General features: G+C 44.0%; 1 protein-coding gene across 5 annotated transcripts; it reads right to left on the bottom strand.

Moving 5' to 3' along the window:
* Positions 1 to 1,407: 1,407 nt before the first annotated feature.
* Positions 1,408 to 54,622, bottom strand: Znf592 (zinc finger protein 592). Of its 5 annotated transcripts, none has more exons than XM_031387166.1 (10): positions 54,458 to 54,622; positions 38,259 to 38,364; positions 20,787 to 23,025; positions 16,116 to 16,294; positions 8,919 to 9,095; positions 8,481 to 8,640; positions 8,094 to 8,381; positions 7,765 to 7,877; positions 7,114 to 7,249; positions 1,408 to 5,251 (listed from the first exon to the last, which is right to left on the bottom strand). In XM_031387166.1, the coding sequence occupies exons 3-10, from the start codon at positions 23,004 to 23,006 to the stop codon at positions 4,730 to 4,732; spliced, it is 3,795 nt and encodes a 1,264-aa protein (XP_031243026.1). In that variant the 5' UTR covers positions 23,007 to 23,025; positions 38,259 to 38,364; positions 54,458 to 54,622; the 3' UTR covers positions 1,408 to 4,729. The 5 variants fall into 5 exon arrangements, with proteins under 5 accessions (XP_031243026.1, XP_031243024.1, XP_031243025.1 ...); XM_031387164.1 differs by lacking the exon at positions 54,458 to 54,622 and adding an exon at positions 53,956 to 54,288; XM_031387165.1 differs by lacking the exon at positions 54,458 to 54,622 and adding an exon at positions 53,460 to 53,639.
* Between the last annotated feature and the right edge of the window lie 7,497 nt (positions 54,623 to 62,119).

The following is a 62,119-nucleotide window of genomic DNA, read 5'->3' as shown; positions in this document are numbered from 1 at the left end:
GTTGCTGGGATTTGAACTCAGGACCTTTGGAAGAGCAGTCGGTGCTCTTACCCGCTGAGCCATCTCTCTAGCCCTTGTTTCTTTATTTTTAAAGACAGGGTTTCTATGTGTAGCCCTGGTTGTCTTGGAACTAACTCTGTAGACCAGGCTGGCCTCAAGAGCTGCCTGTCTCTGCTGGGACTAAAGGTGTGGGCTACCACTGTCACCATTGCCCAACTGCATTTCTGATTTTTTTTTTTTCCAAGACAGGGTTTCTCTGTGTAGCCTTGGCTGTCCTGGAACTTCACTCTGTAGACCAGGCTGGCCTCGAACTCAGAAATCCACCTGCCTCTGCTTCCCAAGTGCTGGGATCAAAGGCGTGAGCCACCACCACCCAGCCTGCATTTCTGATTTTTAATTATTGTCTTTCTCCATTTTCTTAAACAGCTCCTGAGATCACCCAAGAAAAATTAGAAAGTCTGTGTGGTGGTATATGCCTATATATAACCTTATTATTCAGGAAGCTGAGGCAGGATTCAGGGCTAAACTGGGCTACAAAACAAAGACTCTGTCCTAATAAAAGGAAACAAAACAAAACAAAGATTGGGAGGCAGCTCAGTGTCAGAGCACTTGTCTAGTATGCCCAATACCTTAGGACATTCACCACCATGACCATTATTATAGTTATACCATAAATTGAATTATGAATAAAGGACTAGAAGGTGATACAAAACTGATAACTGCCTTACTAAAAGAGTGGGGTGTAAATACAAGTTTTACGTTTCTCTATTAGTGATCTGTCATTTTACAATGAAAAGGCATTTTGGTTTTTTCTTTTTGTTTGTTTGGTTTGGTTTTTTTCTTTTTTTTCTTTTTGTTTTCTTTTGTTTTTCAAGACAGGGTTTCTCTGTGTAGCCCTGGCTGTCCTGGAACTCACTCTGTAGACCAGGCTGGCCTTGAACTCAGAAATCCTCCTGCCTCTGCCTCCCAAGTGCTGGGATTAAAGGTGTACCACGACCACTGCCTGGCTAATAATTTTAAACAGGAACCTGGAAAAAAAATATCATGTTACTTGGGAGTCCAGCCCCAAGGCATTCCGTGCTCCCTGCTTAAGCTGCAGAGTGTGTGTTGACAAATGTGAGTGGCAGTCTTGGAGAAGACAAAGGACATATTCTAGAATCTAGAAGGTCTAATCTTGATTAGGTGAGCCCGGGAGCTCTGTGATTATATTACTAGTTGAGTCCTCCAGTGTGTTCATTCATGCGCACATCCATACTCTCAACCATACACCTGCATGCAGAGCACCGCTGAGCACCGCTGGAGCAAACCTGAAGCTTTTAAAGAGTTACACTGACCCAGTGTCTCAAGTTTTGAACAACCTCTATAACACTATGAAAGTGGGAAAAAAGCAAGCTTCAGAACATGGTGTATAGAATGCTACTGTTTGTATTAAAAATAGATATATAAATATACATATTTATAAACTCATAAATGCATAGAATTGCTCTGAAAGGATACACAAGATAGAGATAACAACGAGGAACTCTGGCGAGGGCACTGGAAACTGACCTCCACCAAGAACTTTACTTTTTATTGTATGTTCATTTGTACTGTTGAATGCCTTATGTTGTTGAATGTATATGTATCTATTTTTCCAAACCAAAAAAGAAGGTTTTTTTTAAGATTATCTGGTGTTGAATGTACAATGGCATACAGGACAGAAGTTCCTCAGCCAAGGGCAAGGCAAAATGTGGAAATTCTAGGGTGGGCCACAACACAACCATTAAAATTTTAAAACCCAGACTGTTTACATAAGAGGCAAATTCTTTACAACAATTAGTCCACGGTAATTCAGCATATCATTTTTACAGAGACAGAGCAGTTAAAGAGTAAATACTAGTCATTTGTCAAGTCTCAGGGTATCCAGATGGTAGTTTCTAGAGGGTAGCAAATCTAATCTAGCTTGGTCAGGAGAGCATCCGATGCAGGGAAAATATGTATTACAGCAAGCATCCTCGGATGATAAATAGTGCACTAGAAAACTGTCATGAGCAATCAGGAGATACTGACTCTGAGGGTACCGTGTGTTCCCCACAAGTTAGGTAACCTCTTCTAGAGAGTGGTCCAGAAATGATGGGTCTTCAGATGGAAAGTAAACCCCAGTGAGAGCCAACGTCAGGGACACTGCATGTGCAAACGCAGGGCCCTCCTCGGGGTGACAAGGCACTGGAGGATCTGACATTAAGGGGCACCCTGCCTTTTTGGAAACTAGAGGGGTGGGCTTTGAATGACTCCACACTGCTGACAGGCTGGCAGCGGCCAGAGCAGGCCTGCCACTAAGGCAGCACAGGTTTGACTCAGCACCATCATCACAGGTAGCCCAACATAGCTGTCATTTAACCTAAGGCTGTTTTGTTTTGTTTTGTTTTTGCCTCTGTAAAATAGAAGGGTAGCTGAGATCCTTGTGAGGATTAAGTGAAAGTCTCTGGTACGAGTTAAACAAGATGCTGGACGTGAGCAGGGCTGGAAATGTGATCTTCATCATCTCTGAATTATGGATAAGCAAACTGGCCAATTCCTAACTGAATCCCACATCCATCTCACTGTGTTTCAAGGGCAGAATCCCCCTATCCACACGGTAGCCTGGAAACTAGAGTGCTTGCACACTCATGACCTTATGAAAGCTTTGAAGGAGCTGGATGAGGATTCCTAATTCTGCTTTGAATGAGAGGAGCCCATGAGGATGAGGGGTGCTAGGAACTGGTTAAGGGCAGCACAGGCGTCCCATAGCAGGTCCTATTCTACTTCTCCAAGAGGCTGGATCTGATATTAGGACAGCTGCTCCACACTTAAGTTTCTCCACCTTCTTTGTTCCAGCTTCCATGGTTTCTGAGTGGGAAGAAATACAGCCACACAGCTCAAAGCCTTCTATTCACCTCCTTAAGAACCTGTTCTCATGAATGATCTGGGGTACAGAGGCTCCCAACACTGGGGAGATTAGCATGAGGTGAAGGACTGATGGGATCTGAAGAAAAAGCAGGGTATGTGAAGGAACTGGGCAAGAGACAGTGGCGGTCTTGGGACATGCTCAGTAGGGCTTGTTTCCCTTCACTGCCAGCTGGGGAAGCAGGCGAGTGGAGGCCTTGCCAGAAAGAATGCTCATTAAAATGGTGTGCACAGCAGAGCCTCTCTGGAACTTAGGCAAGCACTAACTTTTCCCACTGCCATTAGCTTTTTACTAAAAATTTGGCATTTGATAGAACAAGAAAAAAAAGTCTTCAATTGTGAAAAGGTCATGCATATTTATCCAACTTGATTCCTAATTGGTATTCATGCCTCCCTTGAAAGATCAAGCCTAGGAACTCAGCCAGTACCCCTTCCCTGTGCTACAGAGCCTAGCCCAGGCCTGTTGGGTCCAAGAACACCTTTTCACAACTTGTCCCTTGTGCTTGGACAGGCCCAATCTCATCTAATCCTAATTCTACCAAGTCTGGATTTGCTGTGGCAATAGCAGTCTCTGAATGTTGTATGAATGTCACAGAATTCCTTCTCTTTGTCCCTCACCAAGAATCTCTCGGGTTGAAAACCCTTTGATGGAAAGATGCCCAGAGACTATCAATAGACCTTAAGGCTAATGCTGCCAGGCCAGTCCTTGGAGGTGGCTCCTGACCAGTACTGACAACCCTACCCCAACCCTGCTCCTTTAGAACTCACCATAGAACCAAGATGTATAGGACTCCTGGTTTCCCAAGCACAAGTTCCAGAACCTAGAGCTCTCATGGGCAGCAGGAAATGCTGTTTTCCTTCAGATAGGGTAGTCAGGGCTGTCAGGGAAGAGTCTTATGTGGAGCAGGGAAGGGCTAGCTCACCAGAAGAGGAATACAAGAGCCTACCTGCATGGTAAGAAGTTTTTTTTATTGAAATATAGTCTGAGCAACAAGAGTGTAGCCGAGAGTAGGAGGGGCTGGCCTGCCTGAGGCAGCAGCATCTCTAATGGCACAGGAACAAAAATACAAATACCCCAATATCTGTGTGCCCTGTACCCCACTTGCCAGGAATTGCAGGACAGCAGCAGAAGGAAGACCCACTACAGCCTCCCAAAGGATCTGGCTCTTGGCACCTGCCTGCCTTGGCCATACTTCGTGCTTCTCTCAGCTCGAAACAGGAGTGTACTGCCATTTCTCCCACCCAGAGAGACATGACCAGAGTGACAGGTGAAATCCTCAGGATGTTTCTAGGGGAAAGAATCAGAGAAAGAAGATAGGAAGGAAAGGATGGACAAGGGACCTCACCAAGGTAGGCTGGGCAGAGTTCCCAGGGGAATGGCCAGCACCCTTCATTCCCCTCCTTCTTGGGCTCTGAAGGCAGGAAGGAGAGCTCTGCAGTGTCTCCAGATGAACACAGCAGGTAGGGAGCCCAGAGCACAGCTACTGAGGGGTTGCAAGCTGAGTTGACAGCATTGGGGCTGCACTACCTAAGTAGCCTGGGGCTGGAAGGACATGGATGAGAACTGGGGTATCAAGAAGCAGCATTAAGCCATAAATAACAGAAGCAAATTCAGAGCTGTGAAGAGTTCTGGGTGACCTCACATTTTCTGGGGCTGGGGGACATCCAGAACCCACAGCTCAGAATAGACACTGCTCCAGAGCACAGTGGCCACACAAACACTGTGGCAGAGCTTTTTATTTCCCACGGTCTGCACAGCAGGTGGAGGGTGCCACAGCCCGACTGATGGCTATAAAGCCTCTGGTCACACCTGAGGAGATAGTGCATGGCTGTTCTGGTCCTGAGAGGCCTGTGGTTGATTCTGAGGGTCTTGGGCACTGTCTTCATTCAGAGCCAGACCTAGTGACCTCCTTGGTTCTAGGTCAGCCACCAAAGGTTCACTGGCACATTCTTCCAGTCCATTCTCTTTAGTCTCCACAGCCACCTCCTCTCCAGAGCATGCCTCTGAGTCTGTGGCTTCCACCTTTACCTCCACAATTTCTTCTCCCCCTTCTTCCTGGTCTCTCACTTTGTGGACAATGAAAAGGTGGCGGTTGAGGGAGCTGGCAGACGTGTAGCACAAGCCACAGAGGAGACACTGGGCTGTGGAGCTGTCCACCTGATGCTGAGGTATGTGGCTCTGGAACTCAAGCTCCGAGTCTGTGGCGAAGGTGCACTTTGCACACTGAAACAGGGACTTATGCCTTTTGGTGGAGGAAACAGTCGCACCATTGCTAGTGCCTGGAGCATCTGCTATTCTGCTGACAGGTCTTTTCAGATGGTTCACCTGAAAAAAAGTGTAAGCAGAGATGAGGCCAAGCTCACACACACCTTCTGCTCATCAAGTGCCATGGAACTCAGGCAGAGGTCACAAGACAACTTTTGGGGAGTCATTTTTTCTACCTCCCCAAGAAAGCGAAAGAAACAAAAAGTCATTCATTTTCTTTCAAGCATGAGTGTTTTACCTGTGTGTATGCATGTATGCCATGTGCATGCTTGGTGCCTGAGGAGGTCAGAAGAGGCTATTGTATTCTCTGGAACTGCATTTATGGGTGGTTCTGAACCACTACATGGGTGCTAGGAATCTAATTGGGTTCTTTCACAGTCACAAGACGAATTCTTAACTGCAGAGGCAGCTCTCCAGCCCCAGTCCTTTACTTTTAATGTTATGTACTCATGCCTAATAGGAAGGTAAAGAGTATCTCATCTAGCCCACTTCTCAGATCTGTTCATCACAGAATGGATTATTTGCTATGCTTAGTGTTTATCAGCTTGACACAAGCCAGGTCACCTGGGTAGAGGGAACCTCAATTAGAAAATGCCTCCTTCAGACTGACCTATAGACAAGACCTATAGACAGGGTGTTTTCTTAGACTGACCTTAGGTTAGATTTCATTAGACTTGGCATGGAAGGTCCCAGCTCACTGTGCAGGTGTTCTGAACTATATAAGAAAGCAGGCTTAGCAAGACATAGAGAGCAAACCAATAAGCAGTGTTCCTCCATGGTATTTGCTTCAGTTCCTGCCCTCAGGTTCCTCCATTGAATTTTGACCCTAACTCCCTCCATGATGGACTATAAAAGTAAGCTGCAATAAGGTCTCTCCTCTCCAAATTGTTTTTGCCCATAGACTTTATCACACCAATAAGAGTAAACTAGGAATCCTGGGTTTTATAATTCCTCCCAGAAACATTTCATGCATGCTTAAATATAAGAAGAAAGCTGTGAAAGGATTGCACATCATTGCTTATGTGCACTTCTCTCATCTACACTTTTGTACTTAATAACATACGCTGGAATGTACATGGGACTCTCCATGTGTGCAAACACAGAGGCTTCTTTCTTCTAGTAGCAGCACACTAACCTACAATGTCCTCCAGCAGATACCCAAGTTTCCTCTTTGCCACTGAACAGACCACAACGCCTAAGGCCCAAAGCTCTCTAACCAAAAAATCCTAGGACAGAACTGCTCTGCCGAAGGGCATGAGCAGCATTTAAGGGAAGGGAGATTGAATATGTTCTCATGTTATTGATGCTAACCAAAAATAGAAAAGAAACTGACATTCTGTCTACTCTGTGTGCAAAGGCTTCTGCTAGCTAGCACCATTCCCTGAATAGCCAAAAAAGTTTCAAGACAATCCATGGCCTCTAGGTAGCTCTGACCTCCTGAGTCCTCCTCAAAGCCCTGTGTCATGATGTGGGGAGAATCTGCAGCACAGGGGCAACCAGGCTACTCTAGAAGCTGACCGGAATCAGGAAAGGAGCATGCAACAGGAACGGGGAAGAAAGCAAGGGGCCGGCTGGCCAGCAGAGAGGGGTCTAGAGTGGATTCTTCCCACAGCTACTGCAACAGAGAAGTAATAATCCTTCTTTGACAGGGTAGCTCTGCTTGCCTGACTCATTGGATTTTGAGGAAGCAGAAGTCAGGTTATAGTAGCAAAAGACTGATGGATTTTTCCCATGGATCTTTGCTTTTGTTTCCATCTTATGTTCAGTGCCCTAATGGGACACACAAAAATAGTGACCACATTAGGTGTTACTCCGCTTGCTCCACGGTCACAACTACTACTGGGCTCTTGAAGCCTGTCTAATGCCTTCCCAGTCCCAGGCCTCACTGAGCAGTCAGTTCACAGCAATGATCCCATACTCACCTGAGGGGAATGTCCACCTGGATGTCTGACTTTGGACGTCTGGCTCAAATCAGGGTTTCTGATACCGTGCATAAGGCTGATGTGGCTCTCCAGGAGGGAGGGCCGAGGAAAGCTGGGGCTATCCTCGGTGCAGTACCTGCAAGAGCATGTTTGAGGAGGTAGGTGAAACCCCAGGTTCCCTAAGTGCTCCTCACAAATACCAGGACTGAAAGCTATGTGAGCAGACAGACCTGCTAATCAAAGCAGCAAAGATAGATAAGGGAGCAGACACCAGCAGGTTAGAAGACTTATGCATGTGATTCTAGGCCCACATCCCAACACAATCCAGAGGGCCCTACTGGGTGCTAGGCCAGTGGTCAGTAAGAAAGGCCAGAGCACTGTCATGTGTCACATCACCATCTCTACTCTCAGACATTAGGCCCCAGTGAGAAAATCCAGGGCTGGAAATTGAGAGGAGAGAATTGAGAGCTGCCAACCCTGGAAGCTGGCTCCTGGCTTGCCCAATGTCTCACTTAGTTGGTGTTTTCCTGCAAGGAACTCATTATCCTTTTGTTTTAGGCCCCTGATCTCATAGTACAGAAGAGCCCCGGTAATGCCACAGGCAAAAGCTTTCGGAACTTCTGGCTTTTCCCCTCCCTCTTCCAGACTCACCCACAAGTGTAGACCTTCTTTACTGTGTCATGGTTGTTACGAATGTGTTTGCGCAGGCTGCTAGGGTTGTGGAAGGACTGTTCACACTGCCGGCATGGGTACCGCTTCAGTGTCTAAGGGAAGAGAAAACAAGTTCCAGAGGATCAGAATCCTAAGTTCATTCTAGATGATATGACCAGATAGGACACCCCCAAGACTTTGAGATCTATAGCACCCAGCCTGCTCAAAGCACCAGGAACCTGAGAGGTTAGCCACGTAAGAAGTTCCTAGCCTCACAAGACAAAGCCCAAGAATCCCAGTGCTGCACGGTGGCATGTGGCTGCACTTACCCGACCATGGCTCTTTTTCATGTGGGACACATAGCTCTCTCGATCAGGAACCCACTCTTGGCACTCCTGGCAGGTCCAACCAGTACTCCTCATCCGGGGCCTTGCTTCAGCCCTGCGGTGAGCTTCTGGTCGGCCCCAACGGCCAGCAGTCAGGGAACTGCCTCTAGCAGCTACATTTGTAGCTGGGGGCTCAGTGGGAGCTCGGGAGCCAGGGCGGCTAGAAGATGTGTCTGTTGAAGACTGGAGGCTTGACAGCTCCTCCACGTTCCGGGGAACACCATGGGTATTCTGGGGATTGGGAGAGTGATTACTGATTAGGCAAGGGAAAAGATGCACAGAGTCACACCCCTGGCCTGAGGCACATCACTTCTCCCCAAGGTACCTCACCTTGACATGCTGCATTAATTCTGGCTTCTGCAGAAACAGGAGTGGGCACTCCGGGCACTTGAAGACACCCGCCTGTGTCTTGCTGACATTCTGATAAAAATGTTGTTGAATGTGCCTCTTCTTATTGAAGACCATTTCACAGGAGCACTTATAAATTAGCCTGACAAAACAAGCCCCGGAGGTGTGAGGTAACCAGGGCTCTGCTGGCAGAATAAAACAGCCCCTCTCCCCTGTCTCTGCTCTCTCTAAATCAGAGTGAAGTTTGGGGATCCACTAGCCTGAGCCAGTGTTCATCTTTTCCTGCCTTGGGATAGCCTCAGGAGACTCCACACATCTCTCCATAGCATCAGCTCCCCAGCCCATCCTTGTACCACCCTTACAGCATCCAGGCCACCCTCTCTGCCCCACAGGACCTACTGGTCCTGCAGCTGCACTCACTGGGAGGGTTTGTGGGGCTGGGTGGGGTGCTGGGTGGTACTGTGGTCCATCGTACTACTGGCAGTCTTGAAGGCCATGGGGCAGAATGCACATTTGTGGAAAACCTGGCAGTGTCGCTCCTGGATGTGGCTTTTCAGCAAGGCCAAAGTCAAGTGGATGACACCACAGTGGATGCACCTGGACAACAAAAATGGGGGTGCGTTAGACTCAGGCGTGATGCTGAAGAGGGACAGCAGGCAAGAAGAGAGCCACCTCAGGACTCTTCTCCCTCATTCCAGCCCATAGGCTGCAGCCTCTGCACATACATCCTAATATTGTGTTTGCTACTATCTGCACAAAGCAAATGTACAAGACTCCTTGAGCCCAAGGTCATACCTGGTAGAGAAGGAAGGATAATCTTCAACCCTCCTCAGATTGGCCATCCTATAAACCAAAAGTCTGAGCCTCCTGAGAGAAGCTGACATGATATGAACAGAGAGGAAAGAGAATGCTATCAACTCGAAGGGTGACAATACTGAAGTACAAGGGGAATTTCAAAGGGAAGATGTAGAAAGCCTTTCCCTTCCCGTGTGTTACCACTAAGAAATTAGAGATGGCTCCCTAACCAGTGCACAACAGAGGTGTGACACCCATTGCAGTGACCACTGCATTCAAACAGTCAACCCCGAGAGACCAGGAAGTGCTCTCAACAGCACTGGGAACTACTGTAAGCAAGAACTGCTCTGTAGCTGCAAAGGAATGTGGCTGGTAACATTTATTTACTTATCTATTTATTTATTTACTTATTTAGTGGTTTTTTTTTTTTTTGAGGCAGGGTTTCTCTGTGTAGCTCTAAGTATGGAAGCTGTTAAGTTTTAAATTAATGAAATTATATTAGAAATTCAGTTCCATGCCAGCAAGAGGACTAGCAGGTCTAGGTTCTTGCTGCCAACTCTTGACCTGAGTTCAATTCTCAGAACCCAAATGGCAGGAAACTACCAACTCCCAAAAGTTGCATGCAAGCACATATATATAAAGTAAAATCAACTTCTGGCACACAGAAGTATTTCCATCCTATAACCACATTTTAAAAAAGAAAGAAGATAGTTTTGTAACTATATGCTGTAAAAATATACATTTTTAAAAGAATTAAGTATATATTATTCAACCTTTTCTATTATCAGCAATAAGAAAACAATATACTGTTTAAAGAGTGTAATCTTGCTTTCTTATGACATCATTAATCACATTCCAAATTTTACCCTCCTCTGGTCTCTGTGAATACCAAGCATACACATGGCTCATAAACATACATGCAGACAAACACCCATAATAAACAAATTTTAAAAATAATAAAAAAGCACTTGGGAGGCAGAGGCAGGTGGATTTCTGAGTTCGAGGCCAGCCTGGTCTACAGAGTGAGTTCCAGGACAGCCAGAGCTATACAGAGAAACCCTGTCTCTAAAAACCAAAAAATAAATAAATAAAATAATAAAACTAAAATTTATTTTAAATTTTTTTTAAAAGTATTTATTTATTTATTTATTTTATTTATTAAATTTTTGAGACAGGGTTTCTCTGTGTAGTCCTGGCTGTCCTGGAACTCACTCTGTAGACCAGGCTGGCCTCGAACTCAGAAATTCGCCTGCCTCTGCCTCCCAAGTGCTGGGACTAAAGGCGTGTGCCACCACTGCCTGGCAAAAATATTTATTTATTATAAGTACACTGTAGTTGTCTTCAGACACACCAGAAGAGTGCATCAGATCTCATTACAGATGGTTGTGAGCCACCATGTAGTTGCTGGGATTTGAATTGAGGACCTTCAGAAGAGCAGTCAGTGCTTTTTTAACTGCTGAGCCATCTCTCCAGCCCCTAAAACTAAAATTTGAGAGAGAGAATCTAAGAATTGAAAAATAGGGAAAGGGGCTATGAAATGCCATCTCCTGAGCAAGACATAGCCGCTGCCATCAGGAACTCCCAGCATCAGGCACTGGTAATTGGTAGTTGGGTCTGCATAAAAATGGGCTCCTCTACACAGTTACGGAGGTGGGGGTGGGGGTGGGGGGCATGTCCCTCATTGCTGAACTATTTGTTACTGAGAAATTCAGGGAGAGAGGAAGTCATTGCCTTCAGCTGGGCACTGGTGATTTTACCAGAGAGAATCAATAGACAATTCCATTCCACTGCTCACACAGATGATCCTAGTTAAACTAAATAGGTTTTAGGATGAAACCAAGTCATGTGAATCTGGAAAAGAAATGTGGAAGGATGGGATATAGAGGCTGACAGACATAGGAGAAAAGAAGCCAGGTAGTGGTGGCACATGCCTTTAATCCCAGCACTTGGGAGGCAGAGGCAGGCGGATTTCTGAGTTCGAGGCCAGCCTGGTCTACAGAGTGAGTTCCAGGACAGCCAGGGCTACACAGAGAAACTCTGTCTCAGAGGGAAAAGAAAAAAGAAAAAAAGAAATAGGAGAAAAGGTGAGGTGGTAATGGTGTATACTTTTAATACCAACACTTAGGCAGAGGCAGGCAGATCTCTGAGTTTGAGGCCAGCCTCGTCTACAGAGTGAATTCCAGAAAAAAAAAAGAAAAAAGAGAGAGAAATGTGAGAAAAGGGAGGATTAATTAAAACACATATATACACACATGAAATTATCAAAAAGAGTAAAATAATCAAAATTTCCATTTCTTAAAACATATGTACATTTACATAAAATGTAATTATGTGATACATATATACAATGTATAAGGTTTTTTAGCATTGTCCTTTAAAAAAATCGGAAAGAATAAAAATACAAACTAATACTGTAAAACTGTAGCAGCACTCAGTACAATGGAACATAATCTGCCGGGCGTGGAGGCGCACGCCTTTAGTCCCAGCACTTGGGAGGCAGAGGCAGGCGGATTTCTGAGTTCGAGGCCAGCCTGATCTACAGAGTGAGTTCCAGGACAGTCAGGGCTACACAGAGAAACCCTGTCTCGAAAAACAAAACACAAAAAACAAAAAAGAAAAGAAAAAAGGAACATAGTCCTCTTTTTACAAATTGTTAAATAGCATTTGCATCAAAAGAATGGGAGGAAATATCTACAAATCATGCATCTAACAAGAAACTTAGTAACAAATGTTGGCAAAGACCAATAAAAACTTCACACTCTGCCTGTAGAAATTTAAATGGTACAGTTGCTTTGGAAAACAGTCTGTCAGGGCCTTATGAAGCTGAGCAGAGTTAAGATTTGGCATTCATATTTACTCCTATGTGTTCACTTAAAAAAAAGGACATAGCCAGCCAGGTGTGTAGCACTCAGAAACCTAAGGTAAAAAGAGTGTAAGCTTGAAGCTGGGAAGCCATGTGTGCCATTGAGAATCTCTAGAAGTGACAATTCAGAGACTGAAAGGCATCTCTGCAGTACTTGACTAGCACGTGAAGCCTTGGGTTCAATCTCTAGAATTTAGGGGAGAAAAGATTAAAAGAAAGTATCTTGGCGCTGAGCATGGTTGCACACACCTTTAGCCCCAGCATTTGGGAGGGAGAGGCAGAGGCAGAGGCAGATGCAGGTAGATCTTTTTTTAGTTCAAGGCTAGACTGGTCTACATAGCAAGTTCCAGGCCAGCCAGAGCTATGTAACAAGACCCTGTCTCAAAACAACAACAAAAACCCAAGATGCAGAAAAAAGACACATCTCCCAAATGTTTTGGTAATGAGTTGCTATTAGATTGGATTGGATCTTAGAATTAGCTATATAAACTTAAGTCAAAGTTTAAAGGGTTCTGGGAGCTTTTATTTTATTTTGCTTTAAAAAATGGATTTTTGTGTTGTTGCTGTTGTTGTTTGTTCACTTGTTTGTTTTTGAGACAGGGTTTCTGTGTAGCCCCAGCTGTCCTGGGATTCACTATGTAGACCAGGCTGGCCTGGAACTCCCAGAGAATCCACCTGTCTCTGCCTCCAGAGTGATGGGATTAAAGGTTTGTGCTAGTACCACCCAGTAAGGATTTTATTTTTAATTACGTATATATGTATATGTCTGTGTATGGGTTTGTTCATTTAAATTCAATGTCCATAGAGGCTAGAGGAGAAGAGGGAGTTGGATCTCCTTAAGCTCAAGTTATATATAGGTGGTTGTTAACTAACTGTCCAGTGTGAACTCTCCCCTCTGCATGAGCAGTATGTGCCCTTCCCTGCTGAGCCATCTCAGAGAGGACCGGGATTTAGTTCCCAAGACCCACATGGTAGAACTGAGTCCTGCAAGTTGTTCTCTACAGGTACACTGGCATGCACTCTCCCTCACAAGTAAATAAATTACTATTTTTAATCCAAAATATTGATGAGCCAGATTATACTCTTGTTGCAAGCCTTTCTGTAGCTTTTACTGCCCTGACTAAAGTCCACAAGTTTGTCAAGGAACATAAGGTGTTGCCTGGCCTGGCCTGGCCTGACCTGGCCAGCTCCCTGGCTCATTTCTCACCATCCCCCAGGTCATAGTCACATGCCTTTTACATACAGCTGCTTATCACCTTGGTCATCTCTTTTGTGTTTGTTGTCTCCCTATTTCTACTTCGCCATATATACTCTCCCTTATCCTTCTGCTTGAAAACCTAATATCCTTGTGGTAGTTTGAATGAGACTGGCTCCCACAGGCTCATGTTTGAATGTTTAGTCCCCAGTTAATAGAACTGTTTGGGAAGGATTAGGTGGTATGACCTTGTTGGAACAGGTCTGGCCTTGTTAGATATGTGTCACTGGAGGTGGGCTTTGAGGTTTTAAAAGCCTTAGCCAGCCCTAGTCCCTCTCTCTGCCTACAATTTGCAGAACAGATGTGAGCTTTCAGCTACTGTTGTAGTGCTATGTCTGCCTGCCTGTCACCTCACTCCCTGTCGTGATGACTCACCCTCTGAAATTATAAGCAAACCTTCAATTAAATGTTTCTTCTACAAGTTGACCTGGTCATGGTGTTTCATCACAGCAATACAACAGTAACTAGGACAATCTTCTTTCAGAAAATTTCCTGACTATTCCATTCTGAGTTAGTGTGTGTGTGTGTGTGTGTGCTTCTTTCAGAAAATTTCCTGACTATTCCATTCTGAGTTATTTTGTGTGTGTGTGTGTGTGTGTGTGTGTGTGAGTGAGAGAGAGAGAGAGAGAGAGAGAGAGAGAGAGAGAGAGAGAGAGAGAGAGAGAAATTGAACCCCTGTAGCTGAAGTTACAGGCAGTTGTAATATGAACATAGGGAATGGAACCCAGGTTCACTGCAAGAGCAGTCAGTGCTCTGAACCACTGAGCTATCTCTCTAGCCCCTAACCTTGAACTTGTGCGTGCGTGTGTGTGTGTGTGTGTGTGTGTGTGTGTGTGTGTGTGTGTGTGCGCGCGCGTGTGTGTAAAACCCTGGCTGTCCTAGAACTCATTCTGTAGACAGGCTGTCTCCAACTCTGCCTGGTTCTGTCTCTCACGGGAATTAAAGGCATGCACCACCACTGTCCAACTTTGAGCTTTTTTTTTTTGTAAAGTTAATTTATTTTATTTTGTCTGTAAGGGGGTTTTGTCAGTGTATATGACTATATGCCACGAGTGTCCAGTACTTGTAGAAGCCAGAAGAGGGCATCAATTCCTTGGGACTAAAGTTGCAGATAGCTGTTAGCTACCCTGTGAGCACTGAGAACTGAACCCAGGTCCTCTGAAAGACCCGAAAACTCTTAAGTGCTGCCCCATTCCTCCAGCTCCTGGCCTTCAGTTCCTCTTAATCTTCATGCTTCTAGTCCCTGGGATCTGAGATTATAATCAAGTGTCTCCAATGCTCCACTAAATATATCTATTTTTTAAAAAAACAAACTGACAAGCTGGGCATGAGAGTGCTACTTGTAATCCCAGCATTTGTCTAAAGCAAGGCGACTGTGAATTTGAAACTAGCTTGAGTAGCATAGAGGTCTAGGCCAGCATGGACCACACAAAGAGACCTTGCCTCAAAAAGAAAGCAAGTCAGGGGTGCTTGCATATGCACACAGTATATATGTGTGAGTATATATGTGTATGCATGTGAATGTATGTTCATGTGTACACACATGTTCCTGTGTACACATACTCAGGAAGCAAAGTTAAGAGGAATACAATTTTAGGTCAGTCAGGCCAACAGAATAAGACAGGAAAAAAGAAAAAACAAACAAAGAAAAAAGCCAAGGAGGGAGTTACATACATTGACTAAATATAAACAAAATGACTAAATTGTCTCTTCTCCTTCAAGGCTATTCACTCTAATATTTAATTTTATCTTTATGTCTTGAGGGTTTTTTAAACTTATTTTTATATATGTAGGTAGTATGTGTATATACACTTAGGTATGTGGTTGCATACAGATGTACAGCTGTGTTTTCTAAGACAGGGTTTCTCTGTGCAATCTTGGCTGTCCTGGAGCTCATTTTATAGACCAGGCTGGCCTTGAACTCAGAGATCCAAGTACTTCTGTCTTGAGCTCTGGTATTAAAGGTATAGGCCACCATGCCTGGCTATAATATTTAATTTCTAAAAAAACTAATTTTCTCTCTCGTGCTCTTCCTTCCCTCTATAAAACAGAAATGTCTATCTAACCAGCAGCCAGCATTGCTTTCATTTGTTTTTTGAGGCAAGATCTCTGGTAGCCCAGGCTGGCCTTGAACTTCTGATCTTCTTATCTCTACCTTCTATTATGGTGTTAGAATCACATCTGGACTTCTAAGCATGCTAGGCAAGAACGCTACCAACTTAACTACATCTCATCCCCACTAGCCAACATGCTTGTCCTATTTGGCTATGTGTGTGTGTGTGTGTGTGTGTGTATGTATGCATTTGTGTGTTAGTATGAAGGTGTGCATGTGTCATGGTGTGATAATGTAAAGTGTGAGTGTGGAGGCTGGAAAGCAACCTTGGGTGTCAGTCCTTGCTTTCTACCTTGAGAGAGGGTCTCTTTGTGGTTCATTGTTGCATATACTAAGCTATCTTGCTGCAAGCATCCAGGGCTTCTCCTATCTCCACCCATCTCACCACAAAGCATATGGGTAAAGTATATCAAACTCAGATCAATAGGCTCATTGGTGGGTAAGGCTGAGCCATCTCACGAGCAACCTCTTGTGGCCCCCAGCCCCCCCAATTGGGTTCTTAAAACCAAATTTCAGTATAAAACAAGTTTCAGCGTAGAAAAAGGACCTGTCATTGGGCAATACCAGGACAGTAAGCCAGGTAGCACCCACCTGTAGCCCACTTTTCGGGCATAGTGCAGGCAATTCTCCTTTACATGAGTCTGGAAGTAAGCAGAGCGACAGAGGACACCGCACTCCGGGCAGCAGTAGGGGGACTTGTGTGCATGGATCCGCTGGTGTGCACAGAAACTACACTGGTTGGGCAGCAGCATCTGGCATACCTGGCAAGTCTAGGAAAGAACACCAAGAAAGCATATGACATAGGTGGGGTGGAGTGGGAAGCATACTGTCACAGACTGATAACAGCCAGGGGTAGTTAATGCCTAGAACCTGGGAGGTGGAGGTACAAGGATTGCCACAAATTCCAGGACAGTCTTTGTTAACACACTGACTGATACCCTGTTTCAACAAAACCAAAACAATAACAAGGAACAAAAGGAAGAGAGTAGACCAATGTAGTATGTGATTTATGTAAATAGCCCAGAATAGGATACAGTTCAGACTCAGGCCAGAGGCATAGCTCAGAGGTAGAGAGCTTGCCTTGCATGCTTGAGGTTCTACACTGGAAGCACTGCACTATAAACACAAACAAACAAAAATCAAACAAGCTAGCAAAAAAAAAAAAAAAAAATAAGGCAAACATGGTTGCACATATCTCTGACCTTAGTGCTTGGCAGAAGGGTCATGAGTTTGAGTCCAGTCTGTGTTACTTAAAGAAACACAGGTGTTTTGGGGGTGAGATGGCTCAATGGTAAGAGCACTGACTGCTCTTCCAAAGGTACTAAGTTCAAATCCCAGAAACCACATGGTGGCTCACAACCATCCATAATGAGATCTGACGCCCTCTTCTGGTGCGTCTGAAGACAGCTACAGTGTACTTATTTACAATAATAAAGAAATCTTTAAAAAAAAAAAAAGAAAGAAACACAGGTGTTTGTTAAAAAGCCAGGTATCGCGGGGTATACCTGTATTCCTAGCACTTGGGAGGTAGAAGCAAGATCAGGAATTCAAGGTCAGCCTTGGCTACAGCGTGAATTAGAGGCTAGCCAAAGCTACATGAGACATTGCTTCAAAATAAAGATAAACAATAAAAATAAGAGGCTCATTGTAAGAATTTTTAATGTAATTAAGAAAGCTTTAATATAGATTTGTATTAGGTAATATTAAAGAATCTCATTAATTTTACTAGGTGTGATGACAGCATAGTTAAATAAAAGCTTAAGAACAAGAAGATACACCCTACATGTAAAGGTATAATGGTTCATGCCTTTAATCCTAGCACTTGGGAGGCAGAGGGAAGGTGGATCTCCGAGTTAAAGGCCAGCCTGGTCTGTAAGTTCCACGACTTATATAGAGAGGCCCTGTCTTTTTTTTTTAAAGATTTATTTATTATTATACATAAGTACACTGTAGCTGTAGAGGGCATCAGATCTCATTATGGGTGGTTGTGGGCCACCATGTAGATTTGAACTCAGGACCTTTGGAAGAGCAGTCAATGCTCTTACCCACTGAGCCATCTCGCCAGCCCTCATGAGAGGCCCTGTCTTTAAAAAAAAAAAAAAAAAAAAAAAAAAAAAAAAAAAAAAAAAACAAGGATGAGGAAGAAGAGGAAGAGATGATTGATGATGATGATATAGCCCTCTTTGCTTACATTCTATCCCAATTGCTCAGAATGCAAGGGGAGGGGTGAAAAGCACCCACCACCCACCATATCCAGTCAATGTAGGGGAGGTAGTTTTGCTTCAGGTGCAGACTTCCAAGAGGAAGACATAAATCCGAGCATACTGTTCCTGCAGTGCTGCGGAACTGCACCCTGCCTATCTGAACACCCTTTGCCTGCCTATGTGGCTTGACACCAGTATTTTCCTGCAAATACTGGAAAATTATTCAAGCCCAGTGGCCATCAAGGCTAGTTCCTGATCTTAAGTCTCCCTCTCTGGAAGCCACATTTAGCAACAGGAGATACTATGAAGGATTCAGACTAGGCTGAGAGAAGCCCAACAGCCTTCCAGAACAGTCTCTCCATTATGGCTGGTTGTGCTTTTCTGTAGATCTCACAAGAACAGAGTGACACAAGGAAGATGTAGTGTGAGAGGTGCCAGCCCTGATCCTATGCCAATTTCTACCTACACACAACTTTAGAATTTGGGTAAAAAGCAATGTGGAAAATGTCATAGACCCAGGCACCAGACCTCCGTGGCCAAGATCTTCAATGACCAAATTCAGAAAAAATAGTCCTAGCCCAACTCAAGTATGCTAGGACAAACAAGACCACTGAAGCCCCTAGGAGAGGGGGGTGACTACACTCCATATGACTCATCACGAGAGACATGGAACAGAGAAGGCGAGGGTAAGAGGCTATGACTGTGGTGGTTTGAACAAGACTGGCCCCATGGGCTCATATATTTGAATGCTTGGTCACCAGGGAGTGGCTCTACTTGAGAGAGATTAGGAGGTGTGGCCTTGATGGAGTACATGTGGCCTCATTAGAGGAATAGTGTCACTGGGGGCAGGGGTAGGAGATGTAGGGTTTTCAAAAGCCAAGCCAGTACCTGCAGATCCCGATATAGACTCAGCTTTGTCTCCCAGCACCATGTCTGCCTAACTCTTGCCATGCTTCTCTCCATAGTAATAATAATGGGTTAAACAGATGAACCTGTAAGCCAGGTATAATTAAATGCTTTCTCTCTCTCTCTCTCTCTCTCTCTCTCTCGTTTTTGTTTTTGTTTTGTTTTGTTTTGTTTTTTCGAGACAGGGTTTCTCTGTGTAGCCCTGGCTGTCCTGGAACTCACTCTGTAGACCAGGCTGGCCTCGAACTCAGAAATCCTCCTGCCTCTGCTTCCCAAGTGCTGGGATTAAAGGCGTGTGCCACCACTGCCTGGCTAAATGCTTTTTTTCTGAGTTGCTGTGGTCATGGTGTTTCTTCACAGCACTAAAACCCAATCTAAGACACTTTCTCTTGGCTAATTTTTGTATCCTTCCTGGCTGTTCTTCTGCAACCTGATATAGGCTTGACTTGTCTATGAAAAAGAACCTCAGTTGACCAAATACCTCCATCAGATTGCCTGTAGGCAAGTCTGCAAAGCATTTCCTTATCAGTGACGAGCATGGAAGGGCCCAGCCCAAGTAGACCAGACTGGACTGTCTCTGCCTCTCATGTGCTAGAATTAAACATGCACCTCCACATGTCTCCTTTTTAAAAAAGATCTATTTATTTTATTTTTATATGTGTGAGTGTTTTGCCTGCATGTATATGTATATATGTGTACTGTTTGCATGCCTGGTGCCTCTGGAAGTTAGAGGAGGAGGTCAGATCCCTTGAAATCCAAGTTATGAGTATCTGTGAGCCACCATGTAGGTGCTATATCAAACCTGGGTCCTCTACAAGAACAATAAAAGAGTTACCACTCTAATCTCTGATTAGTTTTTATTACAAAAAGAAGAGCAAACTAATACCCCCTGACTAAGGAACCAAGTAGTGAAGGAGTAAGTTACTGTGTCGTGAAAGGAGTCCTAGAGATGGCTCAGTGGGTAAGAGCACATCTGTGAGAGCAGCAAGGATCCCAAGTAGAAAGACCACCCTGGGTGCTGACCCATGGGAAAATGCTGTGCATGGCTGTGCATGACTGGAGCCCCAGTGCAGAAATGGGCAGATCCTAGAAGCTTGCTGGCCAGCCAACCTAAGCAAAACAGTGAGCTTCTACACCAAAAAGACCCTGTTTCAAGAAAATAAGAAATGTTTAGCTCTTTGTAATCTGAAACACAGATCTCACACACACACACACACACACACACACACACACACACCAATCCGAAGGCCTTTCTGTTTCTAAAGCTAAAGTCTTACTACATAGCCCTCCTGCCTCTAGCTCCAAAGTGTTTCAACCATAACTGTACTGACACAGCTTAGGCTGCCTTGCTGACAGAATCTGCTAGCAATGGCAATAGGGCAGCAAAGGGTAAGCACCAAGGGCCTTTAAAAACAAACCACATATCTCACCAACTACAACCAGGGATCAGAAAAGCTCAACTCCTTTTCTAGAGTTAGGAGAACATGGATGAAGGCTAGAGACCTACAAACCTTCTGCATGGAGCTTACATGCCTACCCACTCTCCTTTCCTCCTCAGCTCTGCCTCTGGCCCTATCTCCAGAGAAGTTCTGCTCAACAGCTCTGTCTACTGAGGGGTAGAATGTTCTTAGAAAACAGACTAAGGGACAAACACAGTGATTCATCTACCCCCATGCTCAGGTTCTCTGGGCACTTGCCAAAACCATGTTACTATCTTCCAAAGGCCAGAAAGAGACCACCCACCTAAGCCCTAACAGGCCTGAATTTGGATCAAACTCACTGCCAATCTGAGTGGAAGTGGAACATGGAGCATGCCCAGAAAGACAGTTTTGTTCGTCTTGCTCTGGTCTCAGATTCATGATCCTTCTGCTTTAGCCTTATAAGTACTACAATTATAAGCAAATACCACAATCCCCTGGCTAAACTTGTTGGATCTTCAGGCTTTCCCCATCGGTATGGATAGGATTATCTTCCTAAATAAGAAACCAAGCACTCTGTATTCAGGTAAGACACCTACCATTAAGCCATATGTCCTCCTCTAAGACTAAGGGTTTCTACCTCTGCTCCCATTCTAATGGGCTCTCTAAAGTCCCCATCATGGGACTTACATGGGCCTGAGGCTTAATACCCAACAATGTGATGGTCTACTTACTAGCCCCTCAGTTTCCTCAGTTGTCCTCTGGAAATGTGTAGCCAGGACCATATAATCTCGCATCTGCTTGTGACATTCAGGACATTTGGTTCCATACCGGATGAGCCTCACTGGGTCTGGGTAAAGTGGCAAGGCTGGAATTACAGAGCTGGCATTGTCCAAAGTGGGGCTGGGTTTGGGGGAGGAAGAAGAGGCTGGGGTTGCTGGTGCAGTGGAGTTCACAGGAGCCGCCACAAACATCTGGTCCGCAGAGATGGGCTTCACAAGCAGCTGAGAACACTGCATGACAAGTCCCTTGCTCTTGTGGTCACGGGCATGCCGAAGCAGGCTGCACTTGTTGAAGAAGAGCAGTGTCTTAGAGCACAGTGTGCACAGCACCTCAATGTGGACACTGCGCCGGCTATAGTGCTGGCTCAGGCTCTTCTCTAAGGCAAATGCGTCTCCACACTCCAGGCAGCAGTACCCACTGGCCGGCAAGTGGATTCTACTGTCTGCAGGTGGGCTGAGATTTGGCGCATAGAGGGGCACAGGGTTAGAACTGTGAAGGACCTTGTTGAAGACCTCCACAATTAGAGGGGCGGCCTTTTTCACCTGGTGGACCAGGGGCACTGTCATTTGTGTGACCTGAGGCTGGCTCCGTCTCTGTGCTGAGGACTTGGCAGTCACAGATGCGGCAACACTGTGGGGAACCAGGTTCAAGTTGGCCAAGTGCACAGCTTTGGGCAAGAGACTGGCAGTGGGGGTTGATGCCTGAAGTGCTGTGCTCTGCTGCTTCTTGCTTGCCTGTGAGTTCAGGGCAGATCCTTTTGGGACCCGGAGCCCAGAGATGCGGCAGGGAGATGAAGAGTCACTGGTCTTGATTATATTCTCATCCCCTTTTCTGTCACCCTGGGGGCTCCCTGAATTTATGCCTGCCTCAGAAAAGTGCTCTTCCACAGGCATGGCTGTGCCTTCATCCCCTGGAACCTCACTTGGAGCCTCAGTGATTGTGCTCCCTGCAGGTGACTCAGCAGGGGACTTACTTGGATCATCAGGGTCTGGCAGGATCCTTGTAACAGTTCGCTTGATTTCCCCAGAAGATGTCTTAATTGTTTTGATTCTGACTTTGGGAATTGCTGGTGGGGAGCTGGCAGCCACAGAAGGGGACCCTTTGCTGCTGCTGTCACTGCAGATGCTCCGAGGGCTATCTGATGGCTTGATACTTTTTCTAGTGGCCTCTAGAGGGCTCCGGGGACTCTTTGGTGACTTGGGCATTTTGGGGCTGCCTTTAGAACCCTCTTTAGTGGGCCCTGAGGAATCCTTTGTGTGACCAGGCTGATCCTCCTTAGTGACACTGGCCACTTTTTTGGCCTGTAAGGCCACCAAGGCTGCAACACATGAGGATAGCTTGGAATGGGCGGGCTTCAGACGCTGCCTAGGGGGGACAGCGGAGCAAGCACTAAGCTCTGGAACAAGCTTCTTGGGCTCTCCAATACTGTTGCTAGGGTGACTATTGAACTCTAAAGCTTCCCCGAAGAACCGACTGGAATCCACATCCTTGTGAGGCTCCACCACCGTCTGCCCACCCTGCTCATGTTCCTGTGGGCTCTCTAAAGGCAAGGGTTCTGGTTTAGGTTCTTTCTTACAAAAGTGATCAAACATGTGTAGTTCCGGGACTGGGAACTTTGCCAGAGCTTCCAGGACTGGGCCTCCCACAGTCCCAGGAGGAGGTGGGAAATAACTGTCAGAGTGCTTGGACTTTATCCCAAACCCATTATCTTTGACAGGATCCTCAGGTTCTGGGCTTGAGATTGGGCTGAACTGGTTGAAGGTGGGTAATGGCTCCGACTTGGAAGGCTCTAGTTTGCTCGTGAAACTCCTAGCACTGTCTCCATTTATAAAAGCAGAATCAAACTTCCCACAGTGGTGGGCGTCTGGAGGCAGGTCTGAGCCCCGAAATCCATTATGTAGGAGACTGGGGGCAATGTGGTCTTTCTCTGCTTCAAATGACTCTTGGCGGCTGGTGTTCTTGACAATGACACTCACGGCCGGCACATCTGGGGCTGACCCTGAGTGAGACAAGGACACATTCTCATCCATACACATGCCTGAAGACTTCAGGGGACTCTCATTCTCCTCACTGGGAGTCTGGATGGCCTCCTTTGCATCAAGACTTGTGGGATCTGGGATGTCAAAGGCAGCCAGAAGATCATCAAAATCTGGGGTTTTCATATCCCCCATGGCTGGATGCTGACAAGTGCTACAAGAAAAACAAAGAACAGAATCAATGACCAGCAGGGCCTCTCTGAATTATCTTATATCATCTGTATTGAATACCCATCATCCTAATGCATATATGCAGCTGGCTCACCCCTGCAGAACCCCACCTTCTACAATAAGAAGTCACATACTGAATTTCTCGCTAAGGTTTCTAGCCTGTTGAAAGTAGAAAAAGCTAAAGAGAAGCTTATCTGTAGTGACAAGCTTGCCTGGGAGGTCTTATCTCCTTATCACCTCTGCCCTCACTAACTTATATCTAACTGGCATATGGTCCCCTTCTAGGTGGCTCACATATTTCACACAGCCAAATATCAGGAATAAATGGTGCCTAGGCTTATCCGCAACCAAGAGTCTCTGAGGATCTTTACTGAATATATATATACAGATTCTCATATTCATATACATTCTCTTTCTTCCTCTTTCTGTGTTTTCTTCTTCTCCTCCTTCTTTCCTTTCCTCCTCTTTCTCCTCCCTCTTCCTTGTTCTTCTGATTTTTGAGACGGGGTCGGTCTCTCTGTCTCTGTCTCTCTGTCTCTGTCTCTCTGTCTCTGTCTCTCTCTCACAAACACACACACAGGCTGTCCTGGAATTCACAAAGATCTACCTGCCTCTGTCTCCCAAAAGTTGGAGCCAAAGGTGTGCACCACCACACCAAGCTGCTGCTGCTTCTATTAAAACCTCCTTTTTTTTGTTTTGTTTTTTCGAGACAGGGTTTCTCTGTATAGCTCTGGCTGTCCTGGAGCTCACTCTGTAGACCAGGCTGGCCTCGAACTCAGAAATCCGCCTGCCTCTGCCTCCCAAGTGCTGGAATTAAGGCATGCACCACCACCACCGGCTTAAAACCTCTTTTAAACCATTTTTTATGTATATGAATGTTTTGCTCACATGTACACCTGTACACCACGTGTGAGCCTAGTGCCACTGCAAGTAAGAAGGGGACAGACATAAGATCCCACTATGGAAGGTTGTGAGCCCCTATGTGAATGCTTGGAATCAACTGGGATCCTTTGCAAGAACAAGTACCATTAACTGTTGAGTTGTCTCTACAGCTTTTTTTTTTGGGGAGGGGGGGGTTCAAGACAGGGTTTCTCTGTGTAGCCCTGGCTGTTCTGGAACTCACTCTGTAGACCAGGCTGGCCTCGAACTCAGAAATCCCCCTGCCTCTGCCTCCCAAGTTCTGGGATTAAAGGCATGCGCCACCACCACCTGGCTCTACAGCTTTCTTAATAAAGACAATGAGATAAAAATAGAAAATATCATAAGATAAAGATGTATCATCTAGGGGGCTGGAGAGATGGCTCAGTGGTTAAGAGCACTGACTGCTCTTTCAAAGGTCCTGAGTTCAATTCTCAGCAACCACATGGTGGCTCACAACCATCCATAACAAGATCTGACTCCCTCTTCTGGAGTGTCTGAAGACAGCTACAATGTACTTACATATAATAAATAAATAAATCTTAAAAAAAAAGGTGTATCGTCTATATAGACCTAGAGACCTGATCTCAAGGCTGAGGGGACGGACCCTTCTATCTGGGTCCTAGCACCTACAGAAGGACTTTGTCAGTCTGATTCCAGGACCACATAAAGTGGGAGGGTCATGTGAGGCAGATGTGCAGAGAATACTGATAATCCTAGCACTTCAGACCTAAAAGCAGGAAGATCAGAAGTTCAAGATCATCCTTTCTTACATAGAAAATTCAAGGCCTAGACTAATACCCAGGGAAAATGGTTAAATATTTGACTATTACTTAATCAATAAAACCATGGTCAATAATCTACACAGCAACAAAGAAAATTAGTTGTAACTTAAAAAACTGTTTAGGGTAATTAAATTACTAGCAAGTTATTTTAGTTATTTAGTGCACATCTGGTACACTAACAAATTACTTCTATAAAATTTAAAAGGGAGAAAAAGAAGAGAAGGACTAGAACCACAAGGAAGGTAGGCAGCATGATGAAAGTGTATCTCTTGGGCTGGGTGGTGGTGACAACGCCTTTAATCCCAGCACTTGGGAGGCAGAGGCAGGCAGATTTCTGAGTTCAAGGCCAGCCTGGTCTATAGAGTGAGTTCCAGGACAGCCAAGGCTCTACAGAGAAACCTGTCTCAAAAAGAAAAAAGAAAGAAAGAAAGATAGATAGAAAGAAAGAAAGAAAGAAAGAAAGGAAGGAAGGAAGGAAGGAAGGAACAAACAAACAAAGAAAAAGTGTATCTCTTACCACCCCCTTTATATCAACAGGTTTGCAGGTTTGCTTTCTCACATCACAACCACATATACTTCAAACCTACACAAAGCATATCTCCTTTTCTAGGAGTTCTCATGGAAATGAAAAAAGTATATTCCCTCCCCTTGTGAAGATACCCAGTTATGGATAAGTAAAATAGCAATTTTTTAAAATTTTCTTTTAAAGATTTATTTATTTATTATATGTAAGTACTCTGTAGCTGTCTTCAGACGCACCAGACGAGGGCGTCAGATCTCATTATGGGTGGTTGTGAGCCACCATGTGGTTGCTGGGATTTGAACTCATGACCTTTCCAAGAGCAGTCGGTGCTCTTCCGCGCTGAGCCATCTCACCAGCCTCATAAAATAGCAATTATTTAAACAGGGTCGGCAGACTGCCTCACTAGACTGAGATTAAAGTTTTAAACAGAACAGCTATTTGTCTCCTGGACTAGGTGCTGGAGTCCATGAACACCACCGACAGCAGCATCCCAGTGCCAAGCGAACTGATGTGCAGCATAACCGTGAAGAAATGCCTTTGGGACCTTTGCTTCAGATGCTTCCTGCCTCCACTTCTTCCTGCCTTCCAATGCCTAAGGGGAGAAAGCTGAAGAAAGGTAGGACAGATTGGCCCTTCGGCAGTGCTGAGGAAAAGCATGTGCGAGAGCAGGGACAATGGTCAGATAGTAAGACATTTGCTGCAGCCCAGTGTCCTCCAGAAAAGGACAGGGGTTTGATGAAGAGGTATCACATCAGAATAAGTAATATTCTCTGTAACTTTAATTTTTTAATGGCTATTTTTAATGATGGTTTTGAAACACTTTAACTTCTCTTTTCACCCCCCACCCCTACCCCAGAGGTAGTAGGGAAAAAAAAGGATATGGGGGAAGTGGACCTGTTTAGAAATGGTTCTTTGGAACAACTCCAATCTGTGTTGTCTGAAAACTGGCAGTTTAGTTCACAGGTTAGCAGCAGCAGCTTGATCCACTCGTAAACACTTTAATTGAAATATTAGCAGTCCAGTTTGGTAGAGTCCGGTTAGCATCAGCAGTGGCATGACTTAGCAGGAATAGCCTGGCCTCAGCTTGAGTCAGCAGGAGGGACCAGCGCCAAGAAGAACACTAGGAAAAGTTCTCAGCTGGGCCTCCCTTCTCTGAGGGAGCAAAGATCACTGAAGATGTGAGAGCAACAAGAATTCAGCTATGTAAGTAAGCTAAGATCAGCCCCCATTACTGTCTGTCCTTTTTATATTCCCTCCAAACATCATGTGTCTTCTATGGGCCTTTTCTCAGCATGTAATTTGTCTCAACTGACTTCACTCTGCCAATCAACCTGAGTCGAAGGAAGCAGTAAGAAACTGGAGCACACCACCACAAACAAGTTTCTTGGTGTGTTTTTACAAACATAGCTCAACTATATAAGGCAGACCAATATATGTGTGTTGATAGCAAAGAAGCTCTTATCACGTGCCCTTTTACAAGCTTGTTTTAGTAAAACATCCTTTTACCTGTCTGTTTTAGTGAAGCATTCTTTCCCAAGTGTCTTTCTTAGCCTTTTACCTGTGTCCATCTAGTCAAACATTCCTTCACATGTTTGCCCTAGCAAAACACCATGCAACACACATGACTTTCCAAAGAAACCCTTAAGCTTCTACTTCAGTTCTCCCACAGAAATTTGTCACGGGTTTGCAGAGAATGATCAGACATAAAATATATTTGCTAGAAAATCAGTTAGCTAGTGCAGGAGTGCTAGTGTACACCTACAGTCTCACCTCTTGGGAAGGCTGAGGCAGGAGGAGCCACATAGCAAGACTTCATCTTAAAAACTAACAAAACAAAGATAGGTGTGGTAGCAAATACCTGCAACCTCAGCACTCTGGGAGGTGGAGGCTGGAGGATCAGGAGTTCAAGGCCAGTCTCAGTTATATGTGAAGTCAGCCTGAGAGCTATATGAGAGCTTGCTTTACATTTTTCTTTCTTAGCAGGGCAGTGGTGTTGCACTTTAATCCCATAATTCTGGAAGCAGAGACAGATCTTAAGTCAAAGACAGCATGGTCTACAGAGTGAGTTCTGGAAAGGCCAAGACTACACAGAGAAACCATGTCTCAAAAATAAAATTTTTTTTCTTTAAATAAAGTAACACTCCCAAGTGTTACAGGGTTGTGGTAAAATTAAGTGGTAAAAGTCATATAAGTAATAATTTATGTGACCTGTTAGAAGAGCAATTTAACAATGCATAAGCAAAGCTACAATTACAACTTCCTCTAGGATCTACTAGTTTTTCTAGGAAATTTTACCAAATACTTTAGTAAGGAATAAGAAACATCTTAATTTTGAATGGAGTCTCACCAAGTCTAACTCACCAATTAGAATTCTTTGAAAAGTAAAAATGATATATAATTTTATATGACTATAGCAAAATTAGGAGGTAGAACTTCTTGCCTTTAGCAAAATCCTACCCTAAAACATAGCAACTGAATACCATAGAATCTGAGTGAATATACACCCTATGTCTATTTGTGCACATGAATGTGGCTGTCATTTCTTTTTTTTGAGACACGGTTTCTCTGTATAGCCCTGGCTATCCTAGAACTCATTTTTTTTTCCAAGACAGGGTTTCTCTGTGTAGCCCTGGCAATCCTGGAACTCATTTTTTTTTTTCCAAGACAGGGTTTCTCTGTGTAGCCCTGGCTATCCTAGAACTCACTATGTAGACCAGGCTTGCCTCGAACTCAGAAATCCACCTGTCTCTGCCTCCCAAGTGCTGAGATTAAAGATGAGCACCACCACTGCCCGGTGTGGCTGTCATTTCTAGGTAACTACAAAAAAATAAAAAGATGTTAACTCACTGACCAATTCTAGTGTCAAGTTTAATGCTTTCATAAGTTCCCTAAAATAATGGATCTCAACCCATGGGTTTATCTGCTGTGCTTTGGATCTTAAATATCTCCCAAAGATTGGTGTTTTGAAGGCTGTACTGAAGGATGATGCAGCTTAGGAGAAGGAAGTCAAGACTAGAGGCATGCTTTTGAAGGGGATATTTCATTCCCAGCCCCCTTCTTTTTGTTCCACAGAGGTTATGAGATCAGACAGTTACTCTACCACAAGTTTCCTCAATCATGTTATGTTGCTTTGTCTCAGGCCCAAAGCAACAAGGCAAACTGATCATGAACTAAATTCTCAAAAATTATGAACCTAGAACACAACAATTAAAAAAAAGGACAAAACCCAAAACATTGATTTTTTTGAACCATGGTCTCATATTATACATTTAGAATAACGAATTTAAACAATGCTGTTCATAAATAAAGAGGTCAGATGTATTGACTAGCTTCATGTCAACTTGGTACAAGTTAGAATATTATAGAAGAGAGCACCTCAATTGAGAAAATGCCCCCCTCCATTGGCGTGTGGGCAAGTCTGTGGTTCACTTTCTTGACTAACGATTGATGTAGGAGGGCTAGTTCACTATGGATGGTATCATCCCTGGGCTGGTGGTCCTGGGTGCCATAAGAAAACAAGCTGAGCAAGCCATAAGAAGCAAGACGGTAAGCAGCACTCCTCCATGGCTTCTGCATCAGTTCTTGCCCTGACTTCCTTCTATGATAGACTTATAAGATATAACATGAAATAAACCCTTTCTTCCTCAAGTTGCTTTTGGCCTTGGTGTTTATCACAGAAATAGAAACTCTAATTAAGACAACTAGATATCAGTTTAGAATAGCCCCTTAAAACACAGCATCACTTTTTCATTGCAAGTTCAAGGCTTGCCCAAGCAACTTAGTAAGGCTTTATCTCAAAATAAAAAGCAGAAAAAGGGCTTAGGGTGGTATTCAGTGGTAAAACATTTGCCTAGCATGTGCAAAGCCCTAATTCAAACTCCAGTACTACAACAGACATGGAAGTGAAAGGGGGCGGGGGGAGAAGAAAAGGCATACCAGTGCAGGAAAAGGTCCTGAGAAATAAAAGTGGAGTTACGGAAATGCATTCGAGGGGCCACCAAAATGGTTCAATGGGTAAAGGCACTTGCAGTACATGTACATGTGCACACACAAAACAGACAGAAGAATGGAAGCCAGAAATTATAACCATTTCAATTTAGAGAAATGAAGATTTGGGGGAAAGAAGACTCTAAAATGGAAGTCTGTTCATCCAAATAACAGAAAAGAGCAGAATTTTGCTTTTTAAAAAAATGTAGACAACTACAAGATGACTCAATAATCAGAAAATACATTCAAGTTACTCTATAGGTAAAACATATACAGGGCTAAGGACCTGAATAAAGAGGACATACCTAGCATGTATAAAGACCTGAATACACACACACACACACACACACACACACACACACACACACACACACAAAGCTACATATACATTTGTGTGTGTGTGTGTGTGCATATGTGTGTGTTAAAAGAAACATTTAAATCCAGAAGAAAAAAGGAAGAAAGAAAAAGAAGAAAAAGAAAAGCTCTAAAAAGCTAAGAATAGACTTGACATTAAATATATGGAATTTTTTCTTCTCTTTGCATCAAAACATTCAAATTAAAAACGAAAACAAAAACATTTCTGGTAGAGGTTTGGTCTTTTGCTTGTATTATAGTGGTAAATACTGGCCCCCAAAGCCTGGTTGCACACAGGGATAAAAAAGTCTGCACATACCCAAGTGACGCACCCAAATGAAGCTATTAACCTTGCCCCCAAGTTAACCCTGATGGTGAATAAAGATGCCTACAGCCAATAGCTGGGCAGAAGAGAGATAGGCGGGGGTTCTTGGGTTCCCAGGTTTGGGGTCTGAGGAGACCAAGGGGGGAAAACAAAAAGAGGACAAAGCCACCAAGGAGTAAGTTATGAAGGAGTAAGCTGGCTATGAGAGCTACCCAACTGGAATTGAGAGCTAGCCAACTGGAGTGAAGAGCAGTCCAGATAGAACATAGCAAGTTATAATTCAGGGTTATTGGTGGGGAAATAGATTTTAATGGTATAAAGGGTAGATATCTGCCTAGCTCTAGTGCTGATTAAGGCTTATTATAAAAATAAAAGTTGTGTGGGTTTTTTTTTTGTTTTTGTTTTTTGTTTTTGTTTTTTTGGTTTTTTTGCCTGGGAACTGAATGAACTGAATGATCAAATGTAGGGTAGAAACCCTCGTTTGATAATTCTGGTCTGGTAAGATGGCTCAGAAGGTTAGGATACTTGCTATCATGCCTAACGACCTTGATTTTTATTCTTAGGACCCACAGAACCAATACCCACAAGTTGTCTTTTGACCTCTACATGCACACTAAGTAACCAAGTATGCATACACTAAGTAAATAAATACAACAAATTTAAGCCAGACTGTGGTGGAGCATGCCTTTAATCCCAGCCACTCAGGAGGCCGAGGCAGGTGGATCTCTGAGTTCAAGGCTAGCCTGGTCTACCTAAATTTGCCCAGCTCTTATGTACATCTAATAAATTCCTGTGTAAGTATTGACTCCTAAGGTAGATACAAAAAAGACCCATCCATATACATGTTACAACTGTCCTGAACACAATCTAGATTTGTTTATAGGTCAAGTGACCCAAAATCACAGATGTTCTGAATGACTGGCTGTTTCATTCATAAGACACTGGTTGCTCAATCAATTAAAAAAAAAAAAAAAAGCCCAAGGAGTCTTAGCCTTAGATTAGTAGAGTTCCAGGACAGCCAGGGCTATAAAATCCTGTCTCAGAAAACAAAACAAAACAAAACAAAAAAGAAACAGCTGTTCCAATAGACACAGACAGAACAGAATTCTATGGCGGTCATAGGCATTACACAGGATGTAAGAATTGAAGAGGACCTCCAAAAGCCACTGTAGACTGCTGCTGCTCTGCCTGTAAAGTGTAAAATTAACAGGGACCAGCAAAATAGATGAGCAGGTAAAGGCACCAACCACCAAACTCAAGGCCCAGAGTTCAAGCCCCAGAACCCACATGATGGAAGGTGAGGAACAGCTCCTACAAGTTGTTCTATGCCTTCCACACATGTACCATGGCACGTGCCCACAAAATAAATAAATAAAATGTAATGCATGTAAAATAACAATAGTAGTAATAATATTAACAACATGCAAATGACTGAGACAGATGCACAGGCTCCAGGCACAGAAATTCTGACTCAAGCGGTTTTGGTCAAAGCTTCCTAGTTTCTAGAACATTGTTCTAGTCCAACTCTTGATTTAATGCATAAAAAACTAGAACTCAGAAGGAAGTTTATCCACAGGTTACAGAGACTTATGCTTATGGGGACATAAAGCTGAAGGCCAGGACCCTACTCTAGAGCTCATAGCAGCACTGAAGGCACTCTGAGGGCATGGGCTTCTTACACAAGTCACCCCAGCTCCCTTTGCTTTACTTACTGCCTCTCATGGCAGAATTCTCTACCATTATTACAGTTGTTTTCAGTAATGTGTTTGCTTTCCTGCCTTTACAAGCCTTTGGTAGGAACTCATTAAATTATTAATTGGCACTTTTAGATTTGGCACTATACTTGGATGTCTGACAGACACCTCACATCTAATAGACCCAATAACAACTTCTGATTTCCTCTTACACATATCCTTACTCAGAAAATGATACTGCCAACCTTCCATATGCTGAGGCCAATTTTTTCCCTTCATACCTCCCACCCAACCCACAAGCAAATACCATGCACTATACTTTTAAGATACACCCAAATCCAGCCATTTCTCACTACTAGAAACAGCATCACCTTTCCTCTATTCCCACCATGGCCTAGATTCTGCCTCGCCTGTAATAGCCACAGTCAACATAACAGCCAAATGCTGCTTTGAAAATGTAGGTTAGATCACGGCCCTTCTCTCAACCTGCTTCAACACCATTAACACCATCTTGTCTCATCCTACACAGACTGCTGGATCTCACTGGCATGTCTTCCCCATAAGTCTCTCTCATACCAAGTCTGTCATAGCACCTACAGATCTCCTTACCATTCTTCAAGTATTCTGACCATGCTCCTGCCTCAGAGCTTCCACACTTCCTACTTTCTCTGATCTATAAAACTTTGCCAGCCGGCCGTGGTGGCGCACACCTTTAATCCCAGCACTTGGGAGGCAGAGGTAGGTGGATTTCTGAGTTCAAGGCCAGCATGGTCTACAGAGTAAGTTCCAGGATAGCCAGGGCTACACAAAGAAACCCTGTCTTGAAAAAAAAAAAAAAAACTTTGTCTACTTGATGCATACCTGTAATTCTATAATTCAGGAGGCTGAGTTGGGAGCCAGCCTGGGCTATACAGAGATTCAAGATGAAAAGACAATGGAAACAAGAAAAGAAAGATCCTTGTTCTAGGTCTCTGTGGGCTCCCTTCCTCGTGTCCTAACAATCTTTGACCTATGTAGATGCTCTTCATGATCACTCTTATACCTAGTCCCCAGCCCTTTATTCTGCCTTTTTTTCCATAGCACTTATGACCACTGAACATATTTCCATTTCCTTGTGTTTTTTTTTTAAATTTTGTTGTTGTTGTTGTTTTCAAGACAGGGTTTCTCTGTATGGCCCTGGCTGTCCTGGAACTCACTCTGTAGACCAGGCTGACCTCGAACTCAGAAATCCACCTGTCTCTGCCTCTCAAGTGCTGGGATTAAAGGTGTGCGCCACCACTGCCCAGCTCCTTATTTGTGTACAAATCCTACTGTGTTTACTAGAAGGTGCCAACCATTAGAATTTCACTAGATCATTTGTCCAGAGTTGAGATTATTCAGGGATAGTCAAAAATTCCCAAGCTAAGTATACGACAAAAATGCAACATGTTTGTGTGTAGTTTCTAAGACTAGAGGTGGGGGGTTGGAGAGTAAAGGCAGGGTACTACGCATACTGAAAATATGCTTTACCACTTCTCTACAACTCTAGCCCCTGAAACTCTCATAAAGGGTGTATGGGGTCATAGGCCTTGTGGGTAGGAAAGGATCTACCTGGAGTAGCCCTTGTCTATGAATCCTGGATCTCTACAGAAGCTGATTAAGTCTAAATATTTCATCGGTGAAAAAACACCTACTGGCCTAGTCCCAGGGTCATCCCAGACATCTATCTGAAGGTGAGGTCAGTGAAAAGCCAATGCAGATGAAAAACTAGCTCTAAGACTAGGAGCTAGGACCCAAGAGGAAGGCACGGGTTGATCCTGAATCATAAGGGGATACAACTCTATGAAAAGACAAAACCCCACTAAATTATGTATTGTAACAATGCTACATGCTATGTGAGTATTATCATGATAAAGCTGCTGTGTTACAAGACAATGGAATAGGGACTGAAGAGATTGCTCAATGGTTAAGAGCACTGGCTTCTCTTCTGGAGGACCCAGGTTTGATTTCCATTTGACCAGGTTCACAACTGTTTTTAACTCTAGTTCCAGAGGATATAACACTTTCTTCTGGCATCTGAAGATACCACAGATGGTATAGAGATATACATGCAGACAAAACACGCATACATATAAAAATCATCAAAATTTAAAAGAAAACAAAATAGAGGTGTAGGGAGTAAGAATTACACAGACTATAAAGGAGACTGAGAAACAGAAACTAGGCAGGCAACAAAGTCATAGAGCTGGGGGTGCAGATAAAATCTGATACTTTGTAATCTGCACTTATTTTACCTTGCCTTACTTGCAAACAGATCTCAGTACTACTAGGGCCTCCACTTGTGAGAACAGAATCCAGACACTTGAGAGAAAAAGAAGCAGTACTCTTTGCTCACACATTGCCTTAAGGAATCCCTCCCATTGAACTTTATAAAGCATCATGCCCTGGTAGTAAGAACTCAAAATTAAGCAGGAATCCAAGAACCTCAAACTTGCTAGAAAACAAGTCTCCATTCCTGGGAGGAGAAAGTAGCCACTCCACAGGACCACCAACCCCATCTCTAGAGTCACTGTTTAGTGATTCAGAAGATGTCCCTGACTTGTCTCACCTACCATAAGCATACAAGAATCACAAAGAATCACAAAGGCACTGGTGGCACACGCCTTTAATCCCAGCACTTGGGAGGCAGAGGCAGGCGGATTTCTGAGTTTGAGGCCAGCCTGGTCTACAGAATGAGTTCCAGGACAGCCAAGGCTACACAGAGAAACCCTGTCTCAGGAAAAAAAAAAAAAAAAAGAATCACAAAGACTCAAAAGCTGAAATGTTACAGGAACACAAGGACATACTCCTAGCCTTGACAATCCCAGTCTGTGGCTGGGACAGGAGTAGGCACTAGTGAAAGAAGGGGCTTTTCTGAGCTGCCCCCTGACACACGTACAGATAGTCCTCAGCTTATAATGGGATTATGCCACAGGAAACCCATTTATTTTAAGTTGAAAATGTAAATAAAAAATGAAACCCTAGGGTTGGTAAGATAGTCTCTTGGGTGAAGACTGCCAGACCTAACAACCTGAGTTTGATCCTCTGAACCCACATGGTTAAAAGAACCAACTCCTCCAAAATTGTCCTCGCCATCTTCATACACACACGATGGAAAGTACAAACATACAAATTAAATAACGCTAAATGTTTTTTTTCTTTTATTTTATAAATGACCAATCATCTTGGTCATTTATACACTGTTGCTACACTGTAGCTGTCTTCAGACACAGCAGAAGAGGGCATCGGATCCCATTACAGATGATTGTGAGCCACCATGTGGTTGCTGGGATTTGAACTCAGGACCTCTGGAAGGACAGTCAGTATTCTTAACTGCTGAGTCATCTCTCCAGCCCCTTGTTTTGTTTTTAATGTAAGCCTGATATGGAGATACATGCCTATAATTCCTTGTGGGGTGGAAGCAGCAAATACTCAGGAGTATAAGCCCAGTTTGAACTACAGGAGACCCTGTCTCAAAAACAAACAAAATATATAAGATACCTAGCCTACTTATGCGGCTTGAATGTTTCCCTCACAACTCATATTGAAATTTAATGACCATAGGTGACAGTATTAAGGGGTAGGACTTGATTTTTCCTTTGGAGTTAGGAAAATGGTAGAAGGTCTCATATAGCCAAAAATGATCCTGAACTCCTAATCCTCTTGCTTCTACCTCCAAAGGGCTGGGAATACATGTAGTCTAGGGTGGGGCTCTTGAGATAAGGCCTTAAGGGTTCTGCTCTCAGGAATGGTTCTTAAAAAATGGGGTTCAGCCAGTTTTTTTTTTATCTCACATACATGTCTTCTACTTCATATTATACAGTAGAAAGGCTCCCAAAAGAGATGTGGCCCTTTGACTTTGAAATGCCCAGCCCCAAGAAACATGGGCCAAATAAATTAGTGTCTATACATGATTTGGTCTATGGTATTTTTCTTTCAGCATCAGAAAACAAAATGGAAAATAGCCTAACCAAGAAGCATAGGTTGACCACACAATATATTGTACCACATGGGTGGTTTATCTATGTGACCTCATGGCTAGCTACCAGAAACTGTGGCTCACTGCCACTGCCCAGCAAACAGCCAGAGGACAATGACAATCCAAATTAGAAGTGTGTTACTGAATGTATATCACGTCACACCACTGTCCATTCAGACCAGAAAGTTATACACTCAGTGTACCCTTCCCTTCCCCATCCTTCCCTATTCCTGTCTCCATATGCTATCAATCATAGATTTTCTTCCTTCCCTCCCTCCCTCAGTCACCTTCTCTTCTCTCTAGAGACCTAGACAGTCTCTCATCATAACTGCTCAGCCCTAAGGGCAGTCAGCCTCTACTCTAACCTTAATCTGCAGCAAATCAGCCCCAACTAAGGGAGTCTCTCACCAACATGGAACCAGCTGTGTTCACCAATGTGCCCACTATAATGTTCCTGTTGCTCTAAGGCAGTGGTTTTCTTCTACCTGTGGGTCCCAATCCCTTTGGGAGTTGAACAACCCTTTCACACATGTCTCATATCAGAAATCCTGCATATCAGATGTTTACATTATGATTCATAACAATAGCAAAATTACAGTTACGGAGTAGCAATGAAAATAATTTTATGGTTGAGGTCACAACAACATGAGGAACTGTATTTAAGGGTCACAGCATTAGGAAAGTTGAGAACCAATCTCCTAAGGAAATACCAGAAAGTATGTCCAACAGAGTATCAGTACATATCTTTCTATCATCAGGCAAAGTGGACTAGTAAGGTCCATATGCTGGCTGATGCCGAGACATGAGCCCTGTGTCCCAGCTACTAAGGAAACTGAGGCAAGATTACTTGAACCCAGGAACTTGAAGCTAGCCTTAGTAAAATAGTAAAACCCTATCTCAAAAAAGAAAAAAAAAAAGCCCTTATCTTTCTTATTTTTTCAAAGACATATAGTGAAACACTTATAAATATAATATATATGATATATGGGATTTGCCTCAAAAGTAGCAAAAGCAAGAGAATGAGAAGAGGGAGTGTACAAGTGAAGCAAAATTGGCCATTAACTGAATGATGTTTTTAATCAAATTATTTTTTACAACACTTAAGTTTCAAGAAAATAGGCCCTTGCCCTCAATCTAGATAAGCCAGAAAATTACACCCATCAGGATAGATTGTAATAATAATAATAAAAAACAGGGCTGGCGAGATGGCTCAGCAGGTAAGAGCACTGACTGTTCTCCTGAAGGTCCTGAGTTCAGATCCCAGCAACCACATGGTGGCTCACAACTACCCATAATGAGATCTGAGTGCATCCGAAGACAGCTACAGTATATTAAGCTGGAGCGAGCAAGCTGGGCAAGGGTGGGGGTGGGGCAGAGCAAGCCGTGCTGGAGCGAGCAGGGCCATTCTGAGTTCAATTCCCAGCAGCCACATGATGGCTCACGGCCATCTGTACAGCTACAGTGTACTCATACACATTAAATAAATAAATCTTTAAAAAAAATAATAAAAAACAGAAAATAACAACTCTTAGTAAGAATGTGTGAAATTGGAATCCTTGTGCATTGCTAGAAAGAATATAAAATGGCACTGCTGCTGGGTGGTGGCCCACTTTTGATCCCAGCACTTAGGAGGCAGAGGCAAGATCTCTGATTTTGAGGCCAGTCTGGTCTACAGAGGTAGTTCCAGGACAACCAGGCTATGCAAGAGAAACTGTCTTGAAAAAACTGAATGAATGAATGAATGAATGAATGGTATTGCCACTATGGAAAATTACTCAAAAAATTTTTAAAATACCAAATGATCCGGAAATCCACTTCTAGGTATATGAACCAAGCATGAGATTGCAGACCTTTAACCTCACTATTCAAGGGGCTAAAGCAGGAAAGTCAAGTTCAAGGCTAGCTTAGGCTACACAGCAAAATCCTGTGTCAAAATAAACACATCTCTCTCTCTCTCTCTCTCTCTCTCTCTCTCTCTCTCTCTCTCTCTCTCTCTCTCTCCCTCTCTCCCTCCCTCCCTCCAAGACCTTAAAACAGTTACATGTTCATCCATAGCAGCCACATTTACAATATCCAAAGGTAGGGCAACTCAAGCATCTATCAATGAATGAACTGATAAACAAAATGCCAAATATAAAAAATGGAATGGTATTCAGCCTGAAAAGGATGGACGTTAGGGACTTAACTCAGTGGTAGAATGCTTGCCTAGCATGGAGACAGTCTTGTTTCTATTCATATCACTGAAGGAAGGAAAGGAGTAGGGGAAGACAAGAAGATTCAGACATACCACAGTGTGAACAAACCTTGAAGACATGTTATTAGTGAAGATACAGAAAGGCAAATATTGAGTGATTCTGTTTACATGGCATCCCAAAAGCAGGCAAATCCATAGAGAGAAAGTAGAATGAAGGTTGCTGAAAGCATGGGGGCAGACAGTTGTCCAATGAACAGAGCTGGGTGATAGATGGTGGCGAAGGCTGCATGACTGCAAATTACTTAATATCACTGGACATTTAAAGTCAGGAGACTTTGTAGTATTTTACCACCAAAGCAAAAACCAATCAACAACAAAAGTACTCTTGTAGCCAAATTCAGCTCTTCAAGGCCAGCTCAGGTCAACCTGGGCATCATACCTTAGTGAGGTTCTCAAAACAAGGGTGTGGTGAGCGTTGCTGGGGTAGTAGAGCTTCGGAGAAAGGAAAAACTACCTAGGCACATGGTCTAGAGTCCAATCACCACCTATGGAAAGAAGAAAAACAAAATACTTTGTAAATGGGTTTAAAGATAAATGTTAAAAGTACAGAACGAACTTAAGAAAACTAATAACTAGTAACAACTATCCCAGCAGAAGTACAACCCTGAGGAAAGCCTCTAAACTCAAAGCTGGTCCCACAAAGGCCAAACTTCCAGCCCCAGCCCTTCTCCCCTCTACCTAGCCCAGCATGGTGGTGACAATCATTAGGGGAACTTGTGTAAAACTTATTTGCCAACAAGAACTGCCTGTAGCTGCCTATGTCCTTGCCTGTATCCTGTTTCCTGAAAGGTTTAAGAGCTTGAATCACTACCAAATTTAATCATGCTTTCTTACTAAAGGGTTTTGTTGCTCTTGTTTTTTGTTTGTTTTTTCTTTTTAATAAAACATATCTGTCTAGAGGGTAAAAATGTAACAGTAATTTCCAATCCCAATAAGCCTGTATAAAAAAACATACAATCTAGTCATTACATTTATGTAGACAGATATTTATCCATCCATCTAGCTTGGGCAGATTTAGCGCTATACAAACTTATTCCCCTTTGCTACTTGTAGTTTCTCCTGGTCACGTGGTTTTGTTCCATCTTGCTTCCTCCTCCACTTCCTTGTCCTCCCCTCTCCCCCTTTCTTCTCTCTCCACCTGCCTCCCCACTCCCTAAGACCTCCAGTCCCATTTTTTCTCCTCCACTGCCCAATCACAGGCTCTTGCCTTTATTTGATCATTTAAAATAGAGAAAAGGTTCACAGGAGATCAATGTTCATTTGGGGTGGGGGGGAACCCCTTTTGAGGAAGCAGAATTAACATCAGAATACAAACAACATCAAGGCAATCCATAACAGAAAAAGAAGAAGAATTCATCTCTTTAATTTCTTTTTTTGTTTTCTTCCTGGGTGACCTGGAAGTTGCTAAGTAGCCATGCCAGCCTCTAACTCATAGAGATCCTCCTACCTCTGCCTCTCAAATGCTAGGATTAAAAGCATGCACCACTATGCCTGGCTATTTCTTTAATCTGTAATTATCCTCCTTCTGCCCTTTGCTGTCTCAAACAAACAAAACATAAACTAAAAGAAAGTGTAACATCAAAATTAGGACAAAAGCCAGAGGCTGAGAGCTGAAGAGGTACGAGTAGGTACTGGGTCTATTGTCCAGTGGTGAATAAGTTCTGAATGCACCTGGTTATTCACTCCAAAGGAACCTTAGTGTTTCCAGCCATGGGGCCCTGGCCTACTAACCAGAGAGTCTCTGGTGTGAATAAACAATCTGGCTGCAGAGAAGGGGCTTACAGACTCAAGGCTTTACTGACCCAGGCTGGCTGGTTCTCCCAAGTCACTGAAATCACAGACTCTGAATCTGATGTAAGAACTCTACCCTCACTATGCAACAAACTTAGTAGTAGGTGAACCACAACTAGCACTCAAAGCTCTCAGGTTCCTGCCTACTTCCAAGACCAAGACACCCTTGTACTAAAAGCTCTGAGCTTCTAGTAATTTTTCCCACTTCCCAACATGGCATACATTTTCCTCCAGTTTCATATTGAGACAGTGACTATAGCTCTTGTCATAATTATGACACACCTTAGTGTTGCAAAACCAGGATTAGAAAATATTGTTCTAGTATATCTTTCTAGACTAGAGGCTTTTTTTTTTTTTTTCAACATCAGAAACACAAAAGCCTGTCAGAGATTCCAGGAACTCATCACATTTAAGCCACTCTACAAATAAAGAAACAGAGGTCCCAAGGCGAGATAATCAGATCAGAAAAGGTATACAAACTGAAAAGAATTTTTGTTACCAGAAAGGTTCCCAGCATCCCTGACAAGATCACAAGACCCTACCTAAGGCCTTCCATCCCAAGGGCTTACAGTGCCTGCTTACTAACCACTGGATCTCTATTCAGTGCTAAGGGCTTATTTAACCCTTAATCAGTAATTCTTACCCTGGATGAACTCCTGTTCAGACAAATTGTGTCACAGTCTCTAAGGTGCCCCTGCACTCATACCTTCCTGTCATCTTAAGCACTCTGACCTTTGAGGTGTCTCCATTTGCTTTTTTCTCCATGCTGACCACCCTCTCCTCAGACACACAGCCAGTTCTCACCATCAGATAGCTTTCATCTGGGAGTTTTGTCTGATTTTCTCATATTTTACTTTAAAGCAGTCTCTCTTTAATGGCCCAGGCTAATCTCCATTCCTCTGCTTCAGCCTCCTGAATGTTACGCTTGGCTTCTCTTCTACCCATCCATCTATCCATCCATCCACTATCCATCTAAATTCACTGTTGGGGGGGGAGGGAGGGAGGGAGGGAGAGAGAGAGAATATAAGTGGAGGTCTGAGTAGGATACCTGGGAGCCAGCTCTCTCCCTCTCCTCTGTGGATTCTAGGAATGAAATTCAGGTCATCAGGCTTATGTACAAGCTTCCTTACCCACTGAACCATCTTACCAGCCCTAACTTCTCCATTCTAAAAAAGAAACCTGATGGGCAGTAGTAGTACACACCTTTAGTGACAGAGTCAGGAATATCTCTGAGTTTGACACCAGCCTGATCTACTGAGTAGAGTCCCAGGACAACACAAAAGAAACCCTGTCTCAAAAAACCATTAATTAATTAAAATAAGAAACTGAGGGGCTGGAGAGATGGCTCAGTGATTAAGAGCACTGGCTACTCTCCCAGAGGATCTAAATTCAAGCACCCATATTGTGGCTCACAACCATGTATAACTCCAATTCTAGGAGAGCTAATTCCATCTTCTGGCCTCTGCAGGCATCAGGCTCATATATAGTGCATAAACATATACACAGGCAAAATGTCCATATATATAAAATAACAAATAAAAGAGAAACCCAGAGCTGGAGATGTAGCTCAGTAGTATGGACTTTTATGGTCTAGTATGTGGGAGACCCCACATTCAATACCCAGTATCAAAGACAGAAATCCGTCACCTTAAAGCCACCTACCCATCACACCTACTTTTATTTTCCTTTTTATACTTCTCGCTAACCCTCATATTCAGTACTTTCTTGTTTATTGACAGTAAGTCCCTAAATTCCTAGGAAATAAGCTCTATAAAGGGAAGATTTTAATCATGTTCTCTGCTACGTTCCCAGTGCTTAGAATAGTGCCTGGTATACAGCCAATCTGTATATCAGAACCATCAACCTCAAACCATGACTTGCACCCAGGAGCCAGAGGCAGGGGACCTTCCAAGTTTGAAGGCAGCCTGTAGGGCAGAGACTTTATCTTAAAAAAAAAAAAAAACCTAATGAAACAAACTATTTAAAAATAAGTATTTCTGCCGGGCGGTGGTGGCGCACGCCTTTGATCCCAGCACTTTGGGAGGCAGAGGCAGGTGGATTTCTGAGTTCGAGGCCAGCCTGGTCTACAGAATGAGTACCAGGACAGCCAGGGCTATACAGAGAAACCCTGTCTCAAAAAAATAAAAATAAAAATAAAAATAATAATAATAATAATAATAATAATAATAAAAATAATAAGTATTTCTAGTCAAATTAATCCCCTTTAATGGGCTTGTGAGTCAGATAATCTGTCCTGAGAAACAGAACAATAGAGACAGAAAATGAAGTTGAAAGGAGGTGATGGAACAAATAGATTTCAGATAGCACCTTAGTGTACCTAGAGCCACAAGATAAAGGATTGCTCCACCAGGCAGGAAACTGTTCTCATCAGACCAGGAAGAACAAACAGGTTCTTCTCTGGGGTAACACTCAGAGAAGAGACCACCGAGGATGTGACCCCTACTCACCAGCGCCCATTCACCTAAGATAGCCTCTGCTTCCCACTTCCTCTTCACACTTCAACTGCTTTGGAAACTTCCTCAACACCACGGAGATGTTGAAAGTTGGGGCACTAAGAGCCTTTGTCAGTGACTATGCAGCAGACCTGTCATCATTGAATCTCAGTAAGACCATTTGTTCCCTCCCAAGGCTGCCTTCTGACCTGTTGTCTCACATCTGGCCACCTCTGGTCTTTCCCTATGTCATCACTTTGTGCGACTCTGAGACTAGTTCCCCCCAAAACTATTTCATCATGTGATTTACTAAGCTCAAACAAAACACCTGCCGGGCGGTGGTGGCTCACACCTTTAATCCCAGCACTTGGGAGGCAGAGGCGGGCGGATTTCTGAGTTCGAGGCCAGCCTGGTCTACAAAGTGAGCTCCAGGACAGCCAGGGCTGTACAGAGAAATCCTGTCTTGAAAAAACAAAAAGCCAAAACAACAACAACAACAAAAAAAAACTAAAATAGTTCCTTTCTGCCTATCACCTCAGATTTCACTAAGGGGAGGCTTTCCAGAAGCTTCAGAATCTAGACCTAGACCAAGTCCTCTGACCTGATATTACAGCAGCTGCAATATCACCTCCTCAGAACACCTAGCCACTGCCTTCCCTGCTACATCACTAGTAAGAGCCAAGACTGGAGACTATCATATATCAATCATGTCCAATATCTACTCCTACCAAAAGGATCTCATTCTCCTCAGAGCATCTCTTCTTCCTTCTTTTTATCTTCCAGCTTCCACCTCTACTCTCACCCCACCTACATCATATGTATGCTATATACATGTGCATATACATTCATTTATTCTTCAATAATAATGCTAGTTGTGGTAGTTCATGAGAGTAATTCTAATACCCAGGAGACAAGGCAAGAAGGCTGCAATAAGCTTGAGGAAAGAGACACTGGTTCATGACAGGGAATCAAAAAGTTTTTCTCAACTGTAGTTCCTACTCCAAAACAGAAATTGGGGGGAATATATCCTCAGTTGGGAAACAAATGGAAGAGCAGTGTGGATAAGAAGAAGAGGTTTTAGGCAGATGAGCGAACAGAAAAGTCCTGCAGCAGGAGCAGAGGGAATGGATGAACAGGAGGAGGTAGATGAAGAAAGGCCACTGCAAAGACTTCTGCTTTTAACATTTACTTTATTTTTAATTATGTGTATGTGTGGGTGTCTGTGTATAGGTAAGTGCATGTGTACAGGTACAGAAAAGATATCATATGGTCTGGAGCTGGAGTTATAAGTGTTTGTGAGCCACCCACCACAGGTACTGGTCCTCTGCAAGAGCAATATACACTCTTAACCACTGAGCCACCCTCCAGCCCCTGGGACTTGGGGCAAGGGATGATACAGTCTACATTTTATGAGAGATCTGTTTTCTCCTTAAATAAGTCTCAAACCCTTTTAACTGAACATTTATTTAAAAGGGGGGTAGGAAAATAATCAAATGTCACCTCTATTTGAAAGCCTTCATATCCAATATCAAATACACTTTACCTTTTGACCCAGACAACAGAGTACCAGATAAGCCTGTATCAGAAAAAAAAGGTGGCTTAAAAGCCTGGGATGGGAGGCAGTGCTGGTGCACACCTTTAATCCCAGAATTTGGGAGTCAGAGGCAGGTGGTTCTCTGAGTTTGAGACCAGCCTGGTCTACAGAGCTAGTTCCAAGACTGCCAGGCTACAAAGAGAAACCTTATCACAAGCAAACAAACAAACAAAAAACTCGGGACTGCAACATTTGATAGCCATGGAGTTTCTAGCCAAGTATAGTAGCCTTATTTCCTATATTAGGCACCCACTATGTGCCAGACTTTGCTTCAAAACAGACTGTTCCTGTCCATGTTAGGGAAACTATAATCCTAGCACTTGAAGGTAGAAGCAGAAGAATCTGGAACTCAAGGCCAGCCTCAGCTACATAGAAAGTTCAAGGCTAACCCACACTACAGGAGACCCTATCTCAAACACCAAAATCAAAAAGTTTCTTTTAGGGGCCAGAAGATGGCTCAGTAGTAAGAGAGAGCACTGACTGGTCTTCTAGAGGATCCAGGTTCAATTTCCAGATCCCAAAAGGCAGCTCATAACCATCTGAAATCCAGTTCCACCCTACCCCACCCCCCCAGGTGGGTGTGGTGAATCTAATACCCTCTTCTGATACTGCATACACGTAGGGCAGTATAGGCAAAAAAACCAATAAAATAAAGTAATTAAGAGAGGGAGGAAAAAGCTGGACAGTGGTAGCTCACATCTTTAATCCCAGCACTCGGGAGGCAGAGGCCAGCAGATCTCTGAGTTCAACACCAGCCTGGTCTATAGAAAGAATTCCAGGATAGCAGGGCTACACAGAGGAACCCTGTCTTGAAACAACAAAACAAAAAAGAGGAGGGAATTTTAAAAAGGTTTCCTTTGCTACCCTCAATTCTCTCCTACCACACAAACATGTCTCACTTCAACTTTCTTGTCCCCCAAGTGACTACCCGAGTCCTAAGCTTTCCCTCAAATTATTTTCTGGTAATTAATGATAAACTGCTAGAAGTATAACCCTCCCAGGAAGCATAAATAATTTTTCAATCCTTTCTAGGTTAGGAATGCAAAAGTAATGGCATATAGGCATGGAGTGCAATGGATCAGGCTTGGGGCTCCCTCTCAAAGTGTACAATGAGTGTAACTGTAACTGAGTATGGAGCTCAGGGATAGAGTGCTATCCTAATGTCCGAACGGCCACCGATTAAATCCCCAGCATCAAAACCAATTAAAGTTGGGTGTGGTAGGGGAGCAAGTAATGAAAAATGAAATTATACGACTGTCACCATTTCCTTCCAAATGGTGTCACTCTATTTTGGGTGCCAGAGATGTTCCCTAGAGGTAGCCCCAGCCACCTCAAATGAGTCGCACATAACCACCACCTTCAGAAAAAAAAAGCCCACTCAAGAAACTTCTGGTCTAGAAGTAAAGTGTTCTGTAATTGCTTGCAGTGAGAATGCTCCTAACAGTGAAGTTCATCTCACACGATTCTTTATTTCCTACAAAGCACAGTGCTCTGGGTTGGGCCATCAGTAACCCTTTCACACTTGACTGTACCCTGCCTAGCAATGATGTGCAGGTACAAAGACAGCTATACAGGACTTTAAATACAAGTAAAATATTCTTGTACTAGGGATGATGGCTCAGCCTGATACTAGGATGGGAGAGGCTGAAGCACGAGAACTGCAAATTCAAGGACTGCCAGAGTTGCACTGGGGCTGCTACATGGTGAAACTTAGTCTCAAACCAAATAAACAAGGAGCTGGGCATGTGATGTATGCATAGAATTCCAGCACAGAGGCAAGAGAATCAAGTATTCAAGACAGACATATACTGCAGGGAGATTTGAGGTGAGCCCAGGCTATGAGACCCTGTCTCTAAATAAATAAATAAATAAATAAATAAATAAATAAATAAATAACCAGGCATGATGGTACAAATTTCTAATCCCAGCACAAAGAGGCAGAGGCAGACAGATCCGGATCTCTATGTGTTTGAGGCCAGCCTTATCTACATAGCAAGTTCCAGGCCAGCCAGGATTATATAGATTGACTTTGTCTCAAAACAAAAAACAAACAAAAACAAAACAAAAACAAAAACAAAAAACAATAACACACACATGGCTAAGACAGAGAGCCCTTCCAGAACAATCTAAACAACTGCTTAGTGCTCACTCCTGGGCTTCTCTCTCCTCTAGAATGACAAAGTTGGGGTTTAGCTTTGTTTTCAGACTTTGGAATAAGATGGGCTATAGTTACAACCAACCCATACCTTCTAAATTGATTGCTACAGTCTCACTTTGCCCTTTGCCTTGTACAAGTTAACACCTTTGACTTGATAAACTGAATTGGCAGAAAGGAGAATGTTGTAAACTTCAGCAAACGAGGGTATAAACATGAGGCCACAGCCAACTCCACTACCTCCCACTCCGATGTGTGGGTAACATATCCCTGCCTCCAAAGACATAAAGAAGAGACAGCCCCACCTCACCCAAAGTGCCTAAAAGCCTCCAGAAAGGTAGAAATCCTAGGAATGCATGCTAAACTTACACATGGACCTAACTCTCTTCCTTTGCAGTCTCTTACACTCCAAGACTCTATACCCTAAAGACTTCTGGTATCTTCCATGTGGATGTGTGGAAAGGAGAGTGAGCCCAGGAACCTAAACAGAACACAGCCCAGACCATAGTGGAAACCAGGCAACATCAGAAACAAACTGATTTCTTTAGAAGCTTTCCTAAAAAAGCACTCAAGTCAGGGGTGGTAGTGCACTCAGGAGGCAGAGGCACGTGGATCTCCTGAGTTCTAGGCCAGCCTGGTCTACAGGCTTCCACAAGGCCTTCAGTGTCTGTCTCCAGGACAGCCAGAGCTACACAGAGAAACCCTGTCTCAAAAAACAAAGGAAGGAAGGAAGGAGGGAAGGACGGAAGGAAGGGAGTGAGGAAGGGAGGGAGGGAAAATGGAAGGGAGGAATCAATCCAAACTGGGTAACTGTGTGTGGTGGTGCCTGCCTGTAATTCTAGCAGTAGTGAGGTTTGGGATTTTAGAGTTCCAGGTTAATCTATAATCCCAAGATTCAAGAGGCTGAAGCAGAATCAATTTGAGTTGAAGCTACACTAGACTACAAGATCCTCCATCACCACCTCATGAACCTCCCAAAAGAGACCCAAGTTAGGCACACTCTAGTCACTATACCAGGCTCTCTGGATTCAAGGACTATTCCAATCAGAGGTGTTCACCTACTGACTATGACAAGGCAAGCCAACTCAATGCACATATAAAAAAAAGCATTTCCCTTCAGGGCAGCCCAGAAGATGCAGTCAATTCCAACAAATTCAACATCATACTTCTTTTATAAGGACACAGCTCAGTGTCAGTTTTTGCTACACAACCTTCAGTGTTTGTCTCCAAAATGAAAGTAGACCTACTGAGTACTTACTATTTTTTATGAAGATGATATATTAAAGCCTTTATAAAGTTTAAATGATAGGAAAAATACAAAGCATAAAATTGAAAACTACACACTCCACTTAGAGGCAACACTTAATAGACAATTGTTCTGGGGGGTCGGGGGGGGTGCAAACACCAGCATGCAAGTTAGGCTTGGTGCAGCCCTTGCCTTCTTTGGATGAGTATTTTTTGTGAAAGATCCGTAGAGCTACCTGTGAACTACTCAAAAAAATTTCAGTTAAAAAAAAAACAAAAACCAGATGTGATAGCCCATGCCTTTAATCCCTGAAAGTTGGAAGACAGAGACAGACAGATAGCTCTCTGAGTATGAGGGCAACCTGGTCTACATGAGTTCCAGGAGAGCCAGGGCTATGTAGAGAGAGATACTCTTCCTCAAAAAATTAAAATAAAACTCAGCAAACATTTTAAAGTTTCAGAATCTTTCAGGAGCACTAATAACTCTGGAGGTTTTAAAACTAAATATAGGCTAAAGCCATGTGGATTTCACACATATTGACTTGAGACAGGGACTCACTTGGCTCCTGGCCACATGCACACATATTCACTCCTCATTCAACTTTGTGAATCTTTTCACAGCCACAAACAGACATTACATCCTGTCTTGTCTACTGGAGTATGTAATCAGAATGAGGGGCACCATTACCTTTTTTTTTTGTTTTTCAAGACAGGGTTTTTCTGTATAGCCCTGGCTGTCCTGGAACTCAATCTGTAGACCAGGCTGGCCTCAAACTCAGAAATCCTCCTGCCTCTGCCTCTCAAGTGCTGGGACTAAAGGTGTGTGCCACCACTGCCCATTGTCCATTACCTCTTGATATAACACCTGCAGATTCTGAAATGCAGATGGTAAAGGACTTAGCTAAAGTCACAAAGTAGGATAATCCAAACATTGATAGCAACATCAAACTTGAAACTCAATCATTTACTTTTCTGGAGTGCATAAAACTATGCATTGGATAAATTATATTAAAGTATGTTTTTCTATTGTCAAAATAAAAGCAAATTTGTCTGAAAAAAGCAATTCAGATAGCTTTAATAAAAATGTAGGTCCCAGCTGGGCGGTGGTGGCACACGCCTTTAGTCCCAGAACTTGGGAGGCAGAGGCAGGCGGATTTCTGAGTTCGAAGCCAGCCTGGTCTGCAGAGTGAGTTCCAGGACAGCCAGGGCTACACAGAGAAACCCTGTCTCCAAAAAAAAAAAAAAAAAAAAAAAAAAGAAAGAAAAGAAGAGAAAAACCTTTCTTTACCATTCAGAATGTTCCTATTTTTATAAAAAAAAAAAAGGGAGGGGAGAGTTAAATATACATACAAAATAGAGATGTAAAGATAATATAATAAAATAAAATACAAATACCAAAAGGGCTGGGAAATGAAACTCAGTGTTAAAACACTTGTTTATCATATACAAAGGCTCTAGGTTCAATCCACAGCACAGCAAATAATAAAAAGACAAATATCAAATAATAAACTGGGTGTGGTGTCCCAAGGCTTTAATTCTAGCACTTGAGCATTTGAAGGTAGGAAGACGGCCAGGACAACCAGGGCTACACAGAAAAACCATCCCAAAAAAATTAATAAAGATGATAGACAGATGTTAGATAGTTCTGAATATAGGATTTATCAGCAAGCTTTATTTCCTTTGTATCCATCTGCATATCTCACTTTTTACATATAAATATATCATTTTAGATTTTTTTTTAACAAAGACTTCATTTTAAGCACATGTGATGTAAGTGTAGGTGCGTGCACTGAGCCCATAGGATCTGCTGAAGCTGGAGTTACAGGTGTCATGAGTCTCCTCGTCTCAGTAAGTGTTCTTAACTGTTGAGCCCTCTCTATAGCCCCAATTTTTAGAGTTTTAAAAAGAAAAACTTCTACAGCCTGAGTTACTTCCTGAACAACTGCAGCGCATATGCCCACACTGCTACATGGCCCCAGCATGCAGAACGTGCACATACTTTGTTAGCCTAGTTAGAAGAACCTCTCTCAGGGGATTTCCTTTCTTTCCAAAATTTATTTATTTTTCTTTTTTGTCTAAGAAAAGATCTCTCATGTCAGCTAGGATAGCTTCAAACTTGTTATAACCCAGAACTTGTCAATATTTCATTTTTTAAAAGTTATTCTTCCTCTTTCTTAAGTTTCATAAGTATAGGATCCCACCCAAATAATACAACACTGTTTACTCTATTGATAATTATCATCAACTACATAGAGCAGTGCTTGAAGAAGGGCTAACGTAGAAAGATGGTCCGTGTCCATGAAGCCTGAGAAAAACACGGGAATTGAGGAGGGAGTTTATGAGCTGCCCTAGCCCTAAGCAGAAAGGGGAAGCGAGCTGGGAGCACTGGCCAGAGGAGAGAACATCTGTCACTCTACAGTCCATTTTCATGGTCAGTGAGTACTTTAGTTTACTCACCAGTCTCCTCCACACTTTCTTAATGAGTCAGTCTCCCTGACTTGAATCAGCTGAAAATCTTACTAAACTCAAGTTCTGGTCTCAAAGCTAGGAACAGATACTGAAGCCCAGGGTTCTGAAAAGACAAAGCTGCCGCAGGCTGACAGAGCTCTCTCCAGCTACAACACCAATCATGGAATGCATGTGCTGTATCTACTATTCTCTGACACTTCACCATAGCTTGCAAAAGAAATACAAATGTTTTAACCTGTCTCTCCTTTTTTCCCCGTTTTCCAGCCTTATCTCCACATAATGAGGTCTCTAATAGCTGCAAGCTTTCATGTTCAGGGCTCTTTTCCTAGAATGTCCTTCATGATCTTACTAACCTGCAAAACCCTTATTCCTGCTCCAAGACCCAGTGCAGAAGTCACCTCTTCTCTGAAGCCTTCTCTTCCCCCCAAGCATTTTTTAGAGCCTCATGTATCCCAGGGCGGCTTCAAAAGCTGAGCTACTGCTCTTCCCTCCAGTGCTAGTGTTACAGGCCTGGGCTACCACAATTTGTTCCCAATAGCTCATTAACCACCACTGTATCAAAGAATTTAAACAGGAATTATAATTCACTGTTAAAATAATTGACTTTTCTTAGAGACTCTACCGAAAAGTAAATGGTTTCTAACAGTTCTCACCTTGTAAGTTCTAACATAGTATCAAAACACAAAATGAGATGTCAACGTTAAATGATTGATCTTGGGGGCTGGAGAGATGGCTCAATGGTTAAGAGCACTCACTGACTGCTCTTCCTGAGGTCCTGAGTTCAACTCCCAGCAACTACATGGTGGCTCACAACCATCTGTAATGAGAACAGATGCCCTCTTCTGCTGTGTCTGAAGACAGCAACAGAGTACTCATATATACACAATAAATAAATCTAAAAATAAAGTAGGTTTTAAAAAAAAATAACTGATCTTATGGAGCACAGCATTCGCATTAAGAGAAAAGAAAAAAGAGCTAATTACACAAAATTCAGTAATTGAATCATCATAAGGTGTGGAGGTGCTCAACTTTAATCACGGCACTTGGGAGGAAGAGGAGCTCTTGAGTTCCTCTGAGGCAAGCCAGAATTATACCAAGAAACCCTGTCTCGAAACAAAACAAAACTGATTTATCTATTTAATCTTTTCCAAAATAGTCACAATATAGTTAAGAAGCAGCATTTTTTTTTTTTTAGTTAAGGAAACTTAATATTTGACCAAGTTCATTCTATAGCTCAATTTGTTCTGCCTAACTCTGTGAAATACATACTTGCATTGAAAATGAAGATTGGGACATAGGAAGGTAGATGGTTTATCCCTATGGTTAACAAGTGTCAGGAGTAAAGTGTAAAGTTTTGGAGTTGGAGATGACTCAGTGGGTAAGAGCACTGACTGTTCTTCCAAAGGACCCGGGTTTAATTCCCAGCACCCACATGGAAGCTCACAAAACATCTTTTAACTTCAAGATCTGACACCCTCACACAGACATACTCACAAATAAAACACTGGTACACCTAAAATAAAAATAATTTTAAAAAGAAGTAAAGTCCTGTAGTGTGCCGGGCAGTGGTGGCGCACACCTTTAATCCCAGCACTTGGGAGGCAGAGACAGGTGGATTTCTGAGTTCGAGACTAGCATGGTCTACAAAGTGAGTTCCAGGACAGCCAGGGCTACACAGAGAAACCCTGTCTCAAAAAACAAAAACAAAAAACAAACAAAAAAAGTCCTGTAGTATGACTCCAAAGCCAGAGAGCACTGGAATCAGGTGGGCCGGGTTTAAATTCAGCCATGTTACAGTTGCACGGTGGACACATCGCCTCACCCTCTGGGCTCGTTTCCTAGTAAAATGGGCATGAGAACCTTGTCTCCTAGGGTGTAGAGTAGTAAGGTAATATATACAAAAACCATTCGCATGGGTTCTCCCACCCAGCACACACTCAGAAATTCTACTTCATTTTCCCTTCCTAAAAGCTGTAAAGACCTTACAGAGGACAGGATGTCCCCTATACTTGAGAGCTTTTAAACAGAGAAGAAATCCCTGCCTTATCTAAGTCAGAAGAGAGCTGGGGCCAGAGGCCTTATAAAATGCAAATACTCCTAATTACCCTAAGCTACAGTTCAAACTAAAGAGGGAAAGTGTTCCCCCTACAGCCTAGGCCTGGTTGATCAAACAGGCCTAGCTCCCCACAGACTTTTATCTCCCCTGTCCCCTCTCTTTCTTCCTCTAGCCCCAAGAACCTCTTTCACTTCCTCCAAGTTGCCAAACTGAGTGCTGTTCCCCACATGGTTACCGCTCAAGCCTTCTTTGGGTCATATGGTGCTTCTTCAGGGAAGGCTTCATCAGAGTTTATAATTTTTACGTTGCCATTTCCTTCAGAGTATTGTTCTAAAAACTCATGTGGGGCAGGACTCAAAGGCAGTCTGTGCTTAGCAAGAGGGTAAGCCGGAGGATTGACTTCCCCACTGCAAAAACCAACCAATCTGAAACACACACACACACACAGAGAGAGAGAGAGAGAGAGAGAGAGAGAGAGAGAGAGAGAAATAGAGAGAGAAATAGAGAGAGGGGGGAGAGGGAGAGGGAGAGAGCGAGAGCCCTTCTTAGGGCCTCTGCCATTGTAATATTAACTAAATTCTCACTAAGCCCAAAAGTGCTGGTGTCTAGTTATCCTAGCGTTCAAGAGGCTGAGGCAGGAAGATCTAGATAAGCCAGTCAGAAAGACATAGTTAAACTGCATATACAAAGAATAAAACAAAAACCTGCCACCTCCCTTTGCCTCAGATTCTCTTTCTTTTCCCCTTTCCCCCTTAGTATTTGGTGTTTTATAACATACTCCATGTTTATTAGACCCTGTACTTACTGTCTTCTCACACGTTAGAAGGAAAACTCTACAAGGTCAGTTAGTTTTCACTGCTTGCCACATGGAAAACATATATTTGTTGACAAATATTTTCTTATTACTGGACTTTGTCTCTAGGCCAAGATCTCCAACACTAAAATAGAGGTGTCTTTCTGGTTGACAGAGTATCTTCCAAAACCTAGTTCCGTCATGGCACATACTACAAATACTCAGAATAAAATGTTTACAGTCAGGCATGGTTGCCTGAAGTCCCAACTATTGGGGAGGTTTAAGACCGGAGCTTGGTGGCCAACCTGGTTAAAAGTGGAGATGGGGGGAGGGGTAATGAACCAAAGCCATCTTCAGTGGAACAGTAGAAGTGGTTAAGAAAGGAAGAAAGAAAGAAAGAGAGAGAGAGAGAAAGATGGAAAGAAAATAACACCAGGATTCCCTTCTCTTTCACAGTGTAATGTACCTGTCAATTTAGCAAGCAGACTTCTGAAATCCCACTCACCACCCATCAGGCTAAGCACACTGTGTGCTCAGCCAGTGTACACCTGACACAAGCACACTCTAGCTCCTACTCGAACACAGGCCACAGGCAAACCCTGGTCCGAACCCATTTTACCCATCCGAGTCCCACGCTCCTAAAGCAGAAACTATCTAGGCTTGTCCTGGATACAAAACATGCCCCCTAGGTGGGCCTCTAGGTTATACCAACCCCGCACTTTTAATGTCATCTCTGGTCTGCTCATAAAAATAGTTAAAAATCCCTGACCACCTCCAATTATCCTACAGTTCTCAAGAGCAAGCATACCTAAGGTCATACGGACCCCTCCCCCTCACAAAAGCTGATTCAAGGCCAGGAGGCCATCTGTCCAGCAGACGCTCTCCTGTCCTCCCCCCGGGTCACACGGAGCCTTTCCCCCTAACCCCTCGGCTGGCAGGAAGAGTCCCCGCAGAGAAATAAATTCAACCCTGATCAACAGGCCCGGTCATCCCCCTAAGAACCCCAACTCTGGAGGAGGAAGACCTGTCTGCCCCGGGAGAAGGATCCCCGGGGTCAGAACTTGGGCGAGGCTGAGGGGGAGACTGAGGGGCGCCGCGAAGGGCCGACGTTCCCAGCGTCTGCCCGGTGACGGCGCCAGGTCCTCGCGCGGCGGGGACGGTGGAGCTGACAGGGCGTCCCAGCCGGGTGAAGTGCACCGTTATCCCTGCCCGGGCCGGGGGCTCGGCGGGCGGCCGCCGGCCGCGCGCGGGACAACAGCGGAGTGCCCGGGCCGCCCCGGATCCGCGGGCGGCGGCGGCGGCGGAAGGGGTCCGGGCCGGGGGCGGGGTAGGGTGGTGGCCAGGGCCCGCCTGGCGGCGGTCGGGGGAAGTGGCTGCCGCCCGGGGCGGCGGGCAGGGTCCAGCAGGCTGCAGGGCCGGGCCGCGGCGCGGGCAGAGCCCGCTCTCTTCGGACTCCCCTGCCCGAGCTGGAGTGGCCCGGGTGGTGGCCTCGCCCTGTCCGGGCGGCGGGGGGCGCTTACCTGGCGGCGGCGGCGGCGGCGACAGGCCCCGGGCTCGGCCGCGCGCGTCCCCAGCGCCGGCTGCGGGAGCCACAACATGGCGACGGCGGTGGCGGGCGGGGCTGCGGCTCCGGGGGCGGAGCGGGGGCGGGAGCCGGGCTGGCGGCGGGACCTAGCTGAGGCCGCGGGTGGGAAGGGCGGGCGGAAGGCGACTCGGGCCTGGGCACCGGCCAGGGCGGTGCGGCTGAGGAGCTGCCCCGGCCCGGCCCGGCCCGGCCCGGCCCCGCGCCTTCCGCCTTCCGCCTCCCGCCTCGGGCTGGCGCGACCCTGGCTGCGCTGACTGCGGGGAGGGAGGGGCGGGGGCGGGGACGGCGCCGCGCAGGGCTCGACCGGGACTCCGACGCGGGGCTGGCTCCCGCCGCCCTCAGCGCGGCCTCTCCCGGCCGCCTGGGCCTGGGAAGCTGCGACGCGCCTCGGAAGCCTCCGTGCGGCCCAGGCCGCCTGCCTGAGGGACAAGGTGTACCTTCGCGGCGCGGGCCGACCGGACGCCGAACGTCTCAAGAGCTCGGAAGAAGTCGTCTTCGCCGAAACCTGGGCGAGCCGGGCCTAGTCACCACTGTTAAGCGAAAGGAAGCGGGAGTGGAGTGGGCCTGGGCACTCAGGTGCGCCTTAAAGGCTAAGCATCGCAGGATAAGAAGGACATGCTTGCAGGCGCGTGGCGCTCGGACGTGTTGCCTCTGGGGGAGCCGAGGAACGCTCGGAGAGTGGAATGGGGGGCGGGGGTTGGAGGGGGCTGATAAATTCTCGGGGTGGACTGGCAATTCACGGGCTTACTAGGGAAGCTATGACTCCAGGGCAAGAACTCGGAGAGGCGGACAAAAAATTACCAAGTTGACCCGCAGGACTTTCCAAGAACCTGGAATACCTAGGTACGCAATATTATGGCAGCAGGGTCAGAGTGTGGGAACTGGCAGGCCAGTTCTGGGGCCAGGCAGGATCACTAAGCATGAATAAATTCCTTCTGAAGAAACCAGGAAAGAGCCCACACTTTGCAAAAGGGCCGGAACTGACATGCAGCTGGGCCCTGACTCTGCTGTGTGCCAGGACCTGACGGAGCGGAGCACCTGGATGAGGAGTACGTTAGTGATGAAGTAATGAAGGCAGTTAAGAGAAATGATTCTTTCCAGAAGTTTGGCAGGGAGAGGGAGGGAAAACTAGGCCTCCGTCTTGAGAAGGAGTAAGAAGAAAGGTTTGTTTCCTTTTTTTTTTTTCCAATTTGAGAGAGTGCTAGAGCACAAGTAAAGGAGACAAAGACAGAGTAATTTATAGTTTATATCCCAGAAAGATGGGAAGGAGGAAGTCCAAGGAAAAGGCATTTTGTCCAACAAGATTTAAAAGGTGAATAAAGGTAGAAATATTTGTCCCGTGCGATAGTGCATGTATCCCAGCTCTTTGGAGGATGAGGCAAGATCTTGAATTCAAGAGCAGCTGAGATTACACACTGAAAGACTGCCTTAAAAGCCAAGAAAGGAAGGATCTTATTTATTTGAGGCAGGTTTTCTCTATGTAGCTCTGGCTGTCCAAGGACTCGCACTGTAGGCCAAGTTGCCTTCGAACTCCAGAGACCCACCTACCTCTCTGCTTTTGTGGCGCTGGGATAGAAGGTGTTCACCACTATGCAGGGCAGGACTTTTTATTTATTGTAAGTTGGGGAGGAATGCATCTTTCCACAGATGAGCTACCAGGATAACCCTAGATGGTATCCATAAACAGGCAAATTCTCTGTCTTTAAACTTCAGTCACAGTTGGTTCAAACTCCCATACTACGATGGCATGAATCCCTGTAATCTCAGCCTTCTATTCCTGAGATAGAAGGCAGGATAATCGGAATTAAAAGCTCATCTTGGTTTTATATGTATATATGTGTGTGTGTGTGTGTGAGTGTGTCCACTTTGAGACCAGCTTGAGCTACAGGAGACCATGCCCTGCCACCTCCCAAAAAAATCAAAGTCTATACCACTTAATAGAGAAAATGGCATACCCAGCATAGCTGATATTATCTGTAGAAGTTTCTGAGGCACTTTATTTTTTTTTCCTAAATATCTGTAGTCCCAACTTGTTTGTTTTGTGCACATTCCTGTGTGTGAGTGGAGGTCGGACTCCAGGTCAGGAGTCAGTGTTCTGCTTCCAGCATGTGAGTCTCAGCGATTGAACTTGGGTTGTAAGGCTTGGCAGCAAGAGTCCTGGCCCACTAAACCATCTTACCAACTCTATCCCTAAACTGCTCCTTGAAAGAAACAAAACAACAAAAAACCCTTACCTTTTCAGAAAAATTTTCTCCATTCCCTGATTATCACTCCATTTATCCCTCCTCCATCCCAATAATGTGCTACACCTGTGAACAAAGTGCCCCAAATTAAAGTGTTAAATAAATTAGTGTTTATTTGTAGCCATTAAACCATGTTGAGGGACTGGAGAGATGCTCAGTGGGTAAGAGTGCAGGCTGCTCTTGCAGAGCACCTGAGCTTGATTCCCAGTACTCACATCAAGTAGCTTGCTTCTGACCTTTGTGGGCACTGGTATGTGTGTGTGTATACACACATGTAATTAAAATTAATCTAAGCCAGGCAATGGTGACCCATGCCTTTAATCCCAGCACCCTAAAGGCAGAGGCAGGTGGGTCTCTGAGTTGGTCTACAGAGTGAGTTCCAGGAGAACAAGGGCTACACAGAGAAACCCTGTCTCGAAAAACCACTAACTCTTTAAAATAAATGAGTAAAGACCATGTTGAGAGGCAATGAGTTGGTGTAGGGGATAAAAGTGAGTACAAATATGAAGAGTTTGATTTCCTGGAATCTGTATAATCCAGGCACACAGGATGAATACTTGTAATCCTAACCCTCCTATGAGGAGGTGAAAAGCAAAGAAAAAAGAATCCTTGGAAGCTTAGGGGCCAACTACCCTGGCAAACATAGCAGGAAACCTATAAGAGATCCCATCTCAAATGCAGAAGAAAGGTGAGGAAACAATACTTGAGGTTGTCCTCTGATCCCCACATGCATGACATGCTACAAACTTGCCCACATTATTACATGCCATACACATGGGAATCTATCCATATATCTACATACAGATATTGCACATCAACTGTATGTATTTGTGAGGCTTCAAAGAATTCAGATTTAGAAAATTATTGGAATTAGGACTTTAATATTCAAAAATGGTCACAGTAAGGAGACTGTCCCAGGTAAAGGGGACAGGTAGTACAAAGACTCAGAATACTCACCAAGAGGCCTATGGGCAGAGGCCAGGACTCCTGTAAAACAGTAGAATAGCAGTCAGAGGGTGACTCTAGACCTTATAGACCTGGACAAACCACTGGAGCTTGAACTGTGCCAGCAATACAGTTTGAAGTGGATTTTCCCATTATCTCTTACTCAATGACGCCTTAGGCTTCCGCCCTTCCTAATAATCGGACATTTGGTTGATTCAGAACAATGAGGCTAGGAGAACAATGTATTCCAGCTGTTTATACAGTGAAAGTTGGGCATTGCTTCTTGGATTATTAACTACAATTTTTTCACTAGACTATAGACTTTTGTGTAGAGAGAAAATTAACAAAGAGCTAAAAAAAAGAAAAGAAAAACATGCACTTTAAACTAGGGTGCAAAAATGGCTTCATTTTTTGGTTAAATTTTAAGATTTTCTGTTTATACATTTTTATGAGTATATGCCATATTTGGGTAGCTGTCCTCAGGGCCCTGAAGATAGAGTATGGAGGCATGGGCTACTGGATGACCCTGAAGCTGAGAGTTACAGGTGGTTGTGAGCTTCCTGGTGTGGATCCCGGAAACCAATTGGAGAACTGAACTTGGTTCCTCTGGAGGAGCAGCAGGTGCTCTTAACTACCAAGCCATCCCTCTACTGAGTTATCTTTCCACTCCATGTTTGATTTTTGAGGGTCTGTCTTTGCTCAGGCTGTCCTTGAACCTAACTCTGTAGTCCAGCTTGGTTTTGAACTCCTGATCATCTTCCCTTTACCTCTCAAAGCTAAGATTATAGGTATGTACCACCATACCCAATTTATAGCAGTGTTGGGGACCAAACTCAAGACCTCATAGATGCTAGGTAAAAGTTATACTTACTGAACTATATTCCTAGCCCCTTGATTTTTGTTTTTGAGGAATAGTCTAGATATGGTTCAAGCTGGTCTTTTTTGTTTGTTTGTTTTTTGTTGTTGTTTTGTTTTTCGAGACAGGGTTTATCTGTGTAGTCCTGGCTATCCTGGAACTAACTCACTCTGTAGACCAGGCTGGCCTTGAACTCAGAAATCTACCTGCCTCTGCCTCCCAAGTGCTAGGATTAAAGGCACGTGACACCACTGCCCAGTTCAAGCTGGTCTTAAACTTCCACTTTCCTCCTCCGCTTCCTGGTCCCTTTCCCCCTAACTCCCTCCCTTCTTTCTATAGTACTGGTGATTGAACCTAGGGTCTCCCAAGGCTTTATGCACACTCCAAGACTTAACACTTTAAGATTGGTACAACTGGCATAGAAGTCAAATATGCTGGGTGTGGTTATATACCCCTGTAACCCCAGCACTTGGTAACTGGAAGCAGGAGAAGCTCCACAAGTTTGAGAAAGTTTCAGGCCAGTCAGAACTACATATTGAGATTATGTCCCCAAAACAGAAAGTGATACACATTTCAAGTAAGATTTCCTAGTCCATTAGTAAACTGTAGATGTACTTTCCAGTCTTCATCCATGATGCAAATGCTACATTCAGAGAAAGTGATGATAGCAAGGTAAATCAGCATGATCTTTAAAAGCAATTCAGATAGCTTCAATGAAAATGTGGGTCCTAGCTGGGCGGTGGTGGTGCACACCTTTGATCCCAACACTTCGGAGGCAGAGGCAGGTAGGTTTCTGAGTTTGAGGCCAGCCTGATCTACAGAGTGAGTTCCAGGACAGCCAGGGCTATACAGAGAAACCCTGTCTCGAAAAACCAAAAAATAAAAATAAAAAATAAATAAATAAATAAATAAATAAAAAAAATGTGGGTCCCAGGCTGGAGAGATGGCTCAGTCATTAAGAGCACCAACTTTTCTTCCAGAGGTCCTGAGTTCAAATCCCAGCAACCACATGGTGGCTCACAACCATCTGTAATGAGATCTGATGGCCCCTTCTGGTGTGTCTGAAGACAGCTACAGTGTACTCCTATATAATAAATAAATCTTTTTTTTAAAAAAAAAAAAGTGGGTCCCAAGCTAGGCTGTGGTGGCACACGCCTTTAATCCCAGCACTTAGGAGGCAGAGGCAGGCCAATTTCTGAGTTCAAGGGCAGCCTGGTCTACAGAGTCAATTCCAGGCCTACACAGAAAAACCCTGTCTCAAAAAAAAAAAAAAATTGTAAACACAATAAATGGTTAAGTAACTGATGTGTGCAACATTGTATAACACAGATAAGAGGGTGACTTGGAAACATTTGATTACAAAAAGATACACTCCTCTAGTGTTTACATAGCTATTAAACTGCTACATACTATAAAATTGTTTTTCTTATTAAGATAAATGTGTATTTTTCTGCTTTTGTATCAGCTAAGAGCAGCAGGAAACCAATGACCACTCAAAATGTGTAACTGAAGAGAAACAATGTACAAAGATAGGGAAATTGACAAGGAACTGTGGACTGCCTGGTCTGCAGGGAAGCCACTATCAATCATCAGCCTGAAAGGCCAAAGACATGAAACGGTTACCAGTGTGGCGTTAGCTGTAAGAGAAAAAGGACCAACAAGATCTCAGAGGCACACATACTTGCTTCCTTTCAACTCTCCTACAGTACCTCTCACACTGAACCCAAAAGGACACCTAAGACCAATTGAGCCCAGGTGAACTTTTTCAAGGTCAGCCTCTATAAAGAACAGAGTGAAGCAGGGTGAGGAATGAGTCAAGAAGCAAAAGTAGACTAATCATGTGCAAACTGGGATTGCAGATTTAGCTCAGTGTTAACAGACTCATCTAGCATGTACAGGGTCCTGGGTTAAACTATATAAACAACAACAAAAAAATTAGAAAAACAAAACAAAAAAACCTAAGCCTGTAGCCAAGGACCTCAAGGGAACCTGGGAAAGCAAGTTATCTAGAGTTTGAAAGCACAAGTAGCAGGAAGCCAATGGGACATATATATAAGGGGCAGGAAAGGCTAATTCATGCTGAAGCAAGGGTGGTAGCCCCAAATGAGGCCACTCCATTGTTATAACACTGTAGTAGAGTCTAAGCAGGGATGGGGGTGGGGGGAGGGATCAGAAATATATATGAAAATGTTGGAGAGAGAGCTCACTTGGTACCAAGTGCTTGCTACACAAGCATAAGGGCCTGAGTTTGTTCCCAGCATAGAAGAGGCTGGGTATGAGGCCAGGTGTGTCAAGGCATGCCTTTAATCCTAGCACTCAGAAGGCAGAAGCAGGTGGGACAGCCAGGACTACACAGAGAAACCCTGTCTTGAAAAACAGAAACAAAAAGTCTGGGTGTGGTGACACACACTTGTAATGAAAGTGCTAAGGCTGTGTAGACTGACAGATTCCTGCAGCTCACTGACTAGCAGCCTAGCCTAATCAGTGAGCCCAGGTCCCAGTGACAAACATCTCAAAAAGCATGGTGGATATACCTGAGGGACCACACTAAAGGTTGGATTCCATCCTCTGTATACCTGGTCACATACATGCAAAGAACCCACCCACACATAGAAGCATAAAAACTTAAAAACATTTTAAAAGATATATATAAGTTTAAATGGAGTTAAATAGTCTATCATCTGCTGCTACAGACTAAGGTATAGATTTATCTTTCCTAGCAAAACTTAATGCAGTCAACAGATAATTATGTGGCACCTATCCTGTGCCAGGAACCGTGAGGCCCTGGGGATTGAAGTGGAAACAAAATTAACCTCCTTGCTCTGTGGAGTTTACTTCCTGGTGGGGGTGGGCAGACAATGCTTAAGTGGTGATAAGAGGCTAGAGATAAGCAGACTAGAATTCTGCCCACTCTCCTACCTATGGTAAACCTCTTGATTCGAGCCACATAGCTCATTACCTGCCAAACCCTCCTGGCAAACGGAGCCCTTAATGTCTCTTAGACTAAGATCACACTGTCCATAATTGACCTTCTGGCCTCCCGCATACTCCAGCTGTGCTGTAAGAATCACTCTGAAACAAATCATTTCAGTATCCTGCTTAAAGCTCCTCAGTGCTTCATCTGTAATAGTAACAGCTAACCTGCTTATACCACCCTTCTTATCTCCTGGCTTCATCCTCTCTGCCTTCCTCAATCTTCTTTCCACCCCACTATCATCTGCCATCTACTGAACATGCCACGTTACCTCTAATTTCCAGTACATTCCACAGACTGTGCTTCTACTTTTTCCTCTTGCATTTCTTTTTTTTTTTTTTTTTTTTTTGGTTTTTCCGAGACAGGGACAGGGTTTCTCTGTGTAGTCCTGGCTGTCCTGGAACTCACTCTGTAGACCAGGTTGGTCTCAAACTCAGAGATCTGCCTGCTACTGCCTCCCGAGTTCTAGGATTAAAGGCACGTGCAAATGTTATTTTTATTACAACAGTTTTTTACATTTTATTTTGTGTGCATATGGGGGTTACACCTGCACCATAAGTGTGCTAGGCCTCTTGGCCTGTGACTCCAGCAAGCTACCTGTCCCTCTCTAGAAAGTGGATTTCATTATGCCCTGTGCTTTTCTGCTTGAACTGAAGAGACTGAATTCAGGTTCTCATGCTTGGGAGGCTGGCTGAACCATCTTCCCAGACTGACCTCAAAAAACAAAACTCCATATTTTAAAAATTAAAAATGGATTATGAAAAATGAAGCTGGATGTGGTAGTACCTTTTGTTTTAGTACACAGGAGACAGAGGCAGGAGAATTACTGGAAGATTAAGACCAGTCTTGGCTACACAGGGAGTTCCAGTCCAGCCTACAATACAAAGCCGGGAAAAAATATTTAAAAAAAAAAATATCCCCAAGTGTGATGGTCTCTGCCTAAACCACACTTGGAAGACTGGGGCAGAAGGAATATCATTAGTTTTGTACTTGCTTGGGTTACATAGTGAGTTCTAGGATATTCAGGGTGATACAAGTGTAAATGAATTAATATAAATGTTACAGTGAATTAACCCAGCAC

Source organism: Mastomys coucha, unplaced genomic scaffold, assembly GCF_008632895.1.
Source record: "Mastomys coucha isolate ucsf_1 unplaced genomic scaffold, UCSF_Mcou_1 pScaffold21, whole genome shotgun sequence".
NCBI classification, from domain to species: Eukaryota; Metazoa; Chordata; class Mammalia; order Rodentia; family Muridae; genus Mastomys; species Mastomys coucha.
Note: the sequence above shows the minus strand (reverse complement) of the source record. Positions and strands in the feature narration are given on the sequence as shown.

Bases quoted from the DNA above. Each gene is read 5' to 3' on its own strand.
- Znf592 (XM_031387166.1), bottom strand. From the start codon at position 23,006: ATGGGGGATATGAAAACCCCAGATTTTGATGATCTTCTGGCTGCCTTT. The intron at 8,382-8,480 runs GTGAGGTACCTT...CCCAATCCCCAG, and splicing joins AATTAATGCAGCATGTCAAG to AATACCCATGGTGTTCCCCG. The intron at 7,250-7,764 runs GTGAGTCTGGAA...ATGCTCTTGCAG, and splicing joins AAGAAGGTCTACACTTGTGG to GTACTGCACCGAGGATAGCC.